We start from the raw sequence: 61,612 nt of genomic DNA, 5'->3' as shown, positions 1-61,612 counted from the left end.
TAACCACAGAGCACACGTGCCCAGCAGAGGTCCAGAGGGGTCATGGATCATGGGAATTCTGTTAAAATCCACCCAGCTGGGTGAAATATGCCCTTGGTTCATTGGGCAACAGGTTTGCACTGGGACAGGAGAGCAATGAGCAAACATTCCAGCTGTTCCAGGACTTGGGAAAGAGGCTCTGCTGAGAGTGGGAATGATGAAAACCAGCTGATGTTTAACCCATGAGGGGAGGCATCCCACAGGGAACTCCTGATGGACATACTAGGATCTGTGGGAGGTGCTTTAGGAACAGGAGACCATCAGCCTCTGGGGTTTCTTGTATGTCACCAAACCCAGCCAACGGGTCAGTGACAATGTCAATAACAACAATTAACAACAACAACAACAATAATAATTATAACAAGAACAATTAATAATTAAAAACACATCAATAATAACGGATATGCAGCACCTCTGCCTGTCCCAGTCTCAGGAAATGGAATTTCCCCAATTATGAAGGAATTTAACTCCTCCATGTTCTCAGATAATAACAGCAGAAAAAGAGATTTTTCCCAAAAAATGTTGGTAATGCTAAACATTGTCCTTCAGGGGAATGTCTGGTCAGACTCTGGGGTGGGAATGGGAATGCTCTGCAGGGCCCACCTGCCTGGCTCCTGCTCCACCATCTCCCAGTCCTCACCTCCCTGCTGTTATTTCCTGGTCCTTTATCTCCCTGCTATTAATTTCCGTTTTCTTCGTCTCCCTTATCCATCATCTCCCTGTCCATCATCTCTTGGTTCATTACCTCCCTGCTCATCATCTCCTGTCCTTCATGTTCCTGCATCTCATCTCCTGCTCCGTCCTCTCCCTGCTCATCATCTCCTGTCCTTTGTCTCCCAGTCCCTCATCTCCTGCTCCATCCTCTCCCTGCTCATCATCTCCTGCTCCATCCCCTTCCAGCTCCTCACCTCCTGCCCATCCTTTTTTGGGAGGGCAGGGCCGAGATCCCGAGGGATCCCTCGGAGCCCCCGGGTGCCTCCCGCCGCCCCGAACCCCCCGGGAGCCTTTTCCCCCCGCCGCCCGGGGGCGGTGGTGGCGGGGCGGGACCGGGGGCGGCCCCGGGCAGGTCCCCCTGGAGCGGCGGCGGGAGCGGCGGAGCGGAGATGCCGTACCTGCTCATTAGCACCCAAATCCGCCTGGTGAGTCCCGGCGGGACCCCCGGGGGTGGGGAATCCCGGGGGGCAGGGACCGACCGGGGCGAGCGGTGAGACCCGCTCAGCCCGCGGTGCCACCGTCACCGGGGCCTCCGGTGCGACCCCGGCATGGGCTGGCCCTGCGGCTGCTGCTGGGGGGTCGGGGGGTGATGCAGGTTTGGGGGACCCCAGCACGGCCAGGCTGTGCTCCAGCAGCCTGTGAGAGCTCCCCGTGAGAGCCCCCGGTGCTCCCAGCCCGGCTCTGCTGCCCCAAACCCTCCTGTCCCAAACAGCGACTCACTTGGGAAACTTGAGGCAGGATCCAGGAACGCCAAAGGGACGGCCCCTCTTGTCCTCGCAGTTGGTTTTCCCTCGTCCCCAAAGAGCCATTCCAGGGTGGAAAACGCGGCCAAGGGAGTGGGCATGGCTGGGGCAGACGGGAGCCGGGCAGTGGCTGGGATCTCTGGCTGAGATCAGTGTCCAGGAGCACTGGTGGGATCGCTGGCCGTCCCTGCCAAATAAAGCCACAAAGCAAACGTTGCTCCCTGGCACTGGCAGCAGCCACATCCTGCAGGACTCTCTAGGAGCCCACAGCTGTGTGTTTATCTGGAGTTTCCCTTTTCCCGACATCCAGAAGCCTGGATCTGCCGGGGTGGTTTGGGGCAGGAAGCAGGGGCAGTGAAAACAGCAAATGAGCAAAGGGAGGGAGTTCTGATAGACACTGCTGCTGCTGCCACTGGAGATGTCCCCAAGGAAGCAGCAGTGGATTGGGAATGGGGATGTGTGGGGATGCTGCAGCACCAAAGCATCTGCTGGCAGTGGCATTTGGGATTGAACAAGCTGATTGAGTGATTATGGATGAGGTACAGGAAGGGACACATGGGTTATGGCCCTGGAGGGAACAGCCTCCTGGAGCAGCAGGGCTCAGTCTGCCCTCAGAGACTTTGGAAGCTCTGCTCTTTACTAAAGGGGCAAAGCAAATATTTCCAGTGTGAAACCTGGCATCGAGCTGAGGCTGGAACCTTCCCAGGTGAGCAGCTGCACCTTCCTGGCAGTGGCTGGGACTGAGGGCCCCTCCTGGGAACAGGGGGTGGCCGTGTCACCACGTGTCACTCACCACTCTGTGCCTGTCCCACAGGAGGCTGGGCCCACCATGGTGGGCGACGAGCACTCGGATCCCCACCTGATGAGTATCCTGGGGGCCACAAAGAGGAGCACACTGGGGAACAACTTGTAAGTCCTTCTCTCCTTATTTTCCCAAAAAATGCAGAACATTTTCAGTCCTGGAATTCACCACAGCACCTTCCAGCTGTACAGTTAATCCCAGGACTCCCATGTGTCCTGTTAATCAGGAAATACTGCCTGCTATTTCACTTGGTTCTCTACTTTCCTTTGCTCTGACCCTGCTTTAGCACCTGACCCCCCTTTTCCTCTCTTGGTGCCATCCCTGCCTTGCTCTGCCTATGCCTTTCTTGGTGCTGAGACACCAGAATGCTCACCCAGTTCTGTCCATCCATCCCTCCCAGCTGCATTCTGTCTGTCCATCCCATCCCATCCTGCTCTCCAGTGCAGCTTAAGGCTTCACCTCAGCCAGCCCTTCCCAAAAGCTCCCAAATCTTTTCCACGGGCAGCTGAGCCCTGGAATTGGAGCTGTTTCCCATTGTGTCACCCTGACTCTGACCTCTCCACTGGTGTGTTCCCAAGCTGTGGATATTGGACACTTCTCCATGTCCCCACCTCTGGCCACGGGGAGTTTGACCCCAGCCTTTAGCCAAGTGCCACTCAGAGATGTGACCAGCACCTTCCTCATGGTTTGGCTCACTTTTTTTTTTTGTTTTTTTTCCTCACTTGATATCTCATTTCCTGGTTTTCCCTGGGGTGGGAAAAAAAAAACCCAAAACCACAATGGCAAAGCAAAATAAACCCCCAAATGCAAAACAACTTGACAGAGAGGAGCAGCTCAATTCCTACTGTGTCCCATGTGCTGTGGTGTGGAGTAGGAGAAGGAGGAAAAGGAGGAATAGGAGAAGGAGGATGAGGCATTAAAACAGAAGGTGCATCTCATCCCAGATGTTCCCAAGCTTCCATCCATGGAGCTGGGAAAACCCTCCTACTCAGCACCAGCCTGGCCAACACCAAGGGTTGGATCCTCGGCTGCTGCAGTGTTAAAAATCTGAGTGGGGTGGGAAAAGTTAATAATAAGGAGATAAAATATAACTACTGAGGGCCCCCCATCCCAGCTGCATTGCTGGGGGTTTGCCGGGCTGATCCCTCTCCGTGCTGCCATTCCCAAGCCCGTGGGTGGGGCAGAGATTGGCAGCAGCGCCAGAGTCGTGCTGCCACCCGCCGTGGGGAGCCCGGAGTTACGCAACGGGATGGGAGACAGAGAAACACGACAGGCTCCAAGAAGGAACTGGATCCTGAGAGATTTGGGCAAGGATCCCTGGGATTCAGGTGGAAAAGGAAGGCAAAGACAGATAAAAGCCTCTGTGGTGCCAGCCCTAGCAGCTGGGGGAGCCGCAGCGCTGTAAGAAACAGAAGCCCCACATTCTGCCTGTTCTGGGGAAGGGATGTGAGCTTCCTATGGGATCTCCCTGCTGGATTCACCACCTTTCTCTCCTCCCCGTGGCCCGGAGCGTTTTGAGCTCCTCTTGCCCCACCTGCTCCTTGGCATGGCCTGTGTCACAGCTGGGAACTCCGCTGTGTCCCTGCGGCACATCCCTGCGGCACAGCACGTCCCTCCCCACTGCTCAGGCACACAGGGGAAGTCTCCTGGCTGGAATGTGGCTGCTGGCACCCGCGGGAGCACAGCCACGTGCCAGCCCAGCCCAACCAGGGCTGGGAGCTCCAGGATCTGCACTGTGGCCGAGCAGGATTTTCCATCCCCAATTCCTTCATGAGCAGAGCCTGGCTATGGAGGCTGCAAACCCCCTTCCTGCAACACCTTGAGCCCCAGAACTTTAGCCATGACCTTGTAGGGAGCCTGAAGGAAAACCTCAAGCAGCACAGAGCTGCTGGGAAACTGGGGTGTACAGGTGAAGCTGAAATCCCTGTAATGAGGGAGCACACGGATCCTGTTCCACAGCTCTGCACAGACACACGGCCCCTCATTAAGTCCCACAAGGTGTGGGGAGCAGGGATGTGGTCCCTGCCCTCTCTCTCGGGGTCAGAGCCCTTGGGACAGCCAGGTGGGGCAAGGGCTGGGGTGGGATTTACCTGGAAGAAAAGGCTTTGCAGGCATCCCAGCCCCTCCATCCCGACTGGATGCACACGGAGACAGCAGCAGATCTGATACCCACAGTGTGCAATCTTCATTTCCCTCAACACACAGCTGGGATAAAGCCCTGGGAACTCTTACCTCCTGCTTTTAGCTCAGCTACTCAGTTTTTTAGGTTTCTACAAATCCCTGCCTCTGTTACTTCCTCTGAATAGTGGGAATAATATTTACTAGCTCCCACTGTGAATCTGAAGGGTATGTGGCAACCCTCCTGGAGAAAGAACAGACTTCAAAGACACTTATAATAATGCACATTATCTTTACACCACATCTATAATTACAGCCAAGTACAGTCTGTCTTGAGAAACTGGAAAATCTTTCACATCTCAGGTTATTTCGTGCTTTAAAGCACTCCCAGCTCCAGCACGGGTCTGAAATCCAAGCAGGAGAAGCTTTGGAAAGGCTTTTGGATCTTTTTTTATCATTATTAGTAGGAAAAGCAGGAGCAGCTTTGTTCAGGTGCCCAAACAGGATCCCCAGTGATCCTGCAGCCCATCATTATCTGCTTATCCGGCACTGTGAGTCAGCCACAGCTGAGCTGCTCTGGGCCTTATCCCAAAGTCATGTCAGAGGAGAGGCTGGCACATCCAGTGCCAAAGGTCCCACTGGCCAGCTCAGCTCAGCTGTCCCCAGCCAATTTAGCCCAGTCTGTGCCTGGTCCCTTCACTGGGGAGCAGTGTCACAGCCCTGGAGCTTCTGGGATTGAGGGGTAGGAATGTGGGACAGCTTCTGCTCCAAGCACACAGCCAGCACAAATCAGTGGGGAATCAGAGCTGGACAAGGATCCCAGTGTCAGCTCCCAGGCACTGCTGGAACAGAGGAGCCTGGGCTCTACCTTGCCTGGCACATCCATGCAGGATGGATGACTACTGGCTTTCCAAAGGTTTCCCACCTGCCTGAAAAGTATCACTTTGTTCCAATCCCCAAATTCTAACAGTCTCTCAAACCCACCCATCTCACAGACATACTCTGCCATGGGCAGAACATTGGGATTTCATTCCTTAGAAACACCTGAATCATTCCTCTCCTCCTCCATGAATTCCCAGGTATGCTAAAAACGTGCTCACTTTGTTTACCTGTGAACCCTCTGCTGCAGTGTCAGCCCAGTTACCGAGCAGCATGTGGCTCTGGACACCAGCCCCTGAGCCACATTCCCATTCAGCCTGATCCTTCCCTCCTGGACAGGATTCCTGTGGTTTGGCACCTCGGGCTGTGCCTTCCCCCGGGGTTAACCAAGGCCCTGTGTCACACACGCCTGTGCCAGGTGTGGCCGCTGGTCTTAGAGGGATCAGGAGCGAGGCAGGCTCACTTCCAGCAGGAAATTCCCATCTCTTCCTCCCCAGCTCACCTTATTCCCATCTCTCCTGGGTGCAGCTGTGAGTACTACGTGAACGACGCTCCGCGCGTGGTCCTGGACAAGCTGGAGAGCCTCGGCTACCGCGTGGTCAGCATGACCGGTGTGGGCCAGACCCTGGTCTGGTGCCTCCACAGGGAATAGCCAGGGAGAATCCTGCCTTCCACCCGGACCACATCCTGCTGGAGATCATCTTATAGGACTGGCAGCAAACCTTCCCCCCTTAATTCCTCCCTGTCCCAGACTCCAGGAGGAACGGCGCAGAGGCAGAGCTGGACCCAGTGGAATTTTGCCATCCCTGTTCCGTTTCCCAAGAGCAGGGGGAGGAAGGTATGCCCAGAATCTGGCAGAGGGAACAGATGGCTCCAGCTCTGCCTTCAGTGGGATGGCAGTCTGGCAAATTCCAGCTTTTTACATTTTAATCATGTATTCAGCATGCCCTGGAGGAAGCTCAGTAACAGCCCTGTTTAGCTCTGTGCCTTCTCCTGGGCCAGGGGGTTAGGGAGGGACAGCAAGCATGGACACCATCCCATCTCATCCCTGAAATCCAAGAGGGAACCACTAAACCTACTCCCAGGGCTCTGAGAATCCCCTCCCTTGGCAGCAAGGCCTGCTTCTATCTCAGCAGCACCACCAACTTCCAGATCCCAGACTGCCATCCAAACCTAACATGGTATTCCCAAAAAATAACACAGAAAGTGGTGTTGTATGACTATTCCAGGTGCAGGCTCTAATCCCAACACTGCTGGAATGTTTGGGACTGTGAACGGATCCTGCTATGGGGGTAACACCAATAAAACATCGCTCCAAAGAGACCAATGTCCTTCTGTGGGTTGTTTAAAGCTGTTGCCAGATCCCTCTGGATGCACAGCTCCTGAAAGAGTTTTCAGGAATTAAAAGCCCCAAGGTTTGGTGATCTGATGCCACCTCTCACACCTTGTCCCATGGGATGGGGCAGCTGCTCTGGGCACACACACTGACAGGGTAACACCTGCACTCTGTGAACCTCAGGCAGCCATTCCTTCCCCAAACCTGGAATGGGATAAGGGCTGCAGTCCCTGGGAGTTTCTATTCCCAAGATACCTTTAGAAAAAAGGAGGTTTATTGACTTAAATAAAGAAACAGCTCTGAGGGGACGGAGGGGTGGGAAGAATCCATACTCTCATGCTAAGTGTGGGACTTTTCCTCCTCGTCTTCCCGCTGGAGCTGCTCGATGAGCTGCTGCCTCTCGGCTGCCTGGCGCATCCTCATCATCACCAGGCTCTCGTAGTCCCGCTCCGACACCACCGACGCCTGGGAAGGAGCAGGAAACACAGACAGCCCATCAGGGGCAGCACAGACCTCCAGACTTCCCCAAATCCCCCTCACAACACCAGTGTTCTGGGCAGGAAATAGTTTGATCCCACAGAAATTGGGTGAGGTGGGTGAAAGCTGCCTGGCTACAGGAAATAACCAGGAATTGTTATTAAAATTATTATTAAAAATAACCAGCAATAAGTGTGGTTGGTGAGGAAAGCAGGACAGACATGGAGCCAGCATTCCACGAGGCTGGATGGGGAATTATTTTGGATGACAAGATCGCCGTGCACCTACAATGTTGGTGCCCGAAGTCCAGCATACACTTCACCTGTTACAAAGGCTAATGCCATAAAAAAATCAAACCTTTGTGGATGAGTCATGGAAGTGACTAACTTCCAACTTTCTGACAGCGCTGAGGCCTTGGCAAAGGTTGCCCAGAGAAGCTGTGGCTGCCCCTAGATCCTTGGAAGTGTTCCAAGCCAGGTTGGACAGGACTTGGAACAACCTGGGATAGTGGAAGGTGTCCCTGCCCTGGGATGGACTTTAAGGCCCTTCCCCACCCAAACCATTCCATGATTCTAACAGCTGCAATCAATAACCTTGGACATCTTTTTCACCACAAACAATTCCCCAATTCTAAGCAGCTGCGGAAAGAAAACCACCAGGGATGTTCCCAAACCTGACACAGGAATGGAACAGTTTCCCAAAGCTCCCAGAGCCTCCCTGCTGTGTGTGGCAGCAACTGTCATGTCAAGGCAGTTGATTGCAGACTCAGCCTAATGAACGTGGGCAGCAGATGACAGCTCCTCCAGTGCTTTGGCGCTGCTTCCAAAGCCATTCCACACTACTAGGCGGCCGTGCTATTTTGGATGTATGAAAGCACTGCAAGGCTTGGAAACATCCAGCTCATTCCTTGACAGTTCAGGTGGAAATAAGAGTTTCTTGACAGAAGGTGAATGGGAAAAAAACCCTTCGTATTCCTTTTTCTAGGAAGTGGGTTAAGTGGTGATCACAGAAAATCACGGAATCCCAGAATGGTTTGGGTGGGAAGGGATCTCAAACATCATTTGGTTCCAAACTCATGCCATGGGCAGGGACACTTTCCACTAGCCCACGCTGCTCCAGCCTGGTTTTGAACAATTCCAGGGATGGGGCAGCCACAGCTTCTCCAGATATTGAAGGATTTCTTAGGAAGCAGAAGAGATACAAAGGCAATAGAATGCCTAAATAAGACTCTGCATGGAAATATGGGCGAGTGCAATTCCTTATCCTGTGCCAGCAAAGTGGTTCCTCCGGCTGCGAGGACACAATGAAAGCCCACAGCAGATAAGGTACATCAAGAGGGAAATTAAGAGTCTAATTGGTGTTTTAGGAGCCACCTGAGCAAAATGACCTTTGGGTACTGGCAGCAGCAGTGTCTGAGAAAGCACCGATGGTATCAGCCCTCAGCCAGGATCCTTCCAAGTCCCATCCACCAACCCCAGGAATTTGCTGGGCTGGATGGAAGAGGCTGCCTGAGACTTATGCAGATGAATCACCCACACAAACCTGAAGCCCCACCTCACACTGGGATTATAATTTAAAACAGCCAGGAAATTATTTGCAGCCTGGCTTGGGAGCTCTGCTGACACAAGGAGCCCTTGGAGTGGCAGGAGGGAGAAGAGCCTGATCCAGGTGGGCTCCCAGCACGTGCTCCTGGTGCCTGAGCGTGGGCTGAGGCTCCACCACTCCACACACCTACTTCCTGCAATTCTGGCAATTACCAATGGAGTGAAACCCAGTTTCTGACGTGGCTGACTCAGCAAGGGCTTGGCTCAAAACAAACACATCCACGCAGGGAGCCGCAGCCCGTGAAGCAGCAGCGACGGGTGGCACATGAAGGGACAGCAGCGGCAGAGCTGGGGAGTTCTGGCATTCTGGGTCCAACCTGGCTGAATTCCTGGACTCCTGGCTGAGCTCTTCCTGGACTTGCTTCTTCATCCTGGTCTCCGAGTGCTCTAGGAGCTTCTCCTCTCCGCTCCAGGACTCTGGGCTGCTCCAACAGGGTGTAAGTCTCTCCTGCACTCCGTTCTCCCAACGCTGTCTCCTGCACTGTCGCTTTCTGCATCCCCCTTCTCCGTATTCCCTGGGTTCCTTCGGTGGGACTGAGTCACCGTCTCGTTCCCAGCCACCCACGGCGCTTTTCTGGCGGTGCCCCTCCGCAGAAGGTGCCTGGTTACCATGGCACCCGAGTGCCCTTCTGTTCTAGATGCCAGATTAGATCTGTTCTCATGGTGACTGTGCCTCTGCTGTTCCCCACCAGCCCGGAGCCGCAGCGCACGTTTAACGAGCTCGCTCACACACCGCCGCTCCTCTCCACTCCAGGGGAGACTCCTTCAGATCCGAGACAAGCCAAGTGCTCCTTGCCACGGCGTGGAGTTTGCATTTCCTGCACTACCAGCCTCTCTGTGTTCCTTGCAGCTCCAGGAACGGGGCAGGAAGAAGTTGATCCTGTTGCGTGGCTCTCTGCTGATCCCTGGGCTCCTGCCTGTGAGGAGCCAGCATTCCTGCTCCTCGCTGCCTTTCCTCACCATGGATACTTGGCGCAGGGGGTCCCTCAAGTCCACCACCTTCTTCCGACGCTTCTCCCTCAGGAGGCACAAAAAACTGGGCAACCAAGTCATCATCCTGAACCAGAACAGCCACACTCTGGACACGGATGGCCAGAAGAGGGAATGCTTGAGGGATCTGAAGGACAAGTCTGAGTACCTGTCCTGTCAGAGCGAGCAGAACCTGGCCAAGGCACAAGCCCCTCCCAAGCCTCCCCGGCTGTACCTGGACAGTTCCAGCTGCCCCAACATCATTGACCACACAGATTCCCACTCCGACCTCTCCTTTTCCGACGCTGCTCCATACCACAAAGGCACTCCCACGCACAAGGACCAGGCTACGGACCACGGCACCTCAGAGGCAGGTTTCCCCAACAGCGCCACTCTTCCTGACCTGGCTGACCCCTTCCTGTCCTTCAAAGTGGATTTGGGGCTATCTCTCCTTGAGGATGTGCTGCAGACCCTCAGGAAACAGAACCCGAGGGATTACGCCATTTGAAGGTATTCATTGTCCATCACATCCCAGTTACTCACTGCTGCTGCCAGTTCCTCCCATTCCAGCAGGAGGAAGGATACTGGAGCATGCCTGTTGTGTGTGGCCTGTTTTGTTGTCCTCGCCTCACCCACCACAGAGCATCCCTGTCCTTGCCAAGGAATCCTCTGGAGCAGAGCTCACGGGCTCTGTGCTCAGGTGAGAGCACCGTCTGCTGTCTCATGACCAACTTTCTGCTCTCCACCCCGGGAATTTCCCACTCCGGACTGCGCGTCCCATCCTCAGGGAAGACTGGCACTTTTTGGGAAAGACTTATTTTGGGGATGTGACAGTGTGGGCCAGGGACACACAGGGATTTGGCATGGATCACTTGTGGAACAGCAGGCAGCCTGCAAGGAGGCAGCAGCACTGCACCCCGAAGCCAAAGCTTTGAGGGCTGAGAGACGGGAACTGGGGCTTCTCCTCCCACCATGTTTGGATGTGAGAGCTCAAAGCTGCTCCTCCGTTTTTTCTCTTCCTCTTTGTGGGTTTCTTTTCCCTTAACTCCAGTGCAGGTGGCACTCCCAGCCTGGAAACAGGTAAGCATCCAAGTAAGCTCCTGATACAGCACCAGCAGTGGATTTATCCTCCTGGCAGGAGAAGAGATGTCTCTGACACTGCTGCCTCACGCATGCACTGAGCTCCCAGCTGTACAGACATAGAAGAATAAATGTATCTGTGACTGAAGTGTCTGGTTGCCTCATTTCATTGGGAACAAGCCACAGAAATCCCAGGCACCAGGAGCACAGGGTATCTGGAGTGGCCCAGGTCCATCCTCCCTGGCACTGCAGGGTTTTATGATGGGGGTGGGACACCTGTGTAGCTCTGAGGGAAGGACAGAGCTGCTGGGACTTGATTTTCCCCTGAGGAGAGCTCACACAGCTCAGGGCAAGACAGGAACAGTTGCCCACCCTGAGCTGGACAGTGGGAAAGGCTCTGCCAGGCTGAGAACATTTTGGGCAGCACCAGGGCAAACTGCTAAAAGAAACTACCAGTTCTTACCCTTTTGACTATTATGGCTCTTTTAAAAAACAACAATAATAAAACCTCCATGCCCCCAGATCACCAGGAGCTTTGGAAGTGGCCACAGCAAAGTGCAGGGGCACTCCAGGGTAGGCACAGCTGCCTCTTACCCTGTGAGATTCACCTCCCAAAGTCAGAAAATAGGAAATAAACCCTCTGAAACCTCTGAAGGAGTTTAGAATAGGAACAAGAACACCAGGCAGGAGGCTTTTCTCAGGGCTGAATGGCTGAGGAGCCCTGGCAGGGAGATTCCACTGCAGGAGCAGGGAACATCTTCCCAAAACTGAGCATTGCATGCTGTTGGAATGGCAAAACAAGCTCTCTACAGCCACTGTGTGCTTTGAACCATCACACAGCCACTGCTCTCAATAGCCTGGAGTAATACTGTCCATGCCACAGCTTTTGAATTCCAAGGGGAACTGGAGCCTGCTTGGCTGCAGCAGCTCTCCAGGAACTGCTGCACAACGTGCACCTGTTGCTGTAGGAGACAACAGGGCTGTGGAAGATGAGCAGCTTCCACCTGGGAACTGCTCCCAAAGCCCCTGGCTGGGGTCTGGCTGTCCTTTACCTGTGGATTTTGGCTCTCAGGCCCTGGCTGGCTCTCCCAGGCAGGGAGTACTGGCTGCCTGTCCCAGACAGGGAGCAGAGGATGAGTAGTGAGCGTGTTGCCATGAGAACGCTGCAGGCTTGGGCTGTTTCCTGAAGCAGAGCAGCAGAGGAGCTGCTTTTGCACACAGTGGGAACAAAACGGGGGTGGATTCAGACAAAAACAGAGGGGGGAAGCGAATAGGAAGCAAGGGCAGCTTAAATCAGAATGAGGTAAGTGCAGCCTGGAAGCAAGAACGTGGAGCCTGGTGCCTAGGAAGCCAGGCTGGGTGTGAAGGGGAGAGGCAGAGGGATCAGGGATCTGGGAGCTCACTCTGCACACTCCTGAACTGGAGAGCACAAGCTAAGTCAGCTGGAAGCAGATCAGCCAAGAGGAGCTGTAAACACATTGCGGGTTTTAGGAGCATCCCAGTGGATGCAGCAGGAGGATTTGGGGAGGGTCTGGAGTGGGAAAAAGGGAAAACAGGAAAGAGAGCAGCTTGGAGATGCAAGGCTGCAGTGCAATCCCAGAAAGTGCAGCTTCTTACAGCTAAAAGCAGCAGAAAGGACAGCAAAGCACCAGCTGTGCAGCTCCTGGGAAGGGTGCAGGTCCCTGGCAGCAGCTCCTCAGCATTCCCAGAGCCAAGTGGGATTGAGGAGCTGTGCTGGGCAGAGGTGAGTCACCAGCACTGTGTGTGCTGCTTTCCTGCTCTCCCTGCTGCCCCACCACACTAATCCTGCACCGCAGGCAGACGCTGCACTTCCACACTAACAAGCTCTGGGCATGGAAACAGGCCAAGACAAACTCAGGGATCTGAACCCACAGAGGCTGGAATCCACTACCAAAGCCCCAACTGCACCAGCACCCTTTGGTAGGAATGAGCCAGTTCTCACTCTCTGCTAGTGAGAAATTCTCAAATAACATGCTTTGGATTCTGCTTTTTGTGTTCTTTCCCAACATTCTGGTGACTCTTCTGTGGCTGCAGGACTCTCCCTGGTCCTACATGGACAGGATAACAATCAGGTGTTTTGATGCATAATTACAAATAATATAAATAAAATACTTAATGAAACATGAAGAGAGTGAATGCACTGAACAATCTCACAAGCTTAAAATATTTAGGGAGTGAACACACAAAAGGGTATTTAGCTTGATATTGCTCCTGCAGACCCTAAGAATAGAGGTTTGCTTCCAGCACTGAAGCTTCCTCCTCTTGGGAATGTAGTGAGCAACCAAGGCTCTCTAAAGGAACCTTTCAGCAGCTGTCACTCAGAGGATTGCAAAAATCCCATCATAATGGCACTGGAGGCTTTGGGCTGAGCAAGGAACATCCTTGCTCTTCACTTGAGAGAAAGGGAATGTGTGAAGATCCAAATAGCTCCCAGTGTGCTGCTGCTCAGGCAGGAGGTCCTTTAGAAAGCCACTTTCCCAGTGGGAAAGTCAGTCCTGGCCCCAAGAGCTGCTATCTGACAGCACTCTGAGATTTAGGTTGTTCCAGCACCAGATTTCCATCTCCTTACCTGTGAGCTCCTGGGCTGGCTGGTGCTGTCAGGGAGGACGGTGCTGGGGCGGCTCTGGGGCTGGCCCTCCAGCCAGGAAATCTTCAGGGGGTTATTTAGCAGGCCAACTTCATTCTTCACAGCCATCTCCTGCCAGGGAAAACACCTTTCCATCACCACCTGAATTTCAGACCCTGCTCCCTTCCCTCACAAGTCCCTAAGAATCATGCTCCCATCTCAGAATGGCCTCAAGGCCAAGCAGGGCACAAACAAGACATATCTCTGGAAGTGTCCAAGGCCAGGCTGGAAGGGGCTTGGAGCAACCTGGGCTGTGGATGGTGTCCCTGCCCATGGCTGTGGGCTTGAAATGGATGGTCTTTTAAGGTCCCTTCAAATCCAAACCATTCTATGGTTCCACTCTGTAAGATTTTAAGGATCTTTCCAACCCAAACCATTCCATGACTCCCAGATTTCACAGCTGCCTACATGAGAAGCACCTCTATGGTCCATACTCCTGCCAGCACTTTTGATATACAGGTCTCACACAATTCTGGGGATTTTTATCATTTGGATATGAGTGAAAGAAAAGCTAACAAGGAAACTCTCATACAGCCCAAGCTTGTGGAACTACTAAAATTTAGGATAACTGATGACTTCTGCTCCCACAGCCACATGAATTATTATAACTCACAGTGAGTCAAGACATTTTGGGTTGTTTTTCACTTCAAATGCCTGATATCACCTCCAAAACACATAAGCCCAACTCCAAGGCATTTTTCACCTACAGAGAGAGCTGAGTAAGTGCTCAGAGCCTGATTTTTAAGGCAGTGCCTCTTCCCTCAGCCTGTTCCATGCACAACCTGTTTATGTGCCTGATCTCTGGGTTTGTGCCTCCAGCTGTGCCACTCCCTCCGTGCCTTTTGACTCTCATTACCCTTCTCCACTGCCTTAATGACAGGGCAGTGTCCTGCTGTCACCTGTCCTGTGCCACCCCCAGCACAGCCAGCAGGGGATCTGCACACTCACAGCTGCCTTCACCGTGGCAAATTCCACCACTGCACTCCCAGTCTTCCTGCTGGAGATCAACAAATTGAGCACATCACCATACTGTGGGAAGAAAGAAAGGAAGGAAAGTTAATTACAGAGCCAGGAGAGATGTCAAGTTCAGTTATCAAATGAACACAAAGAGAAAACATGTGTTTTCACAGACATGAGGCTCGAGCTGTCACCATTTCTGTCCTGCTTCCACGGATCCCATCATTTCTGTCCCTCCAGGAAATAATCTGGGAAGGCATGGAGCTACACACTTGGCTCCCCAGTGCAAGAGGGCTGCTGAGCTCAGAGGGGAAAGATGCCAGGGTGGGATTGATCAGATCAAAGGCTTGTCTGTGCCTGCCTCTGCACTTGCCACAGCAGGGATGTGGAGTGCTTCAAGTGAAGGATGAGTGCACCACAACCACAGAGCCAGACTAAGTGGGCAGGCAGCATCCAGTGGGAAGAGTCTGCAGTTGTTCTGCTGGGAAACAGCTCCCAGCTCAGGGATCAAAGGATCCAACTTGGTTCAAAGGTTGGATCTGATGATTTAAGAGATCTTTTCCAACCTTAATGACTCCACGATCATGCTGATGAGCTCTGAAAACTGCATAAGAAAGCTGAACAGGGAAGGAAATTAACCACTCCAGCTTACAAGGCCATGGAGTGACAGGACACAGGGAATGGCTTCAAACCAGCTGTTTAGATCAGACTACCTGTTTAGATTAGATTATTAGGATAAAATCATTCCCTATGATGGTGCTGAGGCCCTGGCACAGGTTGCCCAGAGGAGCTCTGGCTGCCCCATCCCTGGAAGTGTCCAAGGCCAGGCTGGACAGGGTTTGGAGCAACCTGGGATAGTGGAAGGTGTCCCTGCCTGTGGCAAGGGGTGGAACTGAATAATTTTTAAGGTCCCTTCCAACCCAAACCATTCCATGATTCTGTGATATGCAGCTTCCCAGAATTCACTATTGTTACAGCCCTGAGATCAGGGGAAGACCCAGTAATACAAAGGGAAGAGTGTCAGACAGGACCTTTTGCAGGATCTGCAGCAGCACATCTTTGGAGTATCCCCCTCCAGTCTCATCTTCCTTCCTGCATTTCCACCTGAGCTGGGGAACAAACGGCAGGAGTTAATTTTTCCCCTTTTGGATGTGCTGCCTGCTCAAGCAGCTCCCACCCCCCTGCACATTCACCACGTCTGCTATTTCCAGCCACACTCCCAGGCCTGCCAAGACAGTGATCTCAGCATGGGAGTGAGCACAGGGAACAAACTGTTTGGGGAACAGGGAGAAACGCTGCTCACTGGAACAAAAAAAGATTGCACTTGAAAGGATGCTAATGGCTCTGCCAGGGTAATTAGCAGATGTTTCTCTGTGCTTAAAGCACAGACAACTCAATCCCAGGCTCAGAAATCTGGAGCAGACAAAGAAAAAGTGAGTGAGAAGGAATTCTAACAGCAAGGACAGGAGCTGTTCACCTGATGATGCACATTCCATGGAGTGGAATTTATACATCCCAGTATAAAAAAAGATGTGCCAGCTCAGCAGGGTTGAAATGTCCCTTCTGTTTTCCACCATGTTCTATCAGTTTTCACCAAAACATAGCTTTTTAAGGATGTCTTACCTTGAGCTTAGGAGTTATTTTGCCTTCTGCTCCATTTCTTTCCTGCTTGCCTAAAGAAAGAAGGAAAAAAAAAAAGATGGAAAGGGCATGGATGAAAATTCCTCAGCATTTTGCACAATTTTTTTCCCCTGAGAACATACATATGATGAAACACTTTTGGATTTCCACTGGACCATTCCAGTCCCAAAAATCTCGTGCAACAGGAACTGCAGCATAGACTGAATACTCCATGGGAGCATTTTTCCCTTTTAGGAAGCACAGACTTGCCAGGATCAAGGCTAGAAACAGGTCAGCAAAAACACAAGCAGGAGACATGTTCTGAGGCATTTTTCCCTGCAAGAAGGTTGGAAAAATTCAGGGTGGAGAGCTGCCAAAGAGCCCAAAGCCACCTGCAGGTGCTCCCTGCGCTCACCTCGGCTGTGCTGCTCCCTTTCCAGGCGGATCTGCTCCCTGACCAGCCTCTGCTGCTCCTCCAGCTGCCGGGAGCCCTCCTCCCGCAGGCGGATTATCTGCGGCACAGGGAACACAGCACGGGCACCTAAGGCACAGTGCCAGGGCTGCAATGCCACCTGGGCACCTCCAAGGACAGCCTGGGCCTCACACACATCTCCTGGGACACCCCTCCTGCCAGTTCCCCCGGGGCAGCTCCAAAGAGAGCAGCCTGGTCTGGTGGAAGGGGTCCCCAAGCATGGCAGGGGCTGGAACCAGATGGGCTTTAAGGTTCCTTCCCACTCAAACCATTCCAGGATTCTCTGGTTCACAGAGCCTTTTAATCCCAAAGGTTGAAGCACTGCTCTCCAGAGATTTTTTGCACCTTGAGAGGAATAGCAGATTTGTCTTTACAAACAAGCTATGGGTCTTGCTGGTAGGTACAACTAGCACTGGGAGATAAAAGAAACAATGGAAAAGATTCCACTGATTGATGAATGGAAAAAGATATTTGCTTTTACAAATAAACTTTAGGTTTGCTGATAAATGAAATTAGACATTGAAAGATGAAAGAAACAATGGGGAAGAAAAACCCCTAAATTGTGTAAGAATTAAAAATTGAAAGGGAGGATTATACATTAAGAGGGAAATCTTCAGTATCAGGTGTATTGGGAAGTCTGTACCTCTCAAATACCTGAGCCAGTGGGGAAAGAGAGAAGGGAAATGGGGCCAGGAAATTAGGATAAAAAGGGACGCTGTGCCCTCCAAAAATTTGAGAGACCCCAGGGGAATGCCCCATGGCCTCTGCCTTTATTCAAATAAAGTCAAAGGACTCCTCTGTCTCCTTTTTGGACATAAACCTCTGATGTTTGTGAATTAATTTTCCTGACAACCTCATCCCATGGATTTCATCATGAATGGAAATACTTCCAGCAATTCTTCTCAAAAACAGCAGAGAGAACTAAGAATTTATCCTTACTTCTTCTTCTAATGATCTCGTTATCCTGATCTGCTCCTCTTCGTTCTCCTGGGACTGGGCTTCCCGTTCTCTGGCTTCAAGATCTGCAGAGAAAGAAACAAAACTAAAACAATCCAAAGAGAACTTGAATTTTCCCTGCTGGCCAGAGAAAGATGGATAGATCACAAACTTGGCTGCAGCTACACCAGTATCCTGACAGCTCTGCTGCCTCTCCTCTGGCCCCACACACCAAAGGAGCCTTAACAGTCCTCAACCCCCTAATTCCCACAGCAGGACCTAATTCCCTCCTTCCCAGAGCAGGATCACCCCACCTATGGCTGTGGGAGGAGATTCCAGGTCTACTGCACTGTACTAGGGATGAAGAAACCAGAGTCATCCCTCATGGACTGACCCCTGTGGAAAGAGAAATGCAAGCAGCCAGCTAGGGGAGACCTCAGGAGAACTGAGGGTTTGATTTTCTTACCAAGCTTTACTTTCTTCCTCTTCTCATCAAGTTTCTGTGTCCTTGCTGCAGCCTCCTTCTTTGCCCTCCTCACCCTGTCATAGGCTGCCTGCCAAGGAACCAGCACAACAGTGGGAAACTACAGAAACCAGGAGAGAAACTGGAAAACAGGGAATACAATGACATCAGGGACTGAAACCCTGTCAGCAGGGCTGAAGCATCTGCTGCTTCTTGGATTACAAGCTTTGCCAGTACCTGAAAAGAGGAGCTCATGTTTTTAGCTTTTATCAATTGAATCAACACTTTTCCCTCTCCTGAGCTAATCTGGAGAGAGTTCCTTGCTCATTTTTTTGGTTTTATTCTTTCCAGGGATATTTCCAGGTTCTTTTAAGCCTTGGCAGTGGGTTCTCAGCCACTTCCTCACAGCCCCAGAAGGATCCAAGCTCTCCTGTGTCCCACAGACAGCAAAGCTTGGAGCCTCAGGAATTGCATCCAGGTATTACTCATTTGTCAGCCCCTGACTCAACAGGAATGGCAGATGTTGCCATGGGAATTTGGTGTTCCTCAGTCAGGGATGGTGTTATTAAATGGGATATGCCCAAGTCCAGAATATTTTTAAAGGCAGAATCTCAGGGCAGAGCTGTTCCCAGCAGCAAATCCCAAACACCATTTTCTCCAACCTCCTACCTGGACCCTGAGATTTGATCTCATGGAGAAGCAGAGGGAATAACAGAATAACAGCTGAGATTTGTATTGATGGAGCCTCTGTCAGAGCAGAGAGCAGGACAGGCAGGAATACAGTTCCCAACACCACCCCAAAATCCCACCCTTGCCCAGGGAGCATCCTTACCCTGGCTGCTGCATCTGTGAGCACGGCCAAGGCCTGGGAAAGCTGGTGGAAAATTTCCGCTGGGAACGAGAAGAAAGAAGGGCAAGATGAGGGAAACCAGGTGAGGGACCTGGGGAAGAACCAGGAAAGACAATTCCTGCAGGAAGGTCTCTCCAAGCAACAAAATTCCCCTCTGCAAGAGATTTGTAAGTCAACTTCCAGCCAGGGCCACCTCAACTCAAAGGTGTTACACAAACTTGAGAGTAAATAAAGAAACAAAAAACTGGGATTCTTTCATTTTAAGAGAAATCTTAGAACACACAAGCTTAATTTTTCTTACTGATTCTTTTCATTTTGGGTTGCAATATCTCCTTCACGCCAGATTTAGCTGGAGCTTCACAATTTCCTTCTCCCTCTCTGTCCTTTTCCTTCAACAAGAAGTCCTGCTTATGCTGTACTGGAAGTTGTTGCATTACAGCCATCTATCCTTTAAAAGTCTTTCCTCTTGTCCCATTACAAGCATTGGCAAACTGTATTTATTTTTTATAAAGATGCATGATCAGTCTTGACACACAAAATACAAAGTAACTGCTAATTCCACAATCTCCATCCGCAGCAATCCCTCACTGCAGGCAGCTGAAATTCCCCCTTGCCCTGCCCACAGATAAAAAAGGATTTATGGAGTGCTGGTGAAGTTTGGACTGTGAGAGATACAGATCAAAGCAGTGTCCAAACAGGCAAAGGTTGGGAAGCTTTGGAGGGTTGCAGCTGTAATTGCAGCACTGACTTACTGCTGGTGTTTCTAAACCCAGCAGGGATCGTTCAGCCTTAAAAAGCAAAGTTAACACCAACAGGAGCAACTCCCAGCCCTGTGTGCACCCCCAGGGACACACACCCAGCCATCCCCTCAGCACTTAGGGAAGCAGAGGCACTTCCAGGAGCCTGGAGAAGGCAAAACTGCAGCAGGAAGAGCTGCCCCATCTCTCTCACCTGCCCGGGGGTTGTCGGGGTTCTTGTCCGGGTGGCAGGTGAGAGCCTTCTGCCGGAACGCCGTCTTCACCTGCAGGGGCCACACTGGGGGTCACTGGGGGGAAACTGCTTTGGCTCTGCCAAAAAAAGCAGCTTGGAAACCCAAAATAATCCCTGTGGTCAAGGGAAACCTGCTGGGCTCAGGACATGGATATGTCTGGGAGGAGTTGGAGCTTTTAAAAGCTGTTATGGCTTCCAGGTGTCTTGTGCAGTAGTTAAACCACAGGTTAAAAATGGGAGAGGTGAAAAAAGGGGGAGAGGGAAAATAAAAAGGAGAGAAGGAGAGAAAAAAAGGAGAGAAGGAAAAAGGAGAGAGGGGGGAAAGGGGGAGAGGAAAAAATATGGAGGAAGGAAACTGAAGAGGAAAGGAAAGGAAAGGAAAGGAAAGGAAAGGAAAGGAAAGGAAAGGAAAGGAAAGGAAAGGAAAGGAAAGGAAAGGAAAGGAAAGGAAAGGAAAGGAAAGGAAAGGAAAGGAAAGGAAAGGAAAGGAAAGGAAAGGAAAGGAGAAAAAAGGAGGAAAAAAGGGGGAGATGATAAAAAAATGGAGGAAGGGAAAAACCCAGACAAGGAACCAAAAAGAGGGAAAGGGAACCAAAAAGGGGAAAGGAAAAAAAGAGGGAAAGGAAAACAAATGGGGAAAGGAAGAGAAGTGGAAAAGAAAAATAAAAGAGGTTAAGAGAATGAAAAATGGGGAAATTGAGAAAATGGAAAGGAAAAAAAAGGGAAGGGGGGAAGGAAAAAAGGAAGGCACTCTATCCCACTCCCAACCAATTCCCTGCTATACCAAGTGGAAAAGTTGTGTCCCGGCCCCACCTGGTGGACAAAGCTCCCGGGATTGGGAATGTGCAGGAAAAGCCCTGCAGATGATCCCACCTCCTGCACAAGAGTTCAGCTGAAGGAGAGGCGTCTCCTCGCCAGGCTCCAACCTCCAACTTCCCATTTCAGCCAAGAACTCCCCCGCCCTGTCCCACCCAAACCCGCTGTCTGGCAGTGGGCAGCCATTCCCTTTTTATCCTGCTATTCCCGGCCCTTAGCCGAGCCCCTCTGCAGCTCTCTCGGAGCTTCCTTCCGGCGTTTAGCACTGACTAACCCACTAAACTCAATTCAAAACCGCAAACGTGTAATTACAACCCCACAAAATTAACTACGCGACTTCTGGGCGCTCGGACAAACGTCTGACAACAGGATTTTTGGATCAACACGGGAATTTCCCTTCGGGATGCACATAAACAAAGCGAGAACATGTCCCAGACCAAGCCGCAGTTCTCTCCTCCTCCAAAGGCGAGTTCCGCCCCGCAGGATTGAGGGGTGAACTGGAGGAACGAGGCCAATTCCAGAAAAAAAACGGGATATGACAACGCCAAAATCAGCAAAACCGGGATTTTTGCGTTTGCCAGCCCCGGTCCCGCAGCAGCGCTTGGAGCAGCCCCTCAGCTCCGCGCTGGAGAGCAGCGCCACGCCGGGAACCCGCCGCTCTCGGGGACATCGGGAAAGGGATGGAGGGGAGAGAAGGAGCCCGTCCCGAGCCGCCCGCGCCCCTCACCTCCTTCTCGGACGCCTTCTCGCCGATCCCCAGCAGCCCGTAGAGGTCCCGCTCCAGTAGCTCCTTATCCACCGCCATCTTCGCGCTTCCCGGTTCCTCTCCTGGCGCCGCGGTCGCTGGGAAATGTAGTCCCCGCGCGCCGCCGCGCCACCTACTGCCTGGGAAGGTTGGACTACAAGCACCGTGATGCACCGCGCGGCCCCAGAGGACGGGAACCGCCAGGGTGCGCAAGCCCTGCTGGGCATGCTGGGTGTTGTAGTTCTTTAGAGGCGGCTGAGAGCGGGGATAAACTAGATGAAAACTACAAGTCCCGTGGGGCCGTACGCGGGTACTGAGTCTTTAGGGAAAACAGCACGTGGGTCCCGCTGTCCCCCAAGGTCACCACTGACCGTGTCCCCAAGTGCCACAGATGGATCCACATCCATGCGCTAAATCCCTCCAGGAATGGCACTCCACCACCTCCTCGGGAAGCCTGTGGCAGTGGGGGGGGTGGTGCGAGCCCAGCTACAGCCTGTCCCCAAAAACATACTTGTTTCTGTTGTCCCCAAAAAGCATCCATCTCAGCCCAAGGCACAGCTCCTTGGGAAGTTCTTGTTTTCTTATTGATCTAAAATACCTCCCTTTCCCCCCACTGCTCTAAGAAGGGAGCACTGTAGAAGAAAGCCGATCCAATTATTCCCATACACAGGAGACAGAGTTTTTCAGCCCTTACTCCTTTATTCTCGTGGGATTTGTGTCCTCATGGCTGAAGGTTACATAACTTACTTTACCAACAATAGCAACAAACCTGATATCAACCCGAGATCATGAAGAAAACTGGATAGCCATGATTCCAGCAAAATGAATTGTTTCAGAGAGCTGTTCTTAGCCAGTAGTGCAATAAACTGGAAGGTTCCTGGTGTGTCTCCATGGAGCCTCACCCAAGCAGAGCCTCAGCTCTCAGGGTGCACTCAAGTCATCGTCAGTGTTGTTCCAAGCCCTGCTCCATTGCCACCTCCACCTTCTTTATGAAAAACCTGGAGTTGTTTGTGCTCAAAGGGACCTTAAAGATCACCCAGTGCCACCCCCTGCCATGGGCAGGGACACCTTCCACTATGCCAGGCTGCTCCAAGCCCTGTCCCAACCTGACCTGCAATGCTTCCAGGGATGGGACAGCCACAGCTGCTCTGGACAACCTGTGCCAGGGCGTCACCCCTGAACAAGGAAGGATTTCTTCCCAGTATTCCACCTAAATCTCCCCTTTTCCATTTTGGAGCCATTCCCCTTGTCCCAGCCCTGCAGTTGCTGATGAGTTGTAGCCCTGACTATGCTCAGGCCACCTGTGGCCATCGTGATGCCACTTTGGGCACCTCCTGTGGCCTCCCCATGATGATCCCACTCCTGTGACACCTTCTTGCCCTACGAGACACAAAATTTCCCCCCCGACGCCTGTCCCTAAACCCAAGCACAGCACCTCAGCCCTTCGGGGCTGTCCCACGCCCCAACAGTGGCCCTTTGTGACAGCACCATCAGTGACATCACAGCAGCCACGGGACACGGGCCATGTCACAGAAGCAGCAGAGGGGGCCCAGAGCCGCAATCCCATGGTGAGAGCCGTGGGATGCAAACACCGCTATTCCAGCCCCACCACGGCCCCGCTGTTGAGGTGTGGGACAGCCCCAGAGGGCCGAGGGGCCGCGGGGTTTCGGGGAGAGCTACCTGCAAACAGACTTTGTGCCTCTTGCAGGGCGAGATGTCATCGAGGGAGGACACTCCGGAGCCCAGCACCAGCCAGGCCGCCAGCACCAGCCAGGCCGCCGGGGCCGTGCCGCCGGACGACAGCCAGGAGGAGGAGGCCTCGTGCCCGGAGTGCCGGCACATCAGCACGGCCTGCTCCAGCTCCTGCCGGCACTGCTTCTGCCAGCTGTGCCTGTGGGACTGGAGCCTGGGCGAGGCCACGTGCCCGCGCTGCCAGCGGCCCACGCGCCACCCCTACCCCCAGCACGTGGCTCTGTACCACGAGGTGCAGGACCGCGTGTACGACAGGAAGCGGAGACGGCGCGGCCATTCCGCCCGGAGCTGGTCCTTTGGGCCCTCCGAGAGGAGGCCCAGGAGGTCCGTGAGGTGGCCCCGCGATGGCCGCCGGCAGTCCCGGCGCCGCCGAGGCAGCGACTCCCCGAGGAGGAGGTGGTGGCAGCAGCAGAGGAGGGCTTGGGAGGACACACCTGAAGAGGGACAAGCTCCGAGGTTGGAGTGGGCCATCTCGGTCTCCTCGCAGGGACAGCGATCCCGGCGCGGGTCCCGCAGGTCATGGAGCCAGCAAGAACGGTCCTGGGGCCGCCGCAGGTGGAGCAGGGGCAGGGAGCGTTCCCGTGGCTGGGACAGGTCCTCCAGGAGAGAGCAGGACACGCAGACAGGCTCCCCCGAGCGCTCCACGAGGCGCAGGCGCTGGAGGAGCTGGGATGGCGATGACAGACACCCCCCAGGGCCCCAACACGATGTCCCCTCAGACAGGAGTGAGACACGCCAGTCGGAAGACTCTGATTCCTCCGAACAGCACACAAGGGGGAGGCAAAGCCAGGGCAGATCCCACAGGAGAGGCCAGAACTCCCACACAGGCTCCCAGAGAACGGTGCCCTATGAACGCTCCAGACACCAGAGGCGCTGGAGGAGCTGGGATGCTGATGGCAGACACAGTCCAAGGCCCCACCATGACACCCACTTGAGGAGGAGTGACAGACACCACTGGGAAGACTGGGGTTACTCCAGGCAACAGTGCGCGACAAGGAGCCGAACCCGGGGCAGGTCCTACAGGAGAAGCCAGAACTCCCGGAGAGCCTCCCAGGGAAGGGTGCCCCGCAACCACTCCACAGGTCAGAGGCAGTGGAGGAGCTGGAATGATGACCAGGGACAAGCTCCAAGGTCCCAGCGGGACAACCTGGGCTCCTCAGGGAGGAGCCAGCACAGGAGCTGGAGCCGTGCCGGGCACAGGGACACATAGCCCACCCTCCCAAAATGGGAATTCCCACACTCAGGCTCGGCCCAGGGTGTCCAGGCAGGCTTTGGTGATCTCCCAGGATGGAGCCACCAGATCCCCATCCTGGACATCCGGGGCTTGACTTGCTGCAAATAAATAAATGCCACTTGAGCCAGCACTCCCTTTCTTCTTTTTCTGTTTTTGCCACCTCAGGAGCCTCCACAGATATTTTGGAGCATCCCATGCCCTTGGGTTGCCCTCATGAGTTTCATCCTTTCCCTCTGTGAACTCTCCCAGCATCATTAAGTGCCTCTATGGATCAAGGAAGGAGTTGAGGGGCTCTTCCCCTCTCCATGCTCTCTCAGCTTTTCCATGGTTAAACCTGACTTGGCTTTTGCCTTTGCTTTCTCTTCAGTTTTATCCAGGGAAGTTTTGCTGGGAGAAGTTGGTACCCCTTAGCACTTTTTCAGCAGAGCCGCAGCTCGGTAACAAGAATATTTTCCCCAAAAAAACATGGTGTGGCTGATACAAATCAGTGCTGGAGGTGCCTAAGCCCTGCTCCAGGACCAAAACTTGCCCTAAACTTCCCTGTCAGCTGTCATCCAGCCCCTGTCCCCAAATGCCAGCCTTTGGAATCACCCCACTAACCTGCAGTGTCCCATTGATCTCCAATCTGGGGTGTCAGCATAGCTGATCATCCCCCTAGATGCATATTCAGCATGTGGGATGAGGATTTTGCCTATGGATACATTCTCTGCTGGATGGAAGGAGCCTGGTCACACTGGATCCCTCTTGCACTGCAAGAAATAATTGGAAAAAAGCCATAAAATTCAACAAATGGTGAAAAGCAGGAGCCTGGGCACACAGGAGGTGGGCAAGGATCCTCGATATCCACATCATGCTCTGGTAGAGCCACTCCTCTTCTTGATCAAGTTTATTATTCTTCCTCAGAAACCTGCTTTAAATACATCTGGAATTCACTCATTTTCCAAAATATACTCAGAAAATGGGCTCTTACTACCTGGAAACCACACACAGCCTCAGATGGGAGAAGCACTTCTCAGCACAGGACATGGCCACACACAGCACCAAAACCACCCTGGTAGTTTTCCCCTAGATTTAATTTTTTTCATTAAATACAAAACTTCTCCTCAGATAAGCTGATGTTTGTTTAACTCCTGGAAAATCCTCTCCCTGCCTCTATGAGCATGGCGCCAGGGACCTGGAAATGCTGGGTATGCCCACCTGAACATACATACGCAAATATTTCACCAGGAAAACCTGGAAAAATGCAGCATTCTGTGTGGATGGATGTTGGTGGCAGAGCCACTACTTCAGGGTAACAACGAGTAAGAAAATTCAGACCATTTCTGCTGAAGTAAAAAACAAAACCAAAAAAAGGATCTGGGAAAAGTGCAAAGAGGTTGGAAGTCTGAGGGGAGTGCTGTCCCTGGAGGTCTCTGTCCCAGAGCCTGGATTCAGGAGGTCTTTACAAACACTGGCACCTCGGCCAGGCTGGCAGAGTAATTCCTGAGCGTGGTGCCACCATCAAACACTCGGGCAGTGTTGGTGTCCAGCCACAGGTGCCCCTCTCCTGGCAGGTAGATGTCCCTCCACGTTTGTCCCTTTTCTGTTATTGGAGCCACCAGGACCTGCAGGGAGAAGAAAGAAAAAAGAACTTCAGCAGAGGGAGGATGAGCCAGGATGTGCAAGTGGGGATGAGATGGTCATCAAGGAATCCTGGAATAGTTTGGGTGGGAAGAGACCTTAAAAACCATCCAGTCCCACCCCCTGCCATGGGCAGAGACAACTTCCACTAGTCCAGATTGCTCCAAGCCCCATCCAACCTAGCCCTGGACAGTCCAGGGATGGGGCAGCCACAGCTTCTCTGGGCAGCCTGTGCCAGGGCCTCACCACCCCCACAGGGAAAGATTCCTTCCCAATCCCATCTATCCCTGCCTTCTGTCAGTTTAGAAACATTAATGCAGTGCAGTGACATTCCTTTGGCTGGGATTGGGATCATCCCTGCCTGCAGCTGCCCCAAGATTCCATCCAGTTTATATTTTCGAAAACCAGAATAAAAAATCCCCAGTGATAGAGCCAATGTAATCCCACCTCCAGGGAGCAATTTCCCCCCTTGTTTCATGGGAAAAGCAGTTCCCAAAAGCAGTTCCTAACATTCTGAGACTCTTTATTGCTGCTAAATCATTTCACTTCCAAAGCTGATAGAAGGTTTTGGAGCCCTAAATAAGAGTTTCATGAGGAAAGCCAAGCTTTTCCAAAAAGCAAAAACCCCAAAAACCCACAAAACTCAGCTGCTTTGGCTTGGATTTAAATCTGCTCAAATCCAAGTCCTGGATTTACAGGAATAATGCAGAATTCCCACCTCATCTCCAATGAGGAACTCATCCTCTATGGTGAATGCAACGGGATCCGTGGGGCTGAGCCACCAGGCAGGACGGAAGATGGGGTATCCCAAACTCTGCCACTCCTCACTGTATTTTAGGAGCAGGGGCACAACAAAATCCCGGTGCCTCTGGATGCACTGGCGGGTCAGATTCAGGACCTGCAGGTGGGGGACAAATCCATGAGGAGCCCAATGTCCAGGGAACAGCAAAGCAGGGAAGGCAGGGAAAAAAAAAACCCAAAAATAAATAATTAAAAATTTAAAAGTAAAACATGTGTTCCCTTGGGAAAAGAAATTACTGAATTGGAATGTCCTGATCAAGTTATGGTAAAAATGGTGTTGATATTGGATATTAATTGATTTGGATATAAATTGATATGGATATTAATTGGATCTATTGTATATATTTGGATATTAATTGATTTGGATATAAATCCATTGGTAATACATTTAAATCCATTGATAATGGATTTAAAACAATTGGACTTAAATGGCTTTAAATCCATTGGTAATTGTTATAAATCAGCTGGATTTAAATCTATTGATAGCAGATATAAACACATTGGATTTGAAGGAACACATTGGATCATTGGATTTGAAGAGATTTAAATCTGTTGTTAATGAATTTAAATCCATTTGATTTAAATCTATTTAAATACACCAAAAATAGTTGTGGATCCATTGGATTTAAATGGATTTAAATACATTGATAATAGATGTGAATCTATTAGATTTAAATGTGTTTCAGTCCAGTTATATTGAACATGGATCCATTGGATATAAATGGATTTAAGTCTATTGATAATGAATATAAACCCACTGGATTTAAATAGATTGAAACCCATTGATAATGGATATGAGTCCATTGGATTTAAGTGAATTTAGATCCATTGACAATGCATATAAACCCATGGATTGAAATGCATTTACATCTGTTGATAATGGATAGTAATTAATTGTATGTAAATGGATTTGCATCCATTAATAAAGGACCTTAATAAATTTGATTTAAATTCCACTGATAATGCATGTGAATTGCCTGAATTGAAATATAATTCAATCCATTGATAACGGACACAAATCCTTTGGATTTAAATCCATTGGTACTTGAATCAAAACTCATTGATAATGGATTTATTCCCACTTCAGTGGGAAGCTGAGGACAGCACCTGGCAGGAGAGATCCCTTCCAGGCCTTCCATGGCTTTTGGGGGCATTGGCCATGTCAGAATCCCGGTGCGGGACACGTACCCAGGTGTCACAGCAGAGCCAGGGCGGGGTCCCAAAGGCCATCACGGGCAGGAATGTCACAATCTGCAGCCACCTCACAAACAGCTCCGGGTCCCCCGGGGTGGCTCCAGCCTCGCTCCCTCCTGCAGGAACATGGGGCTGGAGTGAGGGCCTCCCATGGCATGGAAAGGTTCTGGGGAAACCTCAGAGCTCCTTCCAGTGCCTATAGCATCACCATTGCTCTGAAAACCTGGTTGAGCTTCCCTGGAAATGGCACAAACCCCACAGCACTGTGGGCTCACCCAGCCATCCACAAATTCCTGTTTCCTCCAGAGGCTTTTCCCAGCTCTTGCACCTCCCAGGCTGTTGGGACACAACCTCCTGCCCAGCTCTCTCTGTGCAGGAGGATCTGTGCTCCCATCCACGCAAGCCAAGAGCTCCAGCACCTCTTTGGGAAGCAAACTCCCATGCTGGGATTGCTTGAGCCTCATTTTCTAAGGAAAACAAGCTAAAAATAGAGGCCAAATTGAAATATTGCTCTCAACCCCTATTTCAGGGCTGTTGTTTAGCTCCGCTCTCCGTGTCTGACACTTCTGCACAGCCTCTGCACGCTCAGGGCATGTTTTAACCACCACTAACTCCATCAGCTCCAAGAAAAAGGGAAATGGATCCACATGGCCCTAATTAAAGGCTATTTCTTGCCCTTTTATAATGCTTTTATTTCAGGATTTCTGCAGCCATTTTGCTTTGGAGCAGAAATACAGACTTGGAGCAGAGCTGCCTGGGTATCTATTATCAATGTATTTAAATCCACTGAAATCCAATGGATCCATAACTATTTTCAATGCATTTAAATAAATTTAAATCAAGTGGATTTAATCCATTCCCCAGCCAGGAGCCTGGGGATGCAGATCCTGCCTGTGCCAGATGGGATTTAGCCCAAGCCAAGCCCTGCAGGGGTGGGCTGTGGTAGAACTCTGGGAAGGGCATCCCCAGAGACCCAGCTGCTGCCTGGCAACATTTACTTCATATTCTTTTGGTTTTAACTCCTCACTTTTTTCCCTGGTAACATTCATCCCAATCAAGCCAGCACAACAGAAAACTGGGGAGAAAAATGCTCCAAGCCTTCCCATAGCACACCTAAGGTGCAAATGTACCTCCTGTGCCTGGAAAAAGGCACAAAATTCACTGCAGAGAAGCCAGAAACTGGAAAAAAATGGAAACCCAATCCTTACCTACTGCATCAGGGATGAAGAAGTTGTAGCCCAGGAGGCTGTAGTGCAGCACAGAGGGGATGAGCCCCTTCAGCCCAGCGTGGCTCCAGTCAGAGTGCAGGGGGCTCATCTGGACAAACAATGGGAGGTGACTGGATCTGGAGAAACAGCACAAACCCTTCAAGGTGAAATTCCATTATCCCAGTTGGCTTTGGAGTCACTGGGGCCAGATTATAGTCCCAGAATTGTTTGGGTGGGTAGAGACATTAAAAAGCATCCAGTGCCACCCCCTGCCATGGGCAGGGACACCTTCCACTATCCCAGGTTGCTCCAAGCCCCATCCAACCTGGCCTTGGACACTTCCAGGGATGGGGCAGCCACAGCTTCCCTGGGCACCCTGTGCCAGGGCTGCACCATCCTCACATCCTAAGGATCATTGACTCCAGCATGCTGCCCTAGCCCACTTCCTCACCCCTTGACTTCCCTGGGTGCCAAGAAACATCTGGGAATACCAAGAGGGAATTCCAAGCACCAGTTCCACCATCCCCCAGCAAGCTCTTGTGCCCAACAGCTCCAGCGAGGCCTCTCCCTGGTGCCCACCTGCTCCCGGCGCTGATGACGGTGCCATTGCCCAGCGTCGCCAGCGCCGCCGCCAGCGCCTCGGTGTATCTATCACCCTCCAGCTCAGCAGGAGCAGGGACATCCTGCTCCAGGAAGGAATTGCCCTCCACTCCCTCAAAGGCCACGTAGGCGGCCCCCAGTGCCTGCCGCAGGCGCCGGGCACGAGCCAGGTACCAGCCCAGCGCTGCCTCGCTGGTGACGTTCAGGCGGGCGCAGAGCTGCCCCTTCCAGGTGGTCAGCAGCGGGATCTGCGGAGGGGGAGGATGGAAATCCCTGTCAGATCCATAGAATGTTTTGCTGATTCCATGGGGGATGCCATGCTGCCACCATCCCACGCTGCACTGTCATGGTGCAGCGCATCAAGGTGTAAACTCTCCTTCAACCCGCCCGAAAATCCCTGAGCTGGTGGCAAAGGGATGATTAAAATGACCACACAAAGTGGAGCTGGGGAATCTTCTCAACACTGGAAGTGGAAATTAAAGTGGCTTCTGTAGGAATGAGGAGAGACGCTGCTTCCCCCAGCACTGCTGTCCCAGCACAGTGGGATCGAGCTATGTCCCTTGATAAAATAATAAACTTAAAGGGGTTTATTCAGCTTTAATTTTGTTTTGGGGGCTGAGGGGGTCCCGTACCGAGCTGGCCCCGGGTCGGGGCTGGCGGCTGAGCCAGTATCCCGCGGCCTCACCGCCGCGCAGGGAGTGCTGGAAGAGCGGGGAGGTGACACCAGCGTACGGGGACAGTGTGATGGAGAGCTCCAGAGGTTCCACCAGCGCCGGGGCCTGCCTCTTCCTGCGCCCCGAGGGCACCAGGTCCTGCGGGCAGCAAGGGCGGGAATAAGGGGTTTGTGGGAGCAGACCACCACGCTCCCCACATGCCTGACGGGTGGCAGGGTGGCCGTACCGCAGCGGCGAGGACGGCGGTGCCGCGCTCCCCCAGGGCCACGACGCCCTCCTGAAGGCGATGGCGCTTCAGCCTCCTCACCAGCGACCTCAGGCCTCGCTTGATTTTGGCCGCAGAACCCTCCGGGCCGTGGTAGCGCCAGATCGGAGACCTGCAGGGTGGGAAATCCCTGGTGAGGTGCTTGGGAGAGCAAGCAGGACATTCAGAAGGGTTCCCACCGCGGGGGCAAGGAGCGCTCACCCCAGGAGCGCGGTGTCCGGCGCTGTCCGAGCCGCTCCCGCCGGAGCGCTGGCCCTGTGCCGGCGGGCGGCCGCCACGTCGGCGCTGACACAGAGCTGGTAGTGCAGGGGCTCCTCTCGCCCCGCCGGCGTCTCCAGGCAGAACTGCTGGTGGCTCTCCAGAGACAGGAGCAGGGACACGTCAGGAGCCACTGTCACCGTCACTCCTTTGGGGGAAAAGTGGGAAAACGGTGTCTCGGCAAGCACATGGCTGCTCCCGGTCCTGGGAGCCGCAGGGATGAGCAGAGCCTGACTGGTGCCAGGGCCTCCTGGGCTGATCCCACCGCAGATCCAGCTATGCCAACCATCCCCACCCTGCTCCTGCTATTCCCTTGTAGAGTCTAAAATGCCCTTCTAGGGCTGGATTTCTCCTTTTTCTGGCCTTTTTGCTCAGCATTCAGTGCAGGGCAGCTGCAGGTCAATTGGATTAATGTGGGGTAATACCTGAAGTTTGGTGTTCTGCAGAATAATCCAAATATACCCCAAAAAATGACACCAGCAGCTGAACTCCTGCCTGAATCCAGCCTCCCACAGTGACATCAGGCAGCCACAAAGCCACTCCAGTGGAGCTGGAGATGCAGCAATGGGCACAGATCTGGGCTTAAAAAGAAACCAGCCACACCAAGAGCACAGGATGTCCCAGGAGTGACTTGGGCCACCCCATCCTCAGGCACTCAGCTTCAGTATCAGCTTTACCACAGGGATGAGGCAGTATGGGATCCATCCCATGTGCCCTGTTGCTGCTACATTTGCAGGATATTTTATTCCCGGAGACATCTATGCTGCCTTGAACCAACTACTTTAGAGGTGAGGAGAGGAGGAGAGAAGCACAGGGATGAAGCTGTTGGACCCTGGCCAGGGAAGGAGGTGGTTACCTGTGGATCCCAGGAAGTACCTCTCCAGGAGGGGCCCGAAGCCGTCGGGGTTTGCGCTGAGGTCGCCGCTCACCAAGGGCTGCGCGGGGCTCTCGGCGCCATTGAGGGGCCAGCGCTGGGCACGGATGCTCGGCCCTCCGTACCAGGAGACATTGGCCATGGAAAAACAATCCTGCAGCCAGGAAAGCATCATCAAAGAGCGAGGAATACTCAGGGGGAGCAGGAAAGGCAGACTTGGAGCAAACTGTGCTAGTGGCAGGTGTCCCTTTTACAGCGTAAAATTATGGTTTCATTAAAAAAAAAAACAAAGGAAAAGCAAGACGTGCTTCCCAAAGCCTGCCAGTTTTTGCTGGAGGAGCACAAATAAAACCAAACTGCCACGACAATCACACTTCTGCACTCCACCACAGTTATCAAACACCTCTGAGTCGCTGGGGAAAAAATGCTGCAAAGGTGTGAGCAAAGACTCTGCAGGGATGAGTGGCTGTGGAGGAGGGGGAAATTCAAGGAAACAGGTTTAAAATGCACTGAGGGCACTTTCAGAAACTCAATTGAAAAATCGATATATTTTGGTTTGTTGGTTTGTTTCGGGTTTTTTGGTTTGGTCAGGTTTTTTTGATTTGGTCAGGTTTTTTTGGTTTGGTTGGTATTTTTCATTCAGTGGGGTTTTTTTCTCCATTTTTCTATTTTTTTCCCCTCTGCTTTACTTAAAAACCACATTACGCTCTCCAGCTGCCTTCTCAAAGTTTCTGGAGTGAATCAGCAAGTGCAGCTGTCCTCAGCTGAGCTCTCACAGAAAGCTTTTAGCCCCATCTTGAGCCCTCACCTTGATGGCACCAGTGCCCTGAAGGTGACACATCCTCCCTCCCTAGGCACAGCTTCCCTCTTTCCCAAGGGCTGATGACAAGAATTTCCCTCAAGAGACTCAGTTTGGAGATTTGAGCATTTCTCATTGGCCTGACAGGGCCCTGGGATGGGGGACATCCCCATCCTTGACCCGCCTCCTGCCAGAAATCATCAGTTTTCACTTCAAAGCTCCTCAAACTTTCCCCTTTCTGCCAAATCAAGGGATCAGCAGGACTTAGCGTCCTCGTGACTTCCCAGGCAGGATGGGCTTCCCCACAAGCCCAGAGATCTGGGGCCCTGAAGGGGGCTTGGGGTGGCAGAGGGGACCCAGAGACCCCCCACTCAACCCACCCCACCTTTATTCCCAGCCCCAGGGCTTCTGAGCCTCCTGGAGTCCTGAGCTCGGGGGCGCAGAGAGGTTAAGTCTCTCCAAGGGGTGGGGAGAGGAGATGTAAATTATTAAAGTGGAAACCCTGGAGGCTCAGAATAGCTGTACCAGGTGTCAGCTGAACTCGTTACACCAGCTGGGAAAGAGGGAAAACAGTCTGTTCTGAACTCAGATTTCGCTGGATCATATTTTCCAATGGTTTGGGTTTTTTTTAACAAGTGGGGGAAAGCCTATTCTGTCTCATGCATCCTCTCAAATGCCTCACAGCAATGTCAGTGGAGGAGACCAAGGGTTTGTGCTCAGGCAACACCTTCCACCCACCCAGAACGGTGCCAACAGGTGATTTGTGGCTGAAGGGGAACAATCCTCCATCCCAGAGAATCCCATCCCACTTCCCTCCCTGTTCTGAGGGCTCCCCACAACTGGACACCCTGCTCTGACAGCGTGTCTCCTTCCCCTCCTGAGGCTCCTTCCCAGAGTCTGCTTTTATTTAACTGAGGGAGAAAGCAGGGAATGGTACCAAAAATGTTCGCAGCAGCGGACACGGATTATTCCCATCCCGCGGGAGCTGCCCATTGTGTCTGTGCTGGAAGAGACCTTCCCGAGGCCCTCGCCAGCATTGTCATCTCCAGTGGGTATTTACTCTGTCTCCATATAAACACAGCTCTCCCACCCGGGGTCACCAGCGTGGCACCACCACAGGATTTTGGGGCTCAGCTTCAGAGCACCACGCTTCCTAAAGGTTTTCCCCACCCGGCACCTTACGGATGTGGAAGACAGGGAACCACGGCCACAGTGCGACCCCATAACTGAGCTGGGGGATGATGGTGAGGCCAGAGCCGCCCTTGTCGGATCCCAAAGGGCTCGGAGCCGGACGGAGGGGTCCCCGTTACCTTCAGGGTTACGTCGGGGCGCAGCGGGGTCCAGCGGACGCCGTAGCACTCGGTTCCGGGGGCTGCCGGCGGCTCCAGGGACAGCCGGAGCTCGGCGTCCTCCTCCCAGGAGTAGCAGAACTGGCGGCCGTCGTGCCAGCAGCGGTCTCGGGGCGGCGGGGGCTCGGTGGCCGGCACGCTGCCCACGGCGATGGCCAGCACGGGCCGGCCGGCCGGCAGCGCCCGCAGCAGCAGCGCCCCGCGGCCGCGCTCCCACAGCATGCCCGCGTCGCGGCCCCGCAGCACCCACTCCTCCGGGGGCTGCTCCACCGCCTGCCACGAGATGATGCCGATGGTCATGGCGAAGAAGATGGCCACGCCGAGGCAGCCCACGGCGCCTTTCCAGGGCTCCGTCATCTCCCTGAAGGTCAGGGTCCAGGTGGACTCCGGGATTTGGCCGGTGTGACGGGAGACGGGCATGGTGAGATCAGAGGGATGCGGCGGCTCCGCTGCTTTCCCCTCCTGCAGCGGCACAGGAAAGAAAACCCTCTGGGATAACTCCAAAAGATCTGGGATAGCTCCAAAAGCATGCACAAAAAAACTAATGAATATGATGTATATATAATGAAATTTTTAAAATAGTTTAAAAGAGGGGAAGCTGCCACTTGGTTCCCTCTGCACTGATCCCGAGGTAAGGGAAGTCCCTTCCACAGCCTCCTCCAGAGCAAATCCCACCGCTGGGCTCGGTGACGGCGGCTCAGCCCCCAGAGCCAGGGGCTCAGCCCCTTGGCACAGCCAGCAGCACCCAGTGACACCGAGAAGAGGAGGAGGTGTCACACGTGGCCCAAAGCCCGGGAGGAGATGGGGCCACGGACAATGGGAATCGGGGCCGCGCTCCAGCCTCCGCTGCTCCGTGGGGTTTGGCATCGCTTCCCTGCTCGGTTTGGAAGCAGCAGCAAACAGCCAGGGGCGCAGGAAAACATCCCAGGGTGGGTCAAGAAAGGAGGGGATGCAACATCCTCCTTCCATCTCCTCTCTCCCTTCCCCGAAAAAGCGTTTGGATGATGCACAGAGCAAAACCGCCTGTGGGCAGGGTGTGGGCACTGGCTGAGCCCAAGGGAACGGGCACTACTGTCCCTCCAGGTGAGCGGTCACTCTGGGGACAGCTTCATGGTGTGGCACTGGCTTGTCCCTGCATCCCAGGCCCCATCCCACTGCCCGATGGCAGGCTGGGAATGGTGCCACCTCCCCTGGCACAGCACAGCCACCCCTACACCCCCCATCGTCCCCTTACCTAAAGGCAGGTCCGGAGATGCTGACACAGCCCCCGAAGTGTCCTCGATGTTTTCCCCAGCGGTTTTCCCACCACAGGCAGGTTTTCCTCCTCTTTCCCAGGGCAGTTTCCCCTCCTGGCTGCGTCTGAGACCCGTGGAGCCGAAGGAACTTGATCCAGACTAACCCAGGAGCGTTACTTAAGCCAAGCTCCCTCCCCTCTGTCCCTCCCGCCCGCTCCCCTGCAGCCCGCACGTAGCCACAGGTGGCTGCATCCCCAGCAGGGGCAAGACATTAAAATATTCCCTTTTCAAGGCTTTTATCTATAGGGGAATAATTTTAAAGGAGTTTTGTTTTTTTTTTTTTTTTTTGCCAGCTTGCTGAGGTGGCTCTGGTTGAGTCTTTACCCCACACCTGTGAATCCACACGTGAAGCCCTGGGAGTGCTGAGCCTCCTCCTGAGTTCTCCTTTTGTTGCTGTTATTACCCAATTTTGGGGGATTTTATCCCTGTTCCTACTTCTCATGAGCCACTGGACCCTCCCTTAGATTAACTCCAGGGCTGCAGCTAGGGTGCTGCCTGCACCCAAAACCACAGGGAAGTCACTTCCCAGGACACTTGAAATCCCCACCTAGGGATTCAAAAAAATTCTGGAAATCGGAGATTTCCATCAACTTTTCCATGCTTCAGTCCCCATTTACAGTCATCTCACCATATCTACAGGTGATCAGGGAATACCTGGATTTTCCAATTGATATTACAACCTGTTGGCTGCCAAGATATAAAAAACTTGGGATTTAGAAGTGTTTCCCCATCCTGCATCCAGGCAAAACCCCAGCAATCCCAAGGCCAAAGCCCTGCTCACCCCAGACTTCAGGAGAGTCCCAGAACATCCAAATCCACCAGGAAAATTCTCATCTATGGCCCAAATAAGCCCGTGGATGGGGCCTTTCCTCTCCAGGATTAATTTTTCATTGCAGGTAGGACAATATCCAGTGCTGGATGGAGGGAAAAATGGTGGATTGCATCAGGACAAGAAGGGGCTCCAGAGCAGGTGAGGAGGTGGATCCAGGATAAGGAGGAAGGATGAAAAAAGCTCAGATTTGAGCCTGGACACCATGATGTTCATCTCAAATGGGCTGGACATCCCCTGGGAATGGAGTCAGGAGAGGTTATAGCAAAGCTGTAGGTGATGGACTCATGGGACCTCAAAACTATGTCCAATCAAGGGAAAAATTGAAACAAAAATAAGGAATGAGGAGTGTTCCTTCCGCTAGGGGTGTTAGAGGCACTTGAGGGGCCCAACACTCCCCGTGACCTGGAAAGGGGGAACAAGAGAAGTGAATAAACCCTGTGGTGACTCAGAGCTGCTCACCCACAGCATCACCGGAGCCGATGGAATTACTTGTGAGGCTTTACAGACCCATGTGCCTCAGGGAGAGCTCAGTTTGGCTGCAAAACCTGCAGAAACAGGGCAGAGGAGGGAAAAAAGGAATCTTTGGGATGGTCTGGGATCCTGGGACAATGTTCAGTGCTCCCAAAGGTTCAATGCTCTGTCCAAGGGAGAGAAAGGGACGTGGCAGCAGCGCCCAAAAGCTGCCCAAGGATTGGCAATTCCCTGTCTCCCACCACAACATGGGCTGGGAGGGGGGCAGCTGATGAGGTTGTTTGGCTGCAGCAGCTGAAGGCAAAGCTCTGTCACATGGCACAAGATTAAATCACATCCATGGAATGGCAGAGGGGCCCCCAAGGTGGTATTAGGGAGACCCGGGGTGGCGCGGGTGCAGTGGGATAAGCAGGGACAGGGGGCTGTGCCTAGGAGGGACAGCAGGAAACGGGGGTGGTTTGAAAAACCTTTTTTCTTAAAAAGCAGCTCAAATCCCAGGGAAAAATCCTGCTGGAGCTTTTAACAACTCAATATTTGGCCAAGTTTGGGCCCCCAGTTCTGCATGTGGCCTGGGGGTTTGGGCCGAGCCCGCTCCCACCCTCCCAGAACTCCTGGGTTTTGGGAGGAGGAATGGATCTCTGAGTTTTCCTGCCCATCACAAATCTCAGCATGAACTGGCTCCCACGAGCAGAGTGAAACCTCCCTTCATCTTCCTCCCACTGCCAACAAAAACCACTTAGCCTTGACTGGCCACAGGGAAAAAAAATATTTCGGGGTGGCTCCCTGGATTCCACAAGGGTGTCCTGCCCCTCTGCTTCCAGAGGGTTTTTTAAAAACATCTTTAAATCTCTTCCTTGCAGAATGGAGCATCTTTTCCCTCTTCATGACTTTTCAGGGTTGAAAAGACCTTGAGGTCACTTTTTTATATCCAATGGGGCTTTCCAGGCTCCAGGGTTGCTGAGGAACCTTGATGTGGGGGCAGGTGTCCCTTCCCATGGCAGGGAGTTGGAACTGGATGGGCTTTAAGCCCCTTCCAACCCAAACCATTCCAGGACTGAGGGATTTGCCAGGGCTCCAGGTTTGCTGGGCTGTGTGGATGTGGACAATGGGCAGACAATGCCCAGGGAAGGGATGGAGTGGGAGGCTGGGAACACATTTAACTCACCAGCGTCCACAACCAGAGTTTGAGAACCTGAGATTTTTGGTAAAGCACCCAGAAAACAGGGACTAAGGGTTATTCCCACTGGGATTTAGGAACACTGTCCCCTAAGAGAGGCTTCCATCACTGCATACCCTGTGAATCACACTCCTTACCAGAGTTCTGTCATCACCTTTTGGGCTGGCTGGAAAAAGGGAGAGCACAGAGAGCCACAGGGATTTTCCTCTTTTGTGGGGTTGCACTTGGGAAGGCACAGCCCTTTCCATCAATATTTTCCTACAGCCTTTAAGCACCAGCAATTACAGCCACAGCTTCCCAGCCAGACCCTCCTGAGGTTTCTGGTTTGGGATTTCTTAAATATTATTATTTTTTAAAAAATACAGGAAAGCTGTGTGGGTTGGCCAAGAGCAAGTGAAAACTGGTGGGAGCAGCAAAGTGCCTCCAGGACTTGGCATTTCTCCTCCATTTTCCCCAGTGGCCAGCAGCCTCACCCCAAAACTCTCCATGTGGGATGGATCCCACAGTCCCTCAAAAGCCTACACCAAACTCTCCGTTTTATCCATTTATCCATGATATCTCTAAGCTGGGAGACACAGTGATGAACCAGAGTGGATTCCCAGAGGCTGGCAGCATGGATGGACCTGGATATCCCACCTTCCTGCCCACCCAGAGTTTATCCAAAGGGAAAAGATACCTTCAGAATCCATCCTGGGAATAAATCAGCCAATGTGCCATGGTGGGTGTTCTCCTTGGGTTTTCCTTTCCCTTGCAGTTCCCAGCCTTGCCTTTCAGGGCCAGCAAAAGCCTTTGGCTGTGCTGGAATTCTCTGTGCCTTAGAGAGCTTTGGGCTCCTTACTGAAGCTGAGCTGACTTTAAAAGGAAGGAAAAAAAAAAGGCAAAAAAAGTGATGTGGTTCCTAAATTCCCAAATCTCAGCCCAGATTTCCTCCTGGAAAGCAATCTCAGATTTCCATGAACTCTGCAGCTGTTTATAAAGGAAAAAAGGAGCAGCAGGACTTGCACTGACAACGTGGCCTTATAAACAGCATCAGCCCTTGGAAGCAACCATTGTCCCTTCCCACCCCAACTGTGTGCCCTGAACCAGCAATGCCTGGATTTGGGAGCTCCTTGAGTCCATCCACAGCCCATTTGGGTTTTCAGGAAGGTTTCATGTCAAGTAGCAGATTTTGGGCTGGGGAACAGCCTGGAGCACCTGAAATAATCCATGGATGGATAATTTTGCAGCTGGAAAGTCACCAGCTCCAGCTGCCAGTTTGGGGATGGAAACAGCCCCTGTGTGTACTTTGCCCCCCTTGTCCCTTCAGGCAAAGCCTGATACTTTGGGGACACCAAATCCAAGTTCTTAATGCACAGTATTCTGTAAAATTTCTAATCTGGGTGGAGAGGAGCCCCCTGTGCTGAGGAAAATCCCCTTCAGGGGGCAGTCACCCCCTTGCACCTCCAAACCCAGCCCAGGTACCTTAAATCCAGGGAATGTAAGCACCCAGCCAGCCTCAGTGTACCTGCTCTGAGCTCAGATCCCTCAGAGGGGCGTGAGGCTGCTGATTTGGGATCTCCAAAGGCAGCACCTGCTTGGACAGAGCTGTTGGCAGTTCCACTGTCCCCACCACTCCCAGGAGCAGGGCAGTGGTGAGGCCACATCCACGTGCTGCTCCTCCAAGAGAAACCCTTCAAAAAGCTCCAAACCTGTATTTTTAAAATTAAAACAAGGCACAGCTGATGACAAAAGGTGTGGCTGTGAAGAGAGAGCAGCTGCACCCCACGACCTCAGGCCAGGATTTTGGTTTTCCAGGAAACCCCTTGGCAGAGGGGACAAACGGGGATAATGGGGGGGCTTGCATGCCAGGGAGCTGCTGGGGGTGAGCACAGCGAGGGAGCTCTTGGAAAGGACCTTTCTGCTTCATCTGCCTCTCCCAAGCTTCCCAGAAATCTGGTGAGCAGATTTGCAGCCTGCCTGCTGCCAAATTCAATCCTGGCCCTGGAGATGCTGTTTGGATAATGAGACCAAAATTCTTCAGCTCCTCTCCATGGAGCTGAGCCATCACAGGCTGGAAAGGTGCAGGACAACCCTCAGGACACTCACCTGTCCCCAGAGAGGTGGCACTTCCCAGCCATACCCAGGAACATCCACCCAGGTGATCAGCATGGGGTACCAGGGGCTCCAAGGCCAACCAAAGCCCAGCTCTCACTCCCAGCTTCATTCCCAAACCCCCCTCAAGTGTTTTAGGGGCACTGCCCTGCTGGGCAGGGAGGAGATTACAGGTCCCACATCCCCACAGAGCCATGGGTGTCTCCAAGAGGCTCCAAGGAGGCTCTGGGCACCTCCTTTCCAGGGACCTGGCTTGGACTCACCTGCCCAGGGCTCTGAAACTCCAGGCTCTGCTCCAAGTAAGGATTAGACCTTCCTCTTCTTCCTCATCTTCTTCTTTTTCTTCTTGTTTTTGCTCTTCCTCCTTCCTCCTTCTCCCCTGCCCAGCCCTGCAGACTTCTCACCAGAGGAATTTAGGATTTTTGCCCCCCAGAATCCCCCCCACAAAAACCTCTCCCCACCCCAATGAATGCTGCATCCTCAAGACCTTCCTTTATAAGGGAGAGGAAGCTGCCTCTGGAGAGCCATTAGAGGCTTCCAGTAATTAGCAATTACCAGTCCTGAAGAGCTGCCCCTGCCTCTCCTAACGAGGTTTGGTGCTAATTATAGCAGGCAGAGCCAGGAGCTCTGGTGAGGGGCCGTGGCAGAGACCACACGGAGCCTTCTGGATTCCTTGGGATGTAAAAAAGGGCCGGGGTTACTCCAGGACAGCGATCCCCTCCACTGCCAGGAGCTCTGGGGATGCTGTTCCAGGGCTGGCCTGGCTTCCTGCTCATCAGCTGCTCCTGTCTCATCCATCACTTGGAGTAATTCCTGCTGAATATTGTGGGATTCCGCCGTGCCCGGCTCCAGCCAGCAGCTAAATCCATCCCCCCTTGGACCAGCCTTGGGGATATTTGGGAACTGAGCAACGTGGAATGAGAGCACCCAAATCCTTCGTTTATCAGGCTCAAGTGTGTGTTCAGTGTCCCAGTGGAGTTTAATCCCTCCTGAGCTCTTCTCTGCCCATCCCAGCGCTTCCCAAAGTGGCTCTTCTCCAGCCAGGGCAGCAACAGCCACCCCAGCTGCTGGAAAACAAACCTCCAAACCCAGCTCCCAGTGTTCAACTCCCTTGGGAATGCCATAAGCCCACAACAAATAAACAAACATCCCCTCCTTGTCCAGACCCCTGAGGCATTTTAGCCCCATTTGGGCTCTGCCCATACACAGAGCCCTGAGCGAATTTTAATTCACTAAATTAAATTAAATTCAATAAAATTGGGATTTTAATCAAGGTGCTGAGAAAGAGCAGCCCCAAATTGCTTTCCTAGCCCAACCCTTTAATGGGGCTCATTTTCCCCCCAACAGGAGAATGTGGAGGTATGAAGAGAAATGGAATAAAATGAATCCTTGAAACCCCTTGGATAGACACAAGCAGCACCAGGAAACACCTCTGGGAGCTGTAGGAGGGCAAAGGGTGCCTGGGAGGGTTCTGGAGCAGGCTGGGGAGGTGGGCTAAGTGGCTTCCCAGGCTGTGATCCTGCAGGGAATCCTTTTAGGGGTGGAGGGAACCAGGAGGGCGCATGGTGCCAGGGGGAGGATAAGAAGGATGCCCAGCCCTAATTTAAGGGTGATCCCACAAGCATGCACTCCTTTCTTTAAGCTCCCTGAAATAACCTATCCTGGGAGTGCCACAGGCTGTTGGGAACTTGGTTTTTATTGTCACAGGACACGGCAGCAGACAATGGGGTCGGTCACAACAGAGGGGACAGAGGGGTCACACCACAGGGTCCCAGCAGAGCCACCCCGAGCAGCCACACAGCCCCAACACCCAGAGGGAGGGAAGGAACATGAGCCACAAGCCTGGCTCCTTCCCACACCTTTCCTGCCCCATCCCTGCGCAAAACAACAACTCCTCAAGCCATGGTGGTTCTCCCTCTGGGAACAGGGCAGCTGAGGAGCAGACAGAGGGGGACCGGCAAGCAGCTTCTGGAATCAGCTCCAAGCTACTGAGCACAGCCTGGATGGGCTGGAAGGGCTGGAGGATCCAGGGGTTTTACTCATCAGCCACGCTGAGGAAGCAGGCTCCATCCCCAGAAAATGGCTGCTGCCAGCCTGACAGCCAGCACAGCCCTTGGGGTCACCCAGCATGGTGGGTGCTGGATTTGGGGTGCAGATACACCCAGCCAGCTCAGGGGAGGGGGAAAGCCCCCCCAAACGTGCCTGTGCTGGGTTTGAGCCCCACCAAAACACAGCTGAGCCTCCCTCCAAGGCCTGTCCCAACACTGCCGAGTCACCTCAGCCATGCCAGAGGGGGAGGAGGGAACAAAGGGATCAGATGGATGGAGAAAACCTTCCGTGCTGGCACAAAGTCCCCTGTAAGAAGAACCCAGAGGCTTTTGTAGCCCAGTGCCACCCTCTGCAGTCCTGCCCTTCCCCTCCAGAGAGCCGGCACAGCCCCAGCAGCCGCCCCCATCCCGGGCTGAGCCGGGCGCTCACTCGGGAATGTAGTCCCTGAAGGAGTTAAAGCTGAGGCTCCTGCCTGCGGAGTTCAGGCTGGAGCTGGCCTGCATTTTGGGAATCTTCTCCATGAGCTTGGACACTGTCCTCCTCTTGAAGGAGCCTGGGGAGAAGTGGCCCTGCCTGAGCAGCTCCTGGTAGAGGCTGCTGAACACCGCCACCGGCTCCTCGTAGCTGTCCCGCGTGGAGATCTCGTAGAAGGGAATCTTGAGGGCTTTGGAGAGGTTCTCCCCGTCCTCGGTGGACACCATCCTGTCGAACTGCAGGTCCTTCTTGTTGCCCACGATGACCACGGGGGGCTGCTCGGCGGTGCCGCCGCCGCGCTTGGGGCTGGCGTGCAGGTGGTTGATGAGGAAGCAGAGCCGCATCACCTCGTCGAAGCTGCAGCGGTCGGTCACCGAGTACACCACGGCAAAGCCATCGCCCCACTTGATCTTCTCCTCGATCTGCAGGGAGTCCTCCTCCTGCCGGGGCATACACAGGCTCCGTCGGCACCGCCGGAATGCCGGCGCTGCTGGATGCAACCCCGGCGAACCTCCCGAGGGCGCCGTCCCCATGGAGGCTGAGAAGGAGCAGCCCCAAATTGTTTCCCCGGCCCAGATCTTTGATGGGGCTCATCCCCCCTCCCCACAGGAGAATGTGGGTGTATGAAGAGAAATGGAGTATAGGGAATCCCCTTCCTTGAAGGGGAACCCCTTGGACAGACAAAAGCAGCACCAGGAAACACCTCTGGAGCTGTAGGAGGGAAAAGGGACAGCAGCACCGGCAGCCCAGGGCAGGGATGGGGTGGCTTAGGCACTGTGGCAGGTGGGGACAGCCATCAGCCCTGTCCTGGCATGGATACTGGGGGAATCAGTGCTCCCTTGAGGTGCCAGGATGCTCCACTGGCACAGGAAGCACAGCTACGCCCCGCATGGGAATGAGGGAATATTTACCTGAAGGGAATGGGAATGGAGGAATATATTACACTGTAACGAGGTTAGACATAAATTCACCAAAACACCCTTTTCCTGAGATGACCACCATGATGTTCCAGACAGCAGGAATTAGGCCAGTGGAAGAGCAGGGGCTGCCTTCCCTGGCAGGCCGCTCTGCTCCGTGTTGTTTTCCCAGCTGAGCTCACCTGTCCGGCTGTGTCGAGGATCTCGAAGTGCACCATCTCCCCATCGATGACAGCCACGTGCCTGTAGATCATTTCTGGGCAGGACACACAGGGAAGGTGTGTGAGAGAACCCCCAGGGAGCAGCCACAGCCCAGGTGGCTTTGGTCACCTGGGTGGGTGGCTGAGAGGGCAGCAGTGACCAAAGTGTGGGAGCAACAAGGGAGGGAGAGGGGCTCCACAGGAGAGAGGAAGGAGGGGATATTTCTGGGACATTCCAGCAGGGACATGGCTTCAGTACTGAAAAAACAACCCAAATGCAAAAAGAAACCAAAACCCAAAATCCTAGAATTCAGGAGAGGACAGGCTCCAGGGGCTTAGATGCCTCCTGTTCTTTAAAACCCACCTCCCAGCAGATTGGGAAGGAATTTGAGGAACTGAGGAGGAACTGTTGGTTTGATGGTTGGACTCTCAGAGGTCTTGGCCAACCTAAATGATTCTGTGATCCTATGATGCTACATGATTCCACAACCCCATGACTGAGCCTGCAGCACTTCCCTGTGCAATCCAAAGGCTCATCCCAATAGATTTTGCCTAAATAAGACCAGAAAGGGAAAAAGGTATGCAGGACCCAGGGAGGTGTCAGGATGTCCACGGGCCGCCTGTCTGGTTGAGGAGGAAGAAGAGGGAATATGGTGAATCTGGGGGCAGAGTTGGCTCTGCCAGGGTGACAGCCCCAAGAAAAAGGAGTTTTCCTACCTAGGGTTGGGTCATAGTCTCCAATGAATCTCCTGGTGATGAATCGTACGGTCAGCGCTGGAAAAAAAAACCACAACAAACCCCGTTGGAGTTGTCAGTCCTCTGGACTAATTTTTCCTTCTTGCAAGGGCAAGGAGCAGCAGGAGCAGCCACAGCTCAAGCAATTAAACCCCCTCATCTGATTACACATCTCCCTGCACCAGAGGCCGGCAAGGCAAAGCCCAAATTGCTGGCAAAACCCTCCCTGGCGCCTTTGGCCCTAACATTTTTTCCAGGAAGCTGCTTTGGAAATGCAGTGCTGATGCCTGGAGAGGGAATCTCTGGACAAAGCCATGGTTGGGAGGGTGAAGAGAGTGCAGGAGTGGAGAGAGAAGTGGTGCTTGAGCCCTTTGAGGTGTTAATGATGATAATGGAGATGGGAGTGAAAGGTGGTGGAGAGGCTGAGAGCTGGCTTGGAAAGGCAACAGGAGTGGAAAGTGAAATTAGTGGAACAGGGGGAAAAACCAGGGTGGGGGAAAAACCCCGAAAGAGCTAGGCAGGAGAACAGAGCCAGGAGGGAGAGGAGGAAGGAAAAACAGACCAGGAGTGTGACAGGAGGATAAACCTCACCAGAACCAGGATATGGTGAAAACCCCTCCAGAAACAAAAGGGGGAATGAAAAGCCAACACCAAGCAGGAGCAACACTGGAGCAACACTTGGAGCTCCCTTTCCCCTGCAGCCCAGGGTCAGTTTGTCCCACCTGCCCACCAGCAGGTGTTGCTGGTGTCCTGCCCTCACAGACCCACACCAAGCCAACCAGGATCTGTGTGTTTATCCCAGGAATGTGGCACCCCACATGGGCCAGGCTTAAATAACCACAGAAAGGAAAAGAGGGATGCAGGAACTTCTCCTGCCTCTCACACCTGCTTGGCTCCTCTTTGGGGGCATCACCATCCTCTCACCCCCCCATTCTGTCTCTGGGTTTGAAACCTGCACAGCAGGGAAGGGATTTGAAGAAAAAAAGCAGGTAATTTAGCCAACCTGCTCTGAGGAGATAACCAGGCATCCTGCAGGAGGCACCTACAGCACCTTCAAAGATGCAATGGAGTTATCTGGGGGGGAGCGAGACGAGGCAGGCTCGGTCTCTAGAAAGCACCTGATTGTGTGTCATATGTCAGGCAGCCACCCAAAGCTGGAGCACATGGTGTGGGATGAGAAGAGGAGCCAATTAGATTGATTAAAAATTGGCTGGAGCGCAGGAACACGAGGGGAGCTGCCAGTGGGGGAAGCAGCCGCAGGCGGAGCGGCCACGGCCACCCAGCCTTATAAGGAGCTTTTTCTCCCCACCCTGAACATCAGTCACCTCGGGAAGGGCTTTCCTTGGAGATGAAAGTGTTAATTGTGCCTTAAATGTGGGGTGGGGGCTCAAGAGGTGATTTACCTGCCACGGAGTCTGGCTGGCACCTCAGGATAGCACCAGGCACGTGCCCACGTGCTGCCCTGTTTGTGCTGCTGTGGAACGGCCCCAGCACCGATCCATCTTCACTCCACGTGCTGCAGGCAGAGCTCTGCTCTGGATTATGGCAGAGTTTACACTGGGAAGCAGCAGCAGAGGAGTGCACAAGCCCCAGCTGGGCTGGATTTCCAGCCCCTGCTGCTGATTCACACAGCCCTGATCCTTAAACCACACGGCTGCACCCAAACCCAGCCCTGCTCGGAGGGTCTGGGACCTTGGGTCTCCAGATCCTGAAGATGTCCAAACTGCTCCAAAAAAACCCAAACTCCTGCTGAGAATCAAGGGTTACCTTTCCCTTTTGCAGCTGCCCACATGGGATTTGCCCTTTGGTTGTTCCCACCACTCAACTCTCCCAACCTCGCTCTGTATCCCATGGCTGCAGCAGCTCATCCTGGCGATGAGTGGGGCCCTGCCAGGATGGGAGCTTGGCAGCTCGGGGATGAAATCCACCTTCAGCCTCCCCTGCTCCACACCCTGGCCAGGAGAGATGTCACCCCCACCTTGGGGACACAGCTGCCTCCCCTGTCCTCCCCACAGGAGCTGAGGCAATGATGCCGCTGCTCCTGGCTCCTTCCTCGCCTCTCCCACACTCAATCCATCACCTGGGATGTCACCTGCCAGCTGGGCAGGGACAGCAGGACAGGTGTCCTCATCCCCAGCGCAGGGGCTGGCGGGCAGCAGGACCCAGCAGCTGGGCCACAGCCCCCGGGGAAGGTGACACGATGTCCCCTGGCAGGGGAGGACGTGTGGAACAGCGCCCAGGGGACACAGATGGGGAGGGACACGCTCAGGGGGCTGCGTGCCTGCCATTCCCAGGGGCTGCTCCCTGTTCCTGGCACGCTCCAGCTCCCTCTGCACGAGCCACGGATCAATTACCCCCCCTTGTGCCCCGACTCCATGGCCTGTGTCACTGTCCCCCTGTCACAGACCTCGCTGCTGCAAGGCACACACGCTGACAGCCAACCCGAACTGGAGGAACTTGTAAAGACCTCAGCATGATCCCACCCCAAGGAAGAGGCACAAAACCCCCACACCTGCCCACAGGAGGGGCCCAAAGCTGCCAGGAACCTGCTGTGTGCCGGGTGGGATGGCCAGCAGCAGGGAGACACACGTGTTTGGGGTGGGGGTGAGACAAGGGCTTTGTACACCCCATAAAACCATCTGCTCCATCAGGGCTAAACACATCCAGGGACACCCCCCATGGCTCTGGGTACCTGGAGCTGAGTCCCATCCCATGCTCCAGCCTTGCTCAGGGACAGCTGGGAGCTGCTGCCTTCAGTTTAGTCAGGGAATGAGGATTTTTCCTTAATGCCTGTTGCTGTCTATGGAAACACAATTCCAGCGGCTCCGACAGCCCAGCACAGGTGCCGCTGCTGTGGTGCCTTCCCTTTTCCAGAGGGGCAGGACATTCCCTGTCCCCAGGGGCACGGCGGCATAGCTGTGTCCTACCAGGCTTTGCATAGATCACTGCAATGTAGATCCACATCTTTCCCTGCCTCCGACCCCAGTCCTGACACTCCAAGCGCTGCCGGGGACACCTTTGCCCCCTGTGAGTGCTCACAGCTCGGGATGGAGGAGTGGGAAGAAGGAATGGATGATCTCCAGGAAGGAAGGGGGTGAAGGAGGGAGCTGAGGTGCTCCCAGCACAGTATCCCAAACCCCCACCGCAGCAGGCACAAGCAGAGAGCGCTGAACACGGCACAGGGAAAGGGAGTTTTCCTGAGGGAAAACAGCCCGGTGCTGCGGAGGAGGCTCCGCACAGCTGCTGCGGGCGCTGGGAATGAGCAGCCAGCTCCTCACACCCGGGAAAACCCAACCCCGGCTTTTAGGAAAGTTCTCCCGATCAGTGATGTCCACCCCGGGTCCCCACGCAGCCCGGGGACCCTTCGGACAAGGGAAACGAGTCCCGGTGCAAAGTGTCCATGTGGGAAACTCCAGGGGAAGGAAACTCAGTGCCCCTAAACCCCACGGGCTGGCGGGGCACCGGGAGAATGTCCCTTGTCCCGGCTTCCAAAGGGACATGGGAAGGTTGGTCCCACTGAGCGGGAGGGAGAATACCGGGGGGATGCCAGAGGAGTGCCAGGGCATAGCAGAGGGATGCAGGAAGATGCCAGAGAGGTGCTGGGGGATGCCAGGGGGATGCCAGAGGGATGCGGGGGATACCGAGGGACACCGGGGGGATTCCGGGGAGCCCCGTCCTACCTGTCTTGCCCACGGCGCTCTGTCCCAGCACGACGAGGCGCAGGGTGCGGGCCGGGCTGAGGCTCACGGAGCGGCGCAGGGGCCGCGGGAAGCTCATCCCGGAGCCGGGCCGGGGCTGCCCCGGGATCCGCCGCTCCCCGCTCCGCCGGGCGCTGCTCCGGCAGCTCCGCCCCGGGGGCCGGGCTGGGCTCAGCCCCGGGCGGGCCCGCTGATGCCCTCCTCCTCCTCCTCCCCGGCCAGCAGAGGCGGTCGTCATCCCGTCCCGGAGGCGTTTCGAGAGTTGTGCCTCAGTTTCCCCGCAGGCAGCAGCGCAGGGCAGCTCTTCCCGGACAGGGAAAAGTGCTCCCCGCAAAGCGGCAAAGGCACGGCTGGACGGGGCTCGGAGCCACCTGGGCTATGGAAGGTGTCCCTGCGCATGGCAGGGGGTGGCACTGGATGGGCTGTGAGGTCCCTTCCATCCCAAACCTTCCTGGCATTCCCTGGGTCTGTAAGAGTGAGGAAAGAGGGAAGTGGTGCAACACGTCCCCAGCCAGCGCAACACAGCCAGAGTGCTGCCTGCCCCAAACCACTGCCTGAAATCATAATTGTCCCCATGTTTGTGCACCAGACAAGACAGTACAGATAAGAGGAGCTGACTTAGCCCCGGCCTTCCCCCCTGTCCCACAGGCAGGGCGAGGAGTGAATCCTGGCTCAGCACAAACCATCCACTAAATCCCCATGGATATCCAAGAGCAACGACTCCACACCTGGAACTGAACTTTGTGTGTTTGGGGGCAGCAGCAGCACCAGGCTGTTAAGCAGCAGCGTGAGGGGGTACCCAGCTGTGCAGGGAATGTGTAACAGCTCAGAGCAGTACCTGGAGCTGGCATGGATGTGCCTTGGGAATCCTGGGAAGAAGGGACAAGCCTGGCAACACCTTGAGCAGCATCTTGACTCTCTCCATCAGATCCCAGAACGCTTCTGACCCATGGGATGCAGATCCCAGGTGACACCAGTGCTGCAAAAAAAGAAGCTGGGAGAAGGGACCTGGCCAAGGGTGTGGAGCCCTCAAACGCCCACATCAGGGACTCAGCCCCTTTTCCAAGGGCTGCAGTCACTTCTCTGGCACAGGGATCTCTCAGCCTGACCATCTGGGGTGACTTGGCACAGCCCACTCGGTGCTTGAGGGAACATGAACCCACCTGGTATTTATAGCCCCTATCAGGTGTCCAGAGGGAACGTCCTGGTGCCCACAGGGACATCAGCACTCAACCAGCCACAGGGTTATCGGGGTCACAGCTGCTGCCAGCGGGATCAGGGCTGGAGGGAGGCCCCTGGATAACACAGGGACTGTTGTGGAGAGCCTGGAGAGCCAGCAGACCTCTCCCAGAAAGCCATCTTGCCATCACGTGTGTCTTCCTTGTGCATCAGCCCCTGGAAACAGCCCTGCTCCGGCTTCTCCAAAGGCAAAAATCAGGCTCATGGCTACATCTGGGGCCCAGAAAACAACAGCAAGGCAATAAACAGATTTTGGGACAAAAGCTAATTCCCAGCTGGGGAATGGGGGTGGGGGGGGCGTCAAGAAAAAGAAATCTCCTTTGCATTCCTTCCCTATTTTTAGCCCCATTTCCTACGGAAATGAGATGTCTGCAATCAAGTCCTCTTCTTGCCTGATCCTCTCTAAGACCAGTTTTAATGCATTGCCTGATTCCAGGCAAACGAGGGAGAAGCCACAGAGAAAACCCCTTTTCCTGCGAGCTGTGTGACAACAAATGGGCAAATTTCATGGAAAATCGACCCTTGCACTTTGGAAGGCAGGAACTGGCTGGGGGAAATGCAGAGTAACAATTCCTGCTGCTCCAGGTTCCTGCTGTGCTCGCCTTGGGTGCAGCACAGCCCTGGGAGCTGGGCAGTCACACTTACCCTAATTCCAAGGGTCTTAACAGCACATGGATTCTTGGGGATGAGGGAACGAAGGGACAAGAAGGGTGGAATTAAAATGGAAATACAGCTGCACTCATGCCACACACTTCCAATGTCACCTTGGGAAAATCAGCTCCCTTCCCACCACCTCCATGACCACTATGACCTTCCAATCCAAGACCAGCTGCTCCAAAGAAATCTATCCCTGGATTATTTAGGAAAAGGATCAGTGTGAGTCCTGGGGCTGGGGAGCTGGTGTCCCTGACAGCACAGCTGGGAGAAACTCCTGCTCCTCAGGCACAGCTTTCCCTGGCATGGTGGAAACCACATGCATGTTCCCACAGGAGCACTCAGCACCACGTCCCATGTTTGCCAGGGAATGTTTGGCAGTGGGAACAGGATTTTGTCACCGATGATTGCTGCATGACCCACCTCTGGGGCTTGGCAGCACAGCCGGGTAGGAAAGGTGCAGGAGATATTGAGTCCTGCTGAAATATTTGTGGTCAGGCTCCTCCATGCTTGCCAGTCCTTCAAGACACAAGGAGTCTGCTCTGGGAACCAAGCCAGAGGCTCCCATGAATCACAGCCCTGCAAACAGAAAATCAGCTGAAGTGAAAAGCTGGCCTAGAGCAAAGAGCCAAATCCCCTCAGGCCGTAGCCTCAGGTCAGGGGGATCCCGTTCCATGGTCCAAACCACTTCCCTACTGGATCGTCAGCTGTTTTGAGAGCTGCCCAGAAACTGAACTTTGAGGCTTTTGAAGCTGGGCAATGGTGTTTTCTTACTTAGGAAAGGAAGATAAAGTAACACCGGTCCCTCTTCTCTCCATGAGATGATCCAAAGGCACAGAATGCCAACAGATCCATGCAGGAGCCAACTCCAGTTCAAAAATGATTGAGGTATCTCAAACTTTGGCTCCCCAAGGCTTAGCTCCTCTCCCAAGCCTCCATCTGAAGGATTCAAACCCTTTTCCAGCTCACCCAGCACATTAAATTGCCACTTGTTCATTACTGCACAGACATTGCCATGTGCAGCTCCATCAGGGAATGCCCTCCAAGGATTTAACCAAAGTCACACTGCCCTGTCCATAAACATATTTTGGGTTGCTGCAGCAAACCCAGCACACCCAAGAGTCCTCCCAGCCTTCAGCCCCTCACCTTCCTTGATTCACTCTGTTCCTTCTGACATCAATCCTGCTGTGAAACCTGTGCATTCACAAGGCACAAGGACACAGATCCCAGCTGCTTCTCCATTTGCTATAAATAGGGAGAGGGAAAACAGATGGAAGGCCCCATGTCCAGGCATGCCAGCCACTGCTCTCCTCCGTGTGGGATTTGCATCAACACGGACCCACTGGGAACATGTTCCCTTTCTTTTTTTAATAAAAGGCTGTTTTTTAGGTCACAGGAGATAATAAAACCTCTAGTGCAAGAGAAATGCAACCAACAGAGTGTCCTGATGTCCCGTTCCTGTCTGCCGCTGGAGCGGATTCCAACACGCGGCTGGATCACGCTGAGAAAACAAATCTGGCTCCACGTCAGAGCTCAAAGGCTCCTTCCCAAAGCTGTGAGGGATAAAAAACACAGGGAAGGGGCAAATTAACAGCACTTCCCTCCTGCCCCAGGGCCTGAACAACATGTCCCCAGAGCTTTGCCACTGGATAAACACCGGCAGCCCATGGCTGGCAGAGCGCGCGATCCAAACGTCCTGATGGAGCTGCTAAATCCCTGTGCTGCCCTGTGGCTTCCAAAGAGAGTGTCCTGCACTTTGTTTTCCCGCAGGAGCTGGCTGTTGGGAAGGAGGACACAGCCACAGACCCCGTCTGTCAGGCTCCATCACACTCCACAAACAGCTCCTCACGGCGGGAAGCTTCCCGCTGCGGGAATGGCTTTGCTGGGGAAGCTGATTTTAGGACACAGAGCACTGTGCTGAGGGAAGGAAAACAAATCCCATCGTGGAAATAACTTAAACCTCCAGGAACACTGCAAAAAGTGATCCTGTGGGATGACCAGGATGGGGCTGTCTTACCTTCAACCACAAGAAGGATTTTATGTGAAGCACAAGTCTGAGCCCCTCAAAGCTGCAACATCCAGAGCACTGGAGGGGTTTGGAACAGCACCAGCCTTTGAAATGATGGAAACCTTGCTCTGAAGTGGCTCCTAAAAGCAGCTGGAGCTAAGGGGGAGGGAAAAACCTGGAGGACCGAAGGAATTCCGGTGCTATAGGCCACTCTTGAAAGAGCAGATTTGGAGGGCTGGGCTCAGTGCATGGCACACAGAAACCAGGGATTCAGCCTCTCCCGGGGAGGGGAGGGCAAGGAGGGGTCTCGGGGGACACACACCTGGGATCCAGGGAGGAGCAGGACCAAGGATGCACTTCGTGTTCCTGCCCCAAACGAGGGATGCCGTGGAGAGCAGCAAGGGCACCTCCCGAATCCTTCCCGCCAGCCATTCCCGAGCAAACCTCGCAGCTGGCGAGAAAACAAGGCTTCCTTATGCTGGGAAATGTCAGGGCTGCGGAGCCGGCTGTCCTGCTGCCGCCGAGCCCTGCCGGCATTCTTGGAAAGCACAGCGGGAGCAGCACAGGCAGCGGCTTTGTGGCCAGCGGGCAGGGATCAGCGCTGGAATTCACTCCCGGCTCCCAGCACATGCCCTCTGCTCGGCTCTCCAGCCTCCCTCCCTGCCTGCCGGGGGGACAGACGCCACAGGGGTGGCCGGAGCCCAGGCCTGCTTCTTGTCTGACCCACGTGGATCTTCGGCTCCGGGCAAAGCATCTCAAATTCCACCCGGATCTGTTTGGTCCTGGCAGAGAAATTTCCACCGCGAATCAGTGCTTAAGGAATAAAAAAAAGAAAAAGTCCTTGAGATTATCAAGGTATTTTGTTGAGAAATTCCTGCTCTTAAACTGTTTCAGTGCTATTTAGCACCAGGAAGGGTGACAAGGATCACCCCCGCCTGACACATGAAGCCCTGTGGAGAGCTGTGACTTCATTCCTGAGAGCAGGGCATTCCTGATTCTACTTGGAACGGACAAAAAGCTTTTGATTCAAATTCTCCTGAAGAAAGCACTAAAATAATCCCTTTTTACCTCAGTCTGAATAAATCATTCCAACAAAACCTGCCTATTTTGCATTACAAACTTTTTTACACCAAAAACTTCCTGATACTAGTTGGATTTTCCCTTCCTGATTTTTTATCCCCCCAAAATGCTGTGAGAAACCACCCTAATTTTGTGTAGTACCTCACTTTGATCAGAACTACATTCCCAAGAGCTTTTTGGGGGATCAGACTCACAGAACTTAAGCCCTTTGCTTTTCCTTTGACTCCACGGCAGCCTCTGCCCTCCGTATTGTTGAGCCCAGAATCCCGTGTTATTTCCAAGTGTTTCTTCCTATTTGGGAAGGACAGAACATTCCTGCTACATCCCCTGAAAGCCAAGACATGCTGTTTCTTAGCCCCAGCACTCGAACACAGAGGGACTGACGGTTTCCAGTCCAATTCCTTGGGCTGGCAATGCTGCTTCCGCTGTGGACCGGGACCAGCCTGCATCCGGAGGCTGTGGTCTCTGTGCCAGCCCACGGCACACTCTGCCTGCTGCTGGGATCTGCTGGTCCCAGCATGGAACTGCAATCACCTGTGGGAGAAGTGGGAGATTGTTTTTTGGAGGGGCCTCCCCACCCTTTCCATTTGGAAGAGGTGGGGAACAAGGATGCGACGATCCAGGCTGTTCCTGCCTCCATGCCCCATCAGCTGCTAAAAACTGTGTGTGTTTAACCTGAGCAGCAGGGAAAGAGCAGCATTCCCAAGGGCTGCTTGTGCCAGAGGATCTGAAATGGGGAGGGCTGAGGCCAGCCCTGCAGATCCAGCTGTCTCCAGTGGCTGAAGAACCAGCTCAGCCCTGGCACACCTGGATCCTTTTCCAGCAGCCACAGCCACCACAGCGGTGCCTGAAGTGATCTCCCAAAAGAATTGTGAGATCGGACAGCCAGACCAGCTCCAGATGGAGTAAAACTCCCATTTCCCTCAGCACATGGCTCTGGTAACCTTTGTCCCAGGGGGAGCCATGGTGGGAGTGCAAAGGACACCCAAATGTGGTTTTATTCAAGGTACTCCCCTAGGGAAGTCACAGGGTGAGCATGGCCCGTTATCCCTGCCCATGGTGGCTATTAGGAACCCCACAGTACAAGAAACTCCAGGAAACTTCAGGAAACTCTCCTCCTGGTGGATATCCAGCCCAGAAACACCAACAGACCTCAGCTGGATCCACCTGGCCTTGTATGTGCTGCTCAGGAAAGGACAGTGCTCAATGTGCAGCCACAAAAGAGGGGAAAAAAACAGGATCTAGACATGGAATACACTCAGCAGGTCAAAACTCAGCTCTGAAATAAGCACCAAGTCTCTCCTGAGCCACCAGTGTCTCATTTTGATGGTGTTGAACACACACGCACAATTTATTGCTGCTCACCTTCAAGAGGGGAATTTTTCATCTCCACTTCCCAGTGCTAATGGTTAAGAAGGATTTTCACCCCCTGGCACGATCTGGGAGTAGCTTTGAGACCCTGCAGTCACCTGGTTCCACTGCCCTCTTCAGTCCCACGGGCTGTGCCCCAGGATATTCCCTGGAGCCTCACAATGCCAGAAATTACATGACCAGAATTCCTAAAATTCAGGAGGTGTGGAGGCAAAAAAATCCATTAGGCATGAAAAGGCTGGATAACCAGCAATGGATCCTGGGTAGTTTAAAACTCCTGGCAAATAAACACCAGCAAGGCTGAAGCAACAGTTTAAAAAATATTTCATTATTTTAAAAAGAAAGCACATAGAGATTTCCATTTCCCACCACCACAAGAAGTCCAGAACTTCCCAGTGCTGAGGCAGCTTTATTTCCACAATTGCCTGGAGCAGCAGTGATTCCCACAACACCTCCCCAGTCAGGACAAGCAGGGGTAGATCTCGATGGTGTTGATCCTGAGGACGGTCTGGGGGTTTGCAATGACTGAAAAAGAAGGAAAAAGGCAGGAAAAAAGGATCAGGTAACAGCATAAACCTGGTGCCTAGCTCGTGCCAGGGCTCCTGCTGGCAGACAGCAGCATTCCATGGGGATGCCAAGGACAGCAGGTGCCAGAGGACAGCCTGGTCAAGGCTTTACCATCCAACCCATATAAAAATAGCCATAATTCCTCCTTCTCTCAGAGAAGGAAGAGACATTGGGCAACCAAAACCTGGGCAGCACCCTGTTTGGGCTTGCTGGGAGCTGTGATGACACATCCAATGTTCAAGGCTTTGGGGAGAGACTGGGATTGCTCTCCTGCCCAGGAAGTTTAGGCAACACTGAGGGAATATTAAATCCTCTGTGGGTGCACCTGGGAGAGGGGCTGGCCCCGAGGGGCTCTGGGGACACGGAGAACAAGCCCCTTCCCCAGGTCCTTGTGCTGGGATTCCTCCCCTCCCACATCCAGCAGGGAAGGAGAGGTGTCCTTTCCCCCTTACTTTTCTTCCTCTGGAAGCTGTGCCTCCTCCAGAAGCGCATGTTGACCTTGGGCCACGACTCCGTCTTCTCGATCACCGTGGCCTCCACACGGACCAGGTCCTTCCTTAAAAAGGAGTGGTAGAAGCACCAGGTTTTAGTTATTTACATCCCAGCATTGTCACTGCTAGAAAGGAAGGGACTATTTTCAGGCTAGCAATGATTTATTGCTCAGATCAACACCAATCTCAGAGGCTGTGACATTTTAGATGAGTATTCGGCCATAGCTCAAGAGCAGTCACAAGTTTCTTTGTTACAGGGTGATATATCAACTTCCTAACTCAATAGACAGCTGCCACAGGGTTTGTTTCACTTTTCTAACTTATCATATTTACTTACTTCTGCTGCACTGCATTGGATACTTTTATCCAATGGGTTTCTAACTCACAGGCACAAGTGTTTTTTTGTTAGGGGAAAACCACAAGTTTTTATTTTAACTTTTAACAACCACACCCTTATATTACAAACTCTTCACTATCTTATCAGCACAGTTTCTCACTTAAGGTATATTTTCACCAACAACTATAGAAATGTAAGTTTATGGTTTTTTTGGTTTAATCTGTTTATTTTCACATCAATCTAAGATTCCTTTAAGGCTGTAGATCAAATTTTTTAGTGTCTGTGCAAGTTTCTGTTTTTCTGATTCTCACCACGTCCTACTCTTGGGCAGCAGGCTTCTGGGAGAAGAGACAGAGGGATAACAATTCTGGGAATTCCAGATCCTCCCTGGGAGGAGGGCCACCTGCCCAGGCACAGCCAAAAGCCTCCAGGTGCTGTACCTGGCTCAGGTGTGACAGGTCACAACTTCCCTGTCATGGGAGGGATGAGATCCTTCCATCAGAGCAGGCAGCAGACACAGGGACCTGCAGGAACTTGTAAGATTGAGGCAAGATAAACTCCCCTGGCACCTCCAGGTGATCTCATGAGCCCTGCTTTGGTTTTGGCACAGGATGAGCCCAGCCCTGCTCCTGGTCAACAAGAAATCCTTCCTCCCCCTCTAAAAGCATCACAGACAGCTGGAAGAAAATCTCACCTTGTTGGAAATGCTATAACTTTCCCAATAATTTTTAAATTAATCGTTTTAATGAACCATAAGCAATTTTCCACTGTAGCCAGCGTTTAGCAAGGCTTGCCATAAAGCTGCTGCTGCTGGAACACAGTTTTGGGGAAAATGACATTAAATCACTAAATTTTGCTAAAACAACTGTAATCAACCTTGAGATGCTTCAAGGGTCTCAGAAGGTGAGAACCCCCAGGCAGGATCCAGACAGGAGCTTTGCACAGGGTTTTTTTCAGTCAGCAGCCACAGGGAAGGAGGAGGAGCTGCTCTTCCATGCACAGCACTCCAGAATTCCATTAAAAGCTCATTAAGTTTGCCACAGGAAGACATTTAAAGACCATTTTGCTGACAAACGGCTCTGTCTGCACTTGAGGGGGGCAGAGGGGGAAGCCCATCCAGCTGAAATTGTTCCAGCAAGGTCACTGGGAGGCCAAAGGCTTCAGACAGCCACCATCTCTTAAAATTCACCCTGGGGGTGTGATTAAATCAGAGATTGGATCCCGGAGGAAACTGATTTATTTGCAGTTAGTGACCAGCCCAGGAGAAAAGAGATATAAAATAATACAGATTTTAAGAAACCACTGTGTGACCCCGACATCCCAGCTCCAGGATTTGCTCCAGATCCAGCACCACTGAACCACACACAAACCCTGCAACCCTGAGGGAGGAGAAAGCAGAAAGCAAACTGCACTCCAGCCGTGGTTTACCACTAATCTGGGACTAAACTTCCCGGATTCAAGGCCCTGAAGGGCTCTCTGTGGGACTCAGCTCTAGGAACTGCTGGCAGGAGGCTGAAGCACAACAGAAACCAACTTGCTGGGGAAGAGCTCGTGGGCAGGACAAGTTCTCAGCAAAACAGAACCCAAGGAAAAAAAAAATAAAAATCCCTATCAAACGTTTTAGGTATGACTGGAATGTTCATAAAAATAAGAAGGGGGTCACACATTTCCCAGAGCCCGACACAGCTGGGCCTGCTGCCTTCCGCAGCAAAACGTTCCACGGATTGGATTTTTGCAGGAGGTGAGAAAAACTCAGGCTGGAACCTCATGAGCTGGGCTGAAAGGTGCTGTCCAGAGGCAGAAATAAAGATCCAGGCAAGCTCCAAGCCCAGAGGATGCTAATTCTTGGATCACAGCTGCAGCTGCCAGGCTCGCTCCCTGCAGGACTGAATCCCAGCCCAGCTGGCCGGGACCAGCACGGCTCCAAAGCCTTTGGCACTTCCACTGCACAAAGGGGCAGGTAGCAGGAGGAACAGCGAGCTTTCCTAGAGGGAAAGTTCCCATCAGCTCTGTTTTGTCTAGAAAAAAGCCAAAACTTTCCCTGCACTCGTGCCTAGCACAGGCTCCAGCCCTTGTGCCAGCCGGGGCTGGCAGCGACTTGGACAAACATGGAGCCCAAGAGATTCCAGAGCAGGAGCCAGCCAGAAGCTCCCAGAATAGCCTCCAGCATGCAGATGGGGTGTGCTAGGATTTAAAGAAGTGTCATCTTGTGGGGTATCACAGGAACAAAGCCTGTCCAGCTGTCCCAAACAGGCCACGTTTGGGAGCCCACGGGAAGCAGCTCCAGTGAAGTCTCGGGCTGTGAGTGCTTACAGGGTGTTTATTTGTACAACAACAGGAACACAGAACTGCCTCTCTTCTCATCCAGCCTCTCCTCTCCTCCCCAGAATGTCTGTAGGTTAGGGGATTGTGTGAGAGAACTGCAGTGTACGTTGCTGGTGACACCCTTTCCCCTTCCCCCTTCTCCTTTTCCTCATCCCATATGGGAGAGCTGGGATTTGGAGGGTTCCCTCAGCTCAGAGGGTGATGGCATCTCCCCCTCAGCCTTCATTCTTCCTGGCCAGCCTCTTCCTCCCCCCACAGACTCCCTTCAGCCACAGGCCCTGGAGGCCAGGCCAGATGTGCAGCCTGGTCTGCCTCAAGCAGCTGCCAACACCTCCCACACCCTCCCAGCACCTGCAGGAGCCCACAGCTGGATTTCTTCCTGTCCTGGAGCTCCTGGCTATCCTCTGCCAAATCCAGCACAAAGAGCTGCCAACAACCACCCCAGGGCCCCTGGATCAGCTGGGGAAGGAAGCTGCTCCTCAGCTGCCTGACATGGCACATCCCAAAACTAAAAGCCCCTTTCTGGTCCTAAAAATGAGATTCTCCTTCCTAAAGCCTTCCCCACAGGCAGTATCTGGCAGTAACTCAGAGAATCCTGATGATCTGCTATTCCAGATCCACTTCCAGGGCTGCCACAAGGACTGGCAGCTCCCAAAATCCTGTCCAACACAGGGACCCGAGGCAGGTACCACCCGTGCCGCTTGAGCCATGTTATCACTGCACAAATAACTCCTAAATACCACCAGCAGTAACACCTGGCCCACAGCCCCCTTTCTTCTGGGAAGGAAAAGTCCTGTACAGCAAGTCCTACAGCAGTGGGATGGAGGCAGTGCCAAGGGATCAACTTCTCCCAAGTTCTGTGACTGCTGGATTACGTGATTAATAGGAAGGGAAAAATTAGGAACACTGAAATTAAGGTTAAGGCCTGCTGGAGTAAGTCAATGGCAAAGGGAAAAGGGTTAAAAACCCAACTCAAGGGACTAAGGAAAAGGAAATTTCTGGCTCATTTCAAGATGACCACCACCAAAATCAGGGTAGAGATGTTGGAGAGCAACACATCCTGCTAGTTTGTGCAAGGAGGAAAAGATCCCACCGAGGTGAATACCCAGGAGCTACCTCAGGCCTGAGACCTGCTGCCCTCCCAGCACTGGCGTGGGGGACACTCACCAGAGGCTGATGAGCTGTTTTACTGGAGATTCTTTCAAAAGCCACGAGGCTGGGATCAAAGTTAGTGCTGATAAATCCCAGTTTCAGGGACTGCAGAGCCCTGAAGCCACAATTAAATACAAAAATGTCATATAATTCCTTGATGAAGCATCTTACCCCAGCAGCGGCCTTCCAATGAGCGTGAAGTCATCAGCACCAACCAGCAAAACCTGGGGGAAATAAATCAGGCAAAATCACTGCTCATTGTCCTGGCAGAAATGCAAACAAGACCTTTCAAATTCTACAGCCATAAAGGAGTCAAAGTGCTTCAAACCAGGCTTTCCCACATTTCAAACCTGACACTAACTGGACGGGTAGTGAGGAAAGCTGCTAACAGGCTGCAGACAGAGCCATTACTCTTCCAGAGAGCTCATCCCACTCAAACAGGCTGCACAAGTATCTTTCTCCATGATCAGAACACACTGAACCTCTCTGTCCTGGCATACCAGCAGCCATAAAAAATTATGAAAAGCAATCAGGGAAGAAGAATAACCTGCCTTGTGTGGGATCTGGACAAATGGCAGCTCCTAAACCGTTGCGTTTTTACAGCAACTGCTACAAATCCCAGTGGAGAAACAATTCCCTCATCCTCCTCTGCAAGGCCTCCAGATGGGGAATAAAGAAATAAACATCTGGGGGTTCATTTCAGCCACATCTAAAGGAACAGGCAGGATAAGACAGGATACAGTAGGAAGAGGCTGCATTTCACTGGAATCATCGAGTTTGGAAGAAACCTTCAAGGTCATGGAGTCCAACCATCAAACCCAGCACTGCCATCATCTTCCCTAAACCATGTCCCCCAAGTGCCACATCTGGAGTCACTTCTCCCAGTGCTGCCTCACAAATCCTCTGGCAGCACTTAAAAACCACACAGAGTCATGAGAAGTCCTGGCTTTTGTTTTAGACAGAAAAAAAAAACCAACAAATTAAAGGCCTCTGGTGTTCAGGCAAATTTTGTCCTTCACTCCCATCTAGATCTTTGCATTCTGAGCTGGCTACAGCACAGAAATCCCTCCTCTCTGCTGCACACAGGGATGTGGGGATATAGATGAGGACATTCCTAAAAAGCTGCTTCAAAACTGGGCTTCAAATCAATGGGCAAGCACAAAAACTCCACAGCTCTCCTTAATTACTTGCTTAGCTCTAACAAACAACAGGAAGGTGAAGCCAACGGAATCCCACTCCATAATATTTCCCTTCAGCCTGGATTAATGAGCCTCTGCAAGTCCCTGCTGGCTGTCCAAGGCTGAGGATAAAGATATTAATTGGATCTTGGCAATTCTCCCCTCCGTGCCCCATCCCTCTGCCTCCACCCAGCCCAGCAGGATAAGGATCTTGCAGAGCCCTGAGCAGTTTTATAATCCCTCAGGGAGACCTGCAAGGATTTAAGAGGTTGGACTCGATGATCTTAGAGGTCTTTTCCAGCCTAAATGACTCTGTGATCCGGGGTGCTGGACTTTCAAGGCAAACACAGGCTTTTGCTGCCGGCTCTGGAAACAACAACTGTCATTTTCTTTTTTTGGAAGGAGTTAGGACAACAAAAATCTGTCTCCCCACAGAGTCTGGCAAGACTCACTCCAGCCCTGTTGAACAGAAATCACAATAATATCTGAAACTGGAACAAACCCAAGAGAATTGGAACAAAACAAAGGGCTGGAATGAAGGTGGGAGACCCCCAGGAGCACTTTGGGACTCGGCATTAAAACCAGCGATGGGTTTTGCCTCCAGGAACGTTTGCAGGGAACCTGCTCTGGGTTTGTTGTTTTTTTTTCACCTTTTCCATGCGGATCCGGTCTCCACACTCGGCCTCCAGGACATTGTCCATCATGATGAGGTCCTCACTGGTGATTTTCCACTGCTTGCTGGCGAAGTGCACGACGGCGAAGAGGCGCCCGTAGTGTCCCGCGGCGATCAGCCCGTTCACCTTCTGCACCACCTCTGCTGCCAAACAGGGCCAGCATCAGGGCAGCACACGCAGGGAGCTGGGAAAGGCTGGGAAAACTCACCCAGCCACCCTGCTCTCCCCCCCCAGCACTCTTATCCCCTGGGAATCTTTAAGCAAGGATCAACAGCAGCGTTGCTTCCCAGATGTGCGAGCCTCCCTTTCTTAAAATTAATGATTTATTTGTATTTTAGGTGCTGGCAAAGCCACGCATAAGTAAACATCTTGTATACACTGTGCAGCTTCTCCACACTGCTGACTCTCAGCCCATTCCTCAGGCATCCCAAAATATACTGTACTTGGATATAAAGCATTCCAGAAAAGAGCTCTTGTCCATGCACCCTGTGTTTGGAGGAAATTCCCTCCATTTCCAAGTCATATGCAGACAGCCCAGGGCTCTGAGCAGTGGCTAAGGCACAGAGGAACATCGGGAAGAGCTTGGCAGAGTACCAGGGAAAGCCTGGCCCCAGAAGTTGTACCTGCAGCAAGGACAGGAGAGACCTGTTCCTTGTTTTTTTCCAGAAAAACCTCTTCCCATGTGCATGCAGAGTGGTGCCAGGAGCAGGAC

The 61,612-nt window shown here is 53.1% G+C and overlaps 6 protein-coding genes across 7 annotated transcripts in view; 2 read left to right on the top strand and 4 right to left on the bottom strand.

The window, feature by feature from the left end:
• Positions 1-1,065: 1,065 nt before the first annotated feature.
• On the top strand, positions 1,066-6,606 carry GCHFR (GTP cyclohydrolase I feedback regulator). Its single transcript, XM_030969612.1, has 3 exons — positions 1,066-1,178; positions 2,311-2,405; positions 5,824-6,606. Exons 1-3 carry the CDS (start codon positions 1,143-1,145, stop codon positions 5,945-5,947), a joined length of 255 nt encoding a protein of 84 aa, XP_030825472.1. The 5' UTR covers positions 1,066-1,142; the 3' UTR covers positions 5,948-6,606.
• A 281-nt stretch (positions 6,607-6,887) lies between these two features.
• On the bottom strand, positions 6,888-21,343 carry DNAJC17 (DnaJ heat shock protein family (Hsp40) member C17). The gene is made up of 11 exons (XM_030969609.1): positions 21,240-21,343; positions 19,658-19,727; positions 18,689-18,747; positions 17,860-17,947; positions 17,397-17,479; positions 16,401-16,497; positions 15,989-16,038; positions 15,397-15,474; positions 14,357-14,437; positions 13,352-13,480; positions 6,888-7,096 (listed from the first exon to the last, which is right to left on the bottom strand). Exons 1-11 carry the CDS (start codon positions 21,315-21,317, stop codon positions 6,971-6,973), a joined length of 939 nt encoding a protein of 312 aa, XP_030825469.1. The 5' UTR covers positions 21,318-21,343; the 3' UTR covers positions 6,888-6,970.
• Positions 9,674-10,224, top strand: CUNH15orf62 (chromosome unknown C15orf62 homolog). Its single transcript, XM_030969610.1, has one exon. It carries the CDS (start codon positions 9,674-9,676, stop codon positions 10,187-10,189), a length of 516 nt encoding a protein of 171 aa, XP_030825470.1. The 3' UTR covers positions 10,190-10,224.
• A 4,330-nt stretch (positions 21,344-25,673) lies between the features above and the next one.
• Positions 25,674-34,305, bottom strand: LOC115915905 (SITS-binding protein-like). The gene is made up of 10 exons (XM_030969613.1): positions 33,847-34,305; positions 31,720-31,891; positions 30,807-31,011; positions 30,567-30,717; positions 30,299-30,478; positions 29,646-29,914; positions 29,067-29,203; positions 27,853-27,974; positions 26,582-26,761; positions 25,674-25,847 (listed from the first exon to the last, which is right to left on the bottom strand). The coding sequence occupies exons 1-10, from the start codon at positions 34,303-34,305 to the stop codon at positions 25,674-25,676; spliced, it is 2,049 nt and encodes a 682-aa protein (XP_030825473.1).
• Positions 34,306-41,437: 7,132 nt separating this feature from the next.
• Positions 41,438-48,090, bottom strand: LOC115915903 (ras-related and estrogen-regulated growth inhibitor-like). Its single transcript, XM_030969611.1, has 4 exons — positions 47,807-48,090; positions 44,109-44,165; positions 43,374-43,447; positions 41,438-42,714 (listed from the first exon to the last, which is right to left on the bottom strand). Exons 1-4 carry the CDS (start codon positions 48,060-48,062, stop codon positions 42,226-42,228), a joined length of 876 nt encoding a protein of 291 aa, XP_030825471.1. The 5' UTR covers positions 48,063-48,090; the 3' UTR covers positions 41,438-42,225.
• Positions 48,091-53,911: 5,821 nt separating this feature from the next.
• Positions 53,912-61,612, bottom strand: part of MRPL21 (mitochondrial ribosomal protein L21) — an 11,607-nt gene continuing 3,906 nt past the window's right edge. Inside the window, exons 4-7 of one of the 2 annotated variants that reach the window (XM_030969607.1) lie at positions 60,877-61,043; positions 59,220-59,272; positions 55,196-55,299; positions 53,912-54,701 (exon numbers count right to left, since the gene is read on the bottom strand). In XM_030969607.1, the coding sequence (XP_030825467.1) occupies positions 54,637-54,701; positions 55,196-55,299; positions 59,220-59,272; positions 60,877-61,043 (389 nt within the window). In that variant the 3' untranslated portion in view covers positions 53,912-54,636. The remainder of the gene's footprint in view (positions 54,702-55,195; positions 55,300-59,219; positions 59,273-60,876; positions 61,044-61,612) is intronic. The other variant, XM_030969608.1, reaches the window with a different exon arrangement.

Source organism: Camarhynchus parvulus, unplaced genomic scaffold (genome assembly GCF_901933205.1).
Source record: "Camarhynchus parvulus unplaced genomic scaffold, STF_HiC, whole genome shotgun sequence".
Classification (NCBI taxonomy): Eukaryota; Metazoa; Chordata; class Aves; order Passeriformes; family Thraupidae; genus Camarhynchus; species Camarhynchus parvulus.
This window is presented reverse-complemented; position numbering and strand designations above follow the sequence as displayed.

What these genes read in the sequence shown, in the direction of transcription:
- GCHFR (XM_030969612.1), top strand. Translation starts at nt 1,143, where the DNA reads ATGCCGTACCTGCTCATTAGCACCCAAATCCGCCTG. An exon ending in TTAGCACCCAAATCCGCCTG is followed by an intron (nt 1,179 to 2,310) that starts GTGAGTCCCGGC and finishes CCTGTCCCACAG; the next exon opens with GAGGCTGGGCCCACCATGGT. An exon ending in AGCACACTGGGGAACAACTT is followed by an intron (nt 2,406 to 5,823) that starts GTAAGTCCTTCT and finishes TCCTGGGTGCAG; the next exon opens with CTGTGAGTACTACGTGAACG.
- CUNH15orf62 (XM_030969610.1), top strand. Translation starts at nt 9,674, where the DNA reads ATGGATACTTGGCGCAGGGGGTCCCTCAAGTCCACCACCTTCTTCCGA.
- DNAJC17 (XM_030969609.1), bottom strand. Translation starts at nt 21,317, where the DNA reads ATGGCGGTGGATAAGGAGCTACTGGAGCGGGACCTCTACGGGCTGCTG. An exon ending in AAGGGAGCAGCACAGCCGAG is followed by an intron (nt 16,039 to 16,400) that starts GTGAGCGCAGGG and finishes TTCTTTCTTTAG; the next exon opens with GCAAGCAGGAAAGAAATGGA. An exon ending in TGCTGCAGATCCTGCAAAAG is followed by an intron (nt 14,438 to 15,396) that starts GTCCTGTCTGAC and finishes TTCTTCCCACAG; the next exon opens with TATGGTGATGTGCTCAATTT.
- LOC115915905 (XM_030969613.1), bottom strand. Translation starts at nt 34,305, where the DNA reads ATGCCCGTCTCCCGTCACACCGGCCAAATCCCGGAGTCCACCTGGACC. An exon ending in GTACTTCCTGGGATCCACAG is followed by an intron (nt 31,012 to 31,719) that starts GTAACCACCTCC and finishes TTTCCCCCAAAG; the next exon opens with GAGTGACGGTGACAGTGGCT. An exon ending in CTTCATCCCTGATGCAGTAG is followed by an intron (nt 27,975 to 29,066) that starts GTAAGGATTGGG and finishes ATGTTCCTGCAG; the next exon opens with GAGGGAGCGAGGCTGGAGCC.
- LOC115915903 (XM_030969611.1), bottom strand. Translation starts at nt 48,062, where the DNA reads ATGACGACCGCCTCTGCTGGCCGGGGAGGAGGAGGAGGAGGGCATCAG. An exon ending in GAGCGCCGTGGGCAAGACAG is followed by an intron (nt 44,166 to 47,806) that starts GTAGGACGGGGC and finishes TTTTTTTTCCAG; the next exon opens with CGCTGACCGTACGATTCATC. An exon ending in AGACTATGACCCAACCCTAG is followed by an intron (nt 43,448 to 44,108) that starts GTAGGAAAACTC and finishes TGTCCTGCCCAG; the next exon opens with AAATGATCTACAGGCACGTG.